Source organism: Drosophila persimilis, unplaced genomic scaffold, assembly GCF_003286085.1.
Source record: "Drosophila persimilis strain 14011-0111.01,24,50 unplaced genomic scaffold, DperRS2 tig00000431-arrow-pilon, whole genome shotgun sequence".
NCBI classification, from domain to species: domain Eukaryota; kingdom Metazoa; phylum Arthropoda; class Insecta; order Diptera; family Drosophilidae; genus Drosophila; species Drosophila persimilis.
In genome coordinates this window covers 5,993,431-6,051,040 of record NW_020825312.1, presented here as the reverse complement: position 1 = coordinate 6,051,040, position 57,610 = coordinate 5,993,431, and the positions used below count along the sequence as shown (strand labels likewise).

Genomic DNA, 57,610 nt, shown 5'->3' with positions numbered 1-57,610 from the left:
TCCCGATCCCAATCCCAATCCCATCTCCATCCCCAATCCCAATCTCGAATCCGGCTCTGACTCTGACTCTTACTCTGGCCATGTCTTCCATCTGTCTGTCTGATGTCTGTTGTCTCCTATCAGCCGCCTCTCCACAGATACTCGTATTTTTCCATACCCTTTGCCAGGAGTATATGTAATTGTTTAAGGCTAATAATTTTAATGATATAATTGTCGAACCGTGAGAACATAGTCATGGGCACCCCATTCTCTGGCAACAACAGGTTTCATCTTAACCTTTTTATATTTTTCCCTATTTTTCAGCAGCGAGTAAGTTGATTCCCATATCCCCATCACAATTGCAAACATTTTACTATAATATCAACGTTTATGGGGCCTTCTGTCTGTTTACACCACTCTTTTTGCATCCTAAAATATATTTTTGGAAACCCACTTTCCTACAGCGGATCGCTGCCATGAGAGCTCGTTCAAGGGTGCCTACAGCTTCGACACCAAAATGCTAGTCGTTGCTTCTGGTTTGCTGGCTTCCTCTTGCTCTAACGCTGGTCTGGTTATTGTTGATGTTGCAAAAAGAGTTTCTGTTGTCAGGCTGCCAGGGCCGGCCTGTCTATCTCCTGGCCACGTGATTGTTTTCTTTTGCCGAGCCTCTGGCAAACACTTTGTTAACACCACACCCCCACACCGCCACACCACCAACAGCGCATAATAAAAAGTGATTAAAAAGGAAATCAAGAACGAGGCGGCTGGAATAAGTTCTGCAGTAAATTTATTGATAAAACTCGAACTCGGGCTGGAGCTCGAGCCCGAATCCCTGTCTTACCTCACTCACTTGGATGAAGGATGAGGGATGAGGAATATGGGATGAGCTTGGGAGACGGCAGAGCATAGTCAATTTATATTTTAATAAATAGCGAAAGTGTTGAGCAACGTCAGAGGAACGCATCCCAGTGCTGGAGAGGTGCTGAAGTGGAGTTGACTCTGGTTAATTTATTCATTGCAAATTTACATGCTCATGTTTGCAAATTTAAAAACTGCACACACACCCGATAAAGGCAGGAGGAGCGCAGAGACAGAGATAGAGACTTCCAGAGAAGTTTATTCAAAGCAGACTTTCCCTTTAGTAATATGTAAATCGCATCCACAGAGCCGTCGGTGCAATGAGAGTACACTCTCTCGTTCTCTCCAGCATCTGCATCAGCGCCTCCACTTGTCGCTATCCTGAGCATTTAAATATAATTTTTAGCCCTCTCTGAAGCAAAGCAGAAAGCTCTCTGTAGATTTTCAAAGGCAACATTCGAAGCCCTCCAACCCCATTGATTCGATTAGAGGTTTACCAACACTGAACCTATTCAAACTACGATGTTTAATGTTGCTAAGAAGACATATAAGTACCCTGATGGGTCCGTTATTAACATTGAGGTATACATCTGTATTTTGCCATCATTTCTCCTTCTAATTAGACGCATTCGAAATGCACGTACGAGTGAGTATGTTTTGTTCATTACTGTATTTTCGGTAGCAAAAACAAGAGTACTGGCATTTCCTGTCATTTGATTTTACCATAAGCAAAATTGTTTTTAATTGATAACAGTTCAAAGTTATTAGTGTCACGAGTGTGTTTATAAATCTACAATACAAAACCATTGTTAGAATCACTGGCTGTGCTGAGAGTTACCTCTTCTTTCTACGGTGAGTACGGGGGTTCCCACACGGTTCGGGGGTGGGATAGATCAAATGGGTTGACCTGCCGATGTGTTGACTTCTCCTATTCTTGTAATACTTTCGCGCTTTTAACGGCGGCAATGGCAGAGCCTCACCCTAACGTGAGGATGTTGTGTGCACCAAGCTAATTTTGATTTGATCGCTAAAAGCGCTGCGTGGATATGAAGGCCTCCCATTCGTCTGCGTAGACATTCACTAGCTCATACTTCTAATGCATGAATCTCCTGGCTGGAAGATGACTAGGCCTTGGTAAAGCCCTGGTCCTACACTGCCAGATCAGAGATCCGTCCCAGTTCAGCTGTTAGTTTGCATAGCGATGGAGTCTGTTCTTGATCGTCGGTTCACAAGACTCGCAAGATAAGTTCATCATAAGATAAGTTCGAGGACTCTTAGATTGAATGTTGGTCTCCATTCCCAGCCGTAGTGCTCATTAAATGGCTTCTCTCCTTTTCCAAATATTTCATCGAGGCAAATACATATATGTACCTATCACCTCTCACTCCCAAAGCATCTAAAGGAATAAATTCCCTCTTTGTGTAACTAGGACGGTTTTGGTTGGGTTTATTATTAGCCCCTCGCTGTAAAGCTGACAAAGTCCTTGGATTACGAAAGCTTCTGAGATAAACATTTGCTGAACGGACGCTTTAGTTGTCGGATAGATGTTACTAAAAGAGATAAAGGAAGAGCTCTTAGAAGCCGCTGTTTCGAACAAAATTGAACGGTTAATATAAAAAGTCAAGAGGTTATAGTCCGCGAACAGATTTAGAAGAGATCTATCGGAGGAGAAGGTGGGATTCCGCTTAACCGACCTTGTACACCCCGATGAAATAACGCATACTGTTTATTCGAGAATAAGACGAACAATAGCTACTGATTGGCCAATGGCCAATGGCCCTTCGAAATAGTTTGAATACTCGTAAGTAGGTCACACTCTCGTAGGTGCCAATCAGATCACATTCTCCTTCGTTTACAATAGATACATTTGATTAGCAAATATCTTAAAGACGGCTTCAGCTTTTGGGTACCCATCGAAAGCGTTGGCTGCGGGAAAGGGAAACGTTTCAAATCTAATATAATAAATTACATACGCTTGAGTAATTTAATATTTATGATGAAAATATACCTAAGCATACACCAATTCCTCCAACTGGCAGGAGCAGGAGCAGCCCTTCCCCGGAAGGGCTCTGCAGCCCCCACACCGATGGGGTGCTTTCCCCTCAGCCAAGTCAGACATATCCAGGACTTATCCACACCCATTTCATATGCATTGGATAAAAAGGAATTCGCACACATCGGTTCGGTCGGGTGGAGCACGGCATCGGGAACGGGGAACGGGAAACGGCACTCCTGTCAAAACAAATCCGTAAGAGATTACATTAAAAGGCGCATTTGGACAGCTCAATCGCAAAATAGCAAAACATTCCTCTAGATCTGGTTGGGGGGCTCTGGCTCTGTCTGTGTATTTGTGTGTCAGGGTATGCGATATCCCCAATGGATTTACTAGACGCCAACACCCAAATCAAATCTGCACCCACACTCCACACTCTCCTCCTCTCTGCTCTCCGTAGAGCCCTGGCGACGCTCCCGGTTCCGCGTTCGATGGAAATGATGGAAAGTTCCCTGATTCAAGCTGACAGTAGTAGTTTCTTTTTACGAATTCATGTAATCTTTCTACGTGGGTCGCTTTTTTAATCGGCAAACACTCCACGGGAGATGGGAGGTGGGTCATGGTGGGTGGATGACGGGCTAGGGTGCGCTGCGAGAGGCTGTCAAGCCGTAACAAGGTTTCGCCTGATTCAATAAGCGATAAATTATGTTAATTTCAGATTCTGTTTTCAGATGAATGCAACAGATGGGAGAAGCCTGAGACATATGTATGTATGTAGCTACAGGCTCAGTTATAAATATATTGAAAAATGTAATAAAAGGGACAAATAAGAGTAGCATCCAGGTCCCTAACGGCTAGATGTACCTTCACCTTCATTATAGAAACGATTAGTAAAGGCTTTCCAAGTCTCTGATCTTTATGACACATTCATTCTAGCGAAGAGCGTAATGTTATTTTCTGCACATTGATTCCATCTAAAGGTCTAACCCCTCAGAGCTCTTTCCGCTCTTCTATCACAATGATAGCGTCACTCTTCACCCTAAAAAATAAAAAAACCTTCACTGAAACCACCATTATTGATGTGATGCTCTGGACAGGACACAACCTCTTACTTGTGTGATTTCCCTGTAAGCCGACAAATCAGCTTAGATGAACTGGACTGCAATGCAAGGGACAGGAGGCCAACGACTGGCCGGCCACTTACTAGTCTCATTTTTGTCCAGGGCACTCCTCGTACTCCTCGTACGTTTTATTTTTTTATTTTTCCAGCACACTGCTGTACTGACAGTTGAACTGACAATCTGGAGGACCAAGCAACCGCAACCAGCGAGCGGCCTTTGTGATGCAAAGCGCAGTGGCAGTGGCAGCCAAGCCGCATTGCCACGCCCATTGAGCTGACAAAGGCCAGGTGCCGCAGGGCGGCCACGGGGAGAGTCTCCCAGTGCCACTCCATGGCACTCTATAAATTGTAAAACTATTTTCAATAACAGCACACAACAAGGATGCTCCTAGGAGCTGAGGTTTCTGATTATTTGCCTTCTACCCTGACACGACACGACCCAAAGAAGAGCTGTCCGAGACGAACGATGGGTCTTGAGCGAACTACGGTGGAAGCTACGGAGGGAGCTACGGAGGGAACTATGGAGGGAATCATCGCCTCGCCTGCTCGTGTCCGGACCGCTTCAGAGAGTCGGGTTTCGGCTCTGTCTACGGTTCTGGCTTTGGCTGCACCTGCAGATGGTTTTTGTCTTTGCTGGGGCTGGTTCCCTCTCGACTTTGGGCAACTTCTTGAAAATAGTCTTTTTCGGAACGGGGTTTCGGGGAAGGGAAGTCTAACAAAGTTTATTCTTTGGGTTTTTTCGGCTGTGGCTGTGGCTGTGGCTATAGCGTGTTTTGTTTTTTGTCTTTTCGTAATTTAGCATATTCCTTGCAGCACTTGTTGTCCTGTCCCATCCTTTCATCTCTCTGTGTTGTCTGCTGTGCTCTTAAGTTTTGCTTCACCGTTTGCGGTGTGCAAATGCAAATTGCTTGGCTTGCATATTTTCTACCTCCACAAAGACAGGTGGGTATGGGTATGGGTGGCTGGATGGTATAGGTATATGTATGTAGGTATAGGAATATGAATAGAGCTGATGTAGCTAAAGTGCGGCCAGGCATCCCAGAGCCAAGTGCATAAGTGGCTTCTTTCTGGAAATAATTTCCGAAGTCCGAGGGCTGGTGTCTCAAAGCCAACCAACTCTTTGATTCGATGGGTTTGATTCAATCAGCTAAGGAAATCCTCAATTATAGAATACATACTCTCAAGCACCACTCAGCCGATTAAGCTTCTTGTAAAGCATACCTTTGATGGGATTAACTACGTGTGAACAGCGATGCGAATTGTGCGAAGAATAGTGATCTCCATTTAATCATTAACCTATGCACACATGTACACTCTTCGCAAGAACTCACTCACTCACTGGATAACTTTTTCCCTCACTCATCCATCCATACATCCATTCACCCACTCTTTCGGCATTTCGATTGCGAATAAATATTGCTGCTCTCTCCCTTCTCTGTTTGTCTGTTGTCTTACGGTCGTCCGTCCATATGTTTTGATTCAGTTTTAATTCATTTCACTTGGTGACCCAACCCAGCCTCGGTCTCGGTCTCAGTCCCTGTCCACGTCCACGTCCCCGTCCCCGTGCCAGACCAAAACCCATCCACAAGCAACCCATTGGAGCGCCCTTTGAGTGCTGACTGTTATTGCTCTTCCATTGTTTTTGTTATTTTATTTTGGTTTCCTTCTTTTTTGTTGCTATTAAGAAAAACGCCTCCAAGAATAATCGACTAAACGAGCGAGCAAACGGGAATTGGTTGTCCTCTACGCCCGCCTCGCTGTGCCCCCAGAACAGAACCATACTGAGCCATATCCGCCATTGGACGATGTATCCTGTCCGCTTACTTGGGCCCAGCTCGACATCGACATCGACATCGACATGCAGCCAACCAGCCGGCAATAAAAATATGATTGTATTTTCGCTTGAGTTGTTTTCATTTCTCGATGATGTCGAGGGCCGTCTGCCATCCGCCAAACCACTCCCAGGAAAAGCCCAAGCCCAGAGCCCAGAGCCCAACCAGACCAGACCGCAGTCTCAGGCACAGGTTCAGTGTGTGTCTGAGTCGTCGTCTCAGACTGCGACTCCGGTTGACCCAATGCATGGTTAAATCAGGCGAGTGCCAGCGGTCGACCATTGAACTGTTCCGTTCCGTTCCGTGCCGTTCTGTTCTCTTCTGTAATGTCGGGGAATAGCGTTGTTTTTGTTTTCTTTGGGGGAACGGGAAAGGGAAAGGAAAAAGAATGAAGGAGAGCTGTGGATCCCATTTGAAATCAGGACGGCAACTCGCATATTCGCTACATTACATTCCTCGTTGCAATTAATCGTGCATCTCAGGTCCTACTTCCAACCCCCAACTCAGCCAACATCTCCATCTCCATCTCCATACCCATCCCCATCCCCATCCCCAACATCCTTTCCCCTGTTCTCCCCCTCTCTAGTATTTACTCGAGTGATGTAATTTTTGAATAGCTTAAGGCGTCTCAAAATGTTTAGCAAGGCAAATCCTTTTTAAACGTCGATTTCCTTACTCCGTCTCGACCCCCAGTCCCAATTCGAGGCCCAGCATCAGGATCCGGCTCCGGCTCTGGCTCTGGCTCTGGCTCCGGCTCCGTCTTAGTCTGAGGCCGTCTCCGCATCCCTGGCTATGGCTGTGCCCATGACCGCCTCTTGACCCTCTTGTGTGTGCGGTTGTTTGGGCTCTTTGCATTTACATATGCATACTCGTATTCCCTATTATTGTTATTAATATCCATAAATTACTCCTATGTTAGTTTCTTTTTTCATTTTGGTTTTCCCTCTTGAGAGTTAGTCGGGCAGAAGAATCTCGTTTCGTTTGCTTCGCCTTCTCTTCGATTTTCCTTCGCTTTTCTTTCGTTGAAAACCCATGTTTTTGCCCTAAAAACACGAGATTAAGTTGTTGCTTAGCACCGTCTATGATTGATATTTTCCAACACTGCCAAGTGTGAGTGGTTTCTACCGGTGCACATTGGGCCAGACGGCGGATATTCTGGCACAAATTCAAAAATGTATAATTATATTTAATTAATTATAATTATAGAATAAAAATAATAATAATAATTTATACAATAAAAATCAAAAATAATCATTTTGATTTTTATAGTATTATTTTTATTTTTGATTTTTATTGAATAATTATTATTCTTTATTTTTATTAAATAGTTATTATTATTATAATTAAAATTCTTATTTTTATTGTATAATTATTTTTATTGTATAATTATTATTCTTGATTTTTATTGACTAATTATTATTTTTAAATTGTATCGTAAAATTATTTTTCTTGAATAATTATTATTTTTTAATTTTACTGAATAATGATAATTTTTGATTTTTAATGAGTAATTATTATTTTGGATTCATACTGTATAATTATTATTTTTGATTTGTATTGTTTTTGCTTAAAATAAAACTCAAAAAAGAACGAAATTTTGAAATATACGTTTAATAGTGAGATCTAACAGCAGTGTGGATACCAAATTTGGTTACTCTAGCCTTAATAGTCTCTGAGACTTATGGATGCCCCAGATTTTAGTCCTTTGCGGGGGCGGAAAAGGGTGTGTCGAAACTATGAAACTAACTTGTCAAGGTCCGATATCACAGGAGTGTGGATACCAAATTCGGTTGCTCTAGCTCTTATAGCCTCCGAGATCCTTGAACTCACATTTTGCAATAGGCAAAGCCGACTATGAAACCTGTGTGTTAGAGAGAGACAGAGCGAGAGAGAATGAAATTTTTTTCTTTATTTTGGCTATAATAATTATACGGTCTGGTTCAGAAGATATAGTCATCCTCTACCGTTTTGCGTTTTCTGTTTTCTCGTATCTTTGAAATGCCAAAGATTTTCGCTCTTATTGGGCGGGGCGAAGTTTTTAAATATACTTGTAGCAGTGACATATAACAGAAGTTCGGATATAAAATGTCGTTGCTCTAGCTCTTATACTCTTTGAGCACTAGCCGCTGATAGGGACGGTTAGACGAACGGACGGACAGACGGACAGACAGACAGGGCTCAATGGACTCGGCTATTGATGCTGATCAAGAATATATGTACTTTATGGGGTCGGAAACGATTCCTTCTGGACGATACACACATCCATTTTAACCACAAATCTAATATACAAAACACCGAGTTTCCAAAACGATGCAGAAATATTAAAAATGAATGGAAGAAATATATAAATACTCATTAAATATTCACGTTAATAATACTATATTACCCAAAAAAAAACATCTAGTAAAAAGTGCACGTTGTATGGTTGGTAGGGGTAATCGTATCGGTCTGAAATTTATCTCAGTTCCCATATATATCAACACAATTAACTGTACCTAGTTTCAAGTTTCTAACCTAATTTTTCGAATTTATGCAAAAATGTCGGCTGCCTGGCCCAATGTGCACTGAACTGATGGAGTAGTTGATGTGCTAGCGCGTTTTTGACCACTCATTTCTTTATTTTCTTCCATAGGACAGCACTGGCTGAACTATAAGCTAGGAGGTACTACCCTAAGCCCTCTATTCCATGTTGGCAACAGCATTCTTTGGCATTGTCCAACAGTGGGAACGGAACGTTACCGCAATTGCGGCAACTGTTGATAAACGTGCCACGGCTACAATGAACTTGAAGAGAAACAAATATCCGAAAACAAAAGAAAAGTAGTAGTGAAAAAAAGGAAAAAAGAAAATTTGTAATGAAATTTTGTATGCTGACATTTCGAAAAATTGCTTTTTAACCTTTGTGCTGAGGTCCTCTCTTCCCTCTTCTCTCCTCCAGCTACAGCTTACATCGTGTGTGTCAGTGACATGTTAGACGTGTATCTGTATCTCGACTCACCATGGGTGGCCTGGCCCCACGACCCGGACGAGGACACGGACACGAACACGGACAGAGACCCCGACTCCTGCCCGTACCCGTACCCGTACCGAATGCAAAAGCAAAGTTGTGCAGCTTGCGAAAATCTGTAAACCGAAAACTCTGTGACATGTTTTTAAGTTTCTCAGCCTGGCATGCAGATTATTATTAGGTTGTCTGTCCGTCCGTCCGTCTGTCTGTGTGTCTGTCTGTCCGTCTGTCCGTTCGTTCGCTCGTTCGTTCATCTCTTGCTCTGACTCTGTCTCCGTTTTCTCCGTGTGCTTTCTCTGCCTGTCGTTTGCCAGGTGAGTCCCCGACAAACTTTGCCCATGTCCAGGTCCAGTGGGGGGGGGGGGAATATCGGGACTCCATGAGCCGGGAGCAAGGAGCCGGGAGCAGGGAGCAGGGATGATGGCGGTGGGTTCTGTGCCATAAGTTTTGTTCTAACAAACCAATTACTCGCACCAATTTCCAAAACAGGCTGACTTGCCTTTAACTTGCTCGAACATGGATATATGCAGCATGATGGAAGAGTTCGACTTTGAGATGCCAAAGAGCGATGGTGGGAGAGCCAGGCCGACACAGCGACAGAGCGACAGAGCGTCTGATAGACAGACCTACAGACAGAGCAAGTTGAAGCTGAAGAAAATACAAATACGACTTTGAGTTACTTTTTCATTATTTTGCCAGGGAGTTTGTCCTTTTGCGTGTGCCCCACACACACACACACACACACACAGACACCGAAACACAGATGCTCGACAATACACCCACTGGTGGATGGTGGCACTGTGTGCTGCAATGTTCAAAACATTGGCAGATGTCGCCGCAGTAGCAAAAGTTACGGGAGCGGCAAGTGGAAAGTGGCACAGCAGTGGAACGGCAGCAGGTGGAGGGAACTGCGCCCCGCCCCGCCATGGGTGTCCCGCTCAGGGTTCCACTGAACACATGCCGACACAAGACATGCCAATGCCACCGATGCAGCCATCCTGCCAGCCAACCATCTCTTCAGCCTGCCAAGCCAAGAAACAGCCGAAGTCAGCCAACTCGAGTCAAACGAAAGCCAGCACATACATATGGAAAAAAGTTGCTACAAGTTTTCTTTTTTCTAATTTTCCTCGCTTTCTTTCTCAAATGCCTCTCCCCCTCCCTCTCTACGCCACCCTCTCCAGAAAGGAAACCAAAATCCAACAATAACGAAACCCTTCGCTCTCGTATTACCTCCAGATCGACTCCAATGGCACATACGGTGTAGTGATCCGATTCTGATCGGATCGGACACAAAATCTACACAGAATAAGGATCGATCGATTTTTAGGATCAATTGTCCATGTGCATTGGATGAGGGCAAAATCATAATACTCTCTACAAGGGTATACCAAGTGTAGGGAAAATTATGATGAGGAAAAGTATACTAAAAATTAACTTAAGTAATGATAATAATGATACCAAAAATACCCATAGCCTTTTAGGCTATCACTCTTCTCTGCCCACGGCTCCTCTGCCTACTCGGCTTGACTCTGAACTTGTACCAGAACTCTACAATAAATACACAGTCTTTGGCAGGCCGCAGTCGGTCCCAGTCTCGTAGAAAGTATGCCTCGTCATGCCCAAGATGTATACATAATTTGCTATTGTATTGTTGGGCATTCGATTTTGAACCATTGGCTTGAGTCGGTCCGCTCGACTTTTCGTTGTCGTCAAAGACGGTGTACTTGACGCTGGAAATTATCTGTCCGAAAGACCCTACGTTGTAGGACTCTGGGACCGACTCAGCTGAACAGACGGGGGCGAAACGATTCCTTATTCAGCATCTTATGGTATGGTCTTATCTTATCTATGGTGGTACATATCTTTTTTGTTAGATTGTATAAAAAAGGTATCGCCTCCGATAATACTAGAAAGAAAACTTCTTTGAAGACTCTGTATCTGTGTTTTTTGCAATCCGATCAGATCGTTTGGAGGGTCTGTGGGAGGTAGCTGTAATGATTATCGGTTAAAAAATAATGTAATGTATTGTTAATGTATTTTATTAATTTAACCAACTCCGCTTCTTCCGTTCTCAAATAGAAATCGAATGATAAAATTTCGACACCATGAGTGACGACTGTATTTCGACAGTGGTCCTCGATTGCGGATCTGGCGTGTGCAAAGCCGGATTTTCCGGTGATCAAACGCCTCGAGTGGTTTTCCCCACGGTGGTCGGCACTCCCCGTCAGGGCCTGAAGATGAATATGGGCCTGCAGGACTCGTATGTGGGGCAACTGGCCTACACCAAGCGCGCTGTGCTGAAACTCAGCTATCCCGTTCAGCACGGCCTCGTCACCGACTGGGAAGGAGTGGAGAAGGTATGGAATCATGCACTCCACGAGATGCGCATCTCTGCCGCGGATTACCCAATCCTGCTGACAGAGGCGCCCAGGACGACCATGGCCCATCGCGAAAAGGCCACTCAAATCATGTTTGAAACTTTGGAAGTGCCGGCCATGTATGTGGCCAGCCAGCAAGTGCTGGCCCTATACGCTTCGGGTCGCTCCACAGGAATCGTTCTGGACGTTGGCGACGGGTACTCCCACGCCGTTCCAATTTACGAAGGCTATGCCCTGCCCCACGCCATTCAGGTTCTGGACTGGGCCGGGCGCGATATCACGGAGTACCTCATGAAGCTGCTAACGGAGCGGGGCTACTGCTACTCCTGCACCTGCCCGGCCGATCGCGAGATGGTGCGCGACGTGAAGGAGAAGCTATGCTTTGTGGCCAGGGACATTAAGAAGGAGTTGGAGGTGTTTAAAACCCAACCCGAGAAACCGTACACTCTGCCAGATGGACATGTCATTTCCATTGGCGCCCAGCGCATGCAGTGCCCCGAAGCACTGTTCGACCCCACCCTCATGGGCAAAGCTCCCGTCGGCCTGCACCAACTGCTCTACCAGTCCATTAATAAGTGCGACGAGGACATCCGGCGAGAGATGTTCGAAAACATCATGCTGTCGGGGGGCACCACGACGCTTCCTTACTTTGCCGAGCGCCTGGAGCGGGAGCTCTCCGAACTGGCTGGCTCCAACACGACGGTCAAGATTCTGGCGCCAGCCGATCGCCAGTTCGCTTCCTGGATGGGTGGCTCGATTCTCAGTTCTCTGCCCTCGTTCAAAATGATGTGGATATCCAAGGAGGAGTACGAGGAGGTTGGCCCCTCCATAGTCCACCGCAAGTGCTTCTGAGCGGCAATTACAATCCAAATTCTCGTATCCATTTAAAGACAAGACACTGATACACTGATATTACAAGCGCTGCATAGGCGGAATTAGGCATTGATTTTAATGATTTTTAATTCTCAAATAAAGTGAGAGTCATTCATACTTTGGTCGAACAAGTACTCCAATACCGTGCTATTTAAATGGTGATCTGTTGATTTCTTACAGACACAAGAGGCATAGACGGGTATGCCCTAATGGGTCGAACCATTCGAAAGCAATTCAGGATATCTCACAGAAACGACTAGTCCCTAGTATCTCAGGACCTCTTGATTATTTCCATGTGCTTCGAATTCAGTTTAGTGAAAGGGATTCTGAAAGAGATGCATAAGAGGGGGGCACACACCACAGATGAGCAGCTTGGGACTCCTCAAACGAGAATATCTGACATGTGGCATGTGGCATGCGGCAGGCGGCATACGTCATACGGCGTACAGTATATAGCAGGCAGCAGGCAGCACACAGTACGGGTATAGAGCATGTTGCATGTGGGTGTCACCGCCTGCGGCTGTTCTTAGCCGGGATTAAGACGCTTTTCAGAGAAAATTCATGCAAGTAGGCGGGGGCAGGAGCTGGATCTGGCCAAAGGGGGTTGTCGTAATCTTCTTCTGCTGTTGCACCAACAGCACCAACAGCGCCTACAACCCCCCACCCGCCTGTCTGCCGCCACTTGGCCGCTTAACTTTTTCCACTTGCATTTTGGCCCCGCTTACAGGATATTATGGCAGCGGAGCCCGCGCATGTTGTGTGTGTTGTAAAAAGTTTTTAATTTTTCTTTTCAAACATTTAACTAAAAGAGCAAGTGCGTCCCATCCCATGCCCTATTCCCCTCTCCAACCACTATTTGCACGCTGGGAAAAAAGGGGCAAGACGGGAAGAAGGAAAAAAGGGAACCAGGGAAAAAAAGAGAAAGAAAACGAGGCAAAGGATTCTCATTTTTCTTTCGGCTGCAGCAGCAGCAGCTTTTTGCCTCTTTGCCAGCTTCCTCATAGAAACCATAACTTTTGTACTGGCAAAATATCATACGCATAAAACAACATAACCCACACCCACACCCTCATATCCGGCGCCTGCGATTTTCTTACGATTTTCCTGCCGGTTTGTTTCTCTTTTAATGAAACAGTTGCTGCCTAGCGGCATTGTGACGATTATTATTATGATGGGGCATGCACAAGTTGCAGTTAAGGCTGCGTGTAAAATAATATTTAGATGGAGTGGAGAGCACTGGCAGATCCCAGACCCCAGACTCCAGGCTCAGTGCCAGGCCCAGTCCTTGGAGCTGCGCGTCCCCTGGCTTAATTAAATTTCGAGAGTACCAAAAATCCGTGTGAAGACCTCCAAGTGCCGGGGCACCAGTACCATAAATCCAATCCCCTGTCCCTTTAGTGGCACCATAGCAATTCAGCCACAGAATCAGCTTCATCCTCAGTTTCAGCTCCAGCTCCAGCTCCACCTCCAGATCCATCTCCATCTCCAGCTGCATCTCCGGCTTCATCAACGGTTGAGTTTCTGTGAAAATATCTTAAATTAATTGAGACTCGCCAGCCTCTGAGGGTCAGGTTTGCTTTAGCTGCTGACTGGCTTTGCTTTCGTCTCTGGTTTGGGGTTTTCGGGGAAGCCCTAGAACATTCTTCAGTTGCAGCCGGTTGACGAAATTAATTTCCCTTTGTTGAGGTCGGACGACTGTATTGAAGCAAACGACAGCTATTCCAGGCTTGTATCCACTATTAAGTATACAGGAATTTTGAGGTCGAAGCCTTTGAGTCGAGCAGCCACGTCTCATAATCCAGTCTGGAGCTTGCTGGCACTCCATTCCCCCCAGTTCCAAGGAGAACAGAGGCAACTCCTTTCTCCCCGCCACAATCCGAGCTGATTTTGGAGACAGTAATTCTGTTGAATTTCTATGAGTTCGAACTAATTGGCCTTCGATTGGGAAAGAGGAGAAGACCCAAGGAAATTGCTAGCCAAAACAAAAGCTAAGCAATATTTCAACAGTCTCAGAAGAGACTCTCGAAAGGACTCGCCCTAGTCGCTGATTCACTCCACACTCAATCGCTGATAGGCACTGACAAAGTACTCCAGGGATTCCGGCCAAGGACCAGGAATAAAACGCGCATGGCTCTGTCACTGGCAGAGGTCGAACTTTGTTCATAGTTTGGGCTGAAGAAATTTTCAAAGGAGTCCCATCTCCTGCCCCTCGCAGATGGCACTGCATTGGCAATCTTGAATGCAATAACACTTTCACTAGACGATCGGTTTCTACGACTGGTTTATTTCAGACATAGAGCGTACCTATTTGACCTTGAAGAATGAAGAATATGCTACAAGAATCACAGTACAGAAGAAAGCGAACCAAAGCAGAGTCAAAATAAGTGAAAGTTGTGGTTATTTGTTGGCCACATCGAAGTTATGTATGTCCAGGCACCCATTCTCGGAAACTCCATCATCCGCTTAGCTGGTCCTTTTGTGGTTTGTCATCTCTTCAAATCGTCGTAAAGGATCGCTACATCCTATAGCAGATTCTCGAAGTCCGAGATGCGAATCTTTCGTATGTGGAAAGCAAAACTATAATGTAAAGCCTTGGACGTTGACATGCAATGACTACATCTTTCAAGAGGCGATGCAATTACTGCACCATCAAGTGGCCCGTGTGACACCAGCAGAAGGCTGTTACGCGCGGATCCCTTTCTCCCGCCGAACCGACCGAGGGGCGCTGCCGGATGACGCGCGATGCGTTAACCAAACCGAACGCGAACATGCAGGAAATATAGCTGTTAGACTAATATGCCAGGAAAATTAGAACTAAAAATTACTAGAAGAACTAAGCATGCATTCATAATACAAATACCACTACAATTACTAATTACGAGCAAGGTATGTGAGTATTAGTAATTTAATAAGAGGAAGGAAATTAGTGGTGGATATGATCTGGTAGGTTCATGCAAGGAATAATTCGATCTGAAAAGTGGAAGAAAAAACGGTGTATAGTTTCTAGTGAATCTAATAGGAATCGTGAAGTTTATACCGCTGAACAGATCAGAACATCAGGACATGCTGCAGAATGAATTGTGGCCTTCAGCAGGAACAGGTCCCGCTGCACTGCCTCGGGATCCAAGTTATTCTCGCCTTGATTCATATAACAGATGCATGCCCGAGAATTGTTGTCTGCCCAGAGCAGCAACTCAAAGACGAAACGGTAGTGCTGCGACTTCCAGATAGTCGTTTGGTGATAGAGGGCCAATGTGACAGTAAGATCCTTCAGCTCGGCATACGCCCCAGATCATAGCGCTCCCACACGTCGAAGTAGTCGTGAAAGGCCAAGCCATCATTGGCTGCACTCCCGTCACGATGATTGACCGTAGAAATATCTGAAACAAACGGAATTTCTTAAATTTTCTTTATAAATTGTTGTTGAAGTGAAAAGTCTTACTAAGAACTATGAATGTATTGAAAGGAATTGATAAATGGCCGATAAATGGAATATGGCGTGGAATGTGGGAATGGAACTTCCAAATGGATAGCCATTAGAAGGGAAGTTGCAGTAATTGACTTAAAAAATCTCCGCCTCTAAATAACAATTGCAATAATATACATCAGTTTAGTTACTAAACGTTTTTAGACACTGAAGATTTTTTGGAGTTGGAGATTACATTTTTAAATTTTGTGTTATTTTTTAAAGGTAAAGTCAGTACTCTGACGCACCCAAAAGTTGGGAACACCACACCGTTGCCGGGCATGAGATAGAATAATGTGTCGGAGATCTAAATCAATTTGCTAATAACGTTGATGACAGCAATTGGTGGGTGTATCGATTGTGTATCGCAGCCCTTTCATTTCCGTGTATCTTCATTATGTTGCTCTCCAAAAAGGCAAACAAGCCCAGGCCCATTCTGTCCCTGGCCATCCTGGACAGGCTCCCGTCTCTCGTCTCCTGGGTCCACGGGCAACGTTGGCAGCTTTTATGATGACGTTCCAATGACGGAGGCTGGCTCCTCTGATGGACATGAAACTGTAATGGAATTCAATAAAAGCTGAGAGTGCAGAAACCGTTTGATACGGCATTCAATCGAAGAGAGGTTGCCCCTGCCTCTGGCCCTGGACCTGGCCTGGTCCTGGCCTGGACCTGGACCTGGCCCTGGACAGGGGTATTAAGTCTGGTTGGGCGTTTGGATGCTTCACTCCGCATCGAAGCTCATCAGCCGGACACTTCTCGGGCTCATTTGGTAATTTTCTGCAATATCGGCGAGTGGCCCTGGTCCTCGTCCGGGCATCCACGGACACGGACACGACCATGAGGCGAGCAAAACATTTAACATGCGGCAATATTTATTGCCATGTGACACATGAAGTCCTCACCAGCTAGCGGGCATATTCGCTAAGTGGAAGAGCGTCACAGGCGAGGACACTCGTGCGAGTAGGACTTGGCCAATGGTTAACCTAGTAGGTGACTGGCTTTATGTGGGACATTCAATCAAATAAAAGAGTAGCATGGACGGACGGCCGGTCGCTTTCTTAACTACGGTCTCCCCACGAGGCCCAGTGTAATGGTCACCCTAATTGACTTTGCTAAAACCAAGCCAAAACCAAGCCCAAATCAAGCCAAAATCAATCCAATTGCAGTCGAAGCAAATGAGAATTGTACGAGCAGTGCAGTGCTACATTCAGTCTACAGTCCGTCCCCATTCCCATTCCCAGCCCCATCCGCAAATCCTCCGCTATGGCGACACCAAATCGTTTCCGCTGCAGGCTGTCCGGCTAACGACTATATGGAGTGCCGACTATCTACCCAATCCGATTATCCACGCAGGTCACCGTGGATGCTGCCCAATGCTGCTCATATACAAAATCGAGCTGCCCCTCCAGCTATATCCCCTCTAAAGCCAGAGCCAGGAGTTGATGGATTGTCCAAGTTATTTGCCTGTTTGCTGCCAAACGGCATTGACTCGCCTCGCTCCGACTCTGCGATTAGCCCGGGTGCGAATGAGGCGATGCCCCTGGGTGCAGCTCCAGTGAGGCACTGGCACCGCACCGCGCTTTCCACTGCGTGAGGCAGCGTCCTCTGTGGGCCGCCGGATATTTGAGCCAGTCGAATGGGGAATGGACCACAGCCAGAGATGGAGTCATCACTTTTGTGGTTCACCACCTCCGGGATTGGCCGCTGATGAGTTAAGGGCATTTACCAGTCGGATCGGTCCGGGCCGGGCACCCAGCCAGTTCCACCCACCGCTTTCCTCATTTTTAACGGTCTTTTCGTAGCACCCATGGCACAGTCGTAGCATAGAGCAACTTGCTTTTATTGCATTTACTTTGGCAGAGTCATCCGATCTGCTGCCGTCACTGTCGCCGCTGCCGTTGCCGTAGCAGTTGCCGGGTGATGTCCAGCCCGGATGTCGTTTTCAATAAAGGCATTGGGGCTGGGCGTTAAGCTGTACAGTGTACACATATGTACGCATACTCGTACGCATACGAGTATGTGGATGACTCTGCTTGCCACTTTAATTAATTTCTTTAAGTTCATTAACGTTTGACTTGTTGGGACGAGCGACAGAGCAACAGAGAAGCAGAGCGTCAGACAGGGAATGGGTGGAGTGGAGATGCCAGATGGGAAATGGGGATGGGCCTGAAGCATGGGATATTGAAAGGTTCTCTCGCAACTTTGATGACATTGTCAGCCAGACAATTTCTTTTCTTTCCACCCCCAGTCGTTCAGTCGTTGAGTCGTTCGGTGCTTGCAGCCAGAAGGACATTTCTTTACTAGCGGAATGCCAGATTAAAGTCTTCGCCGGAAAGGAAACTTACCTTATCCATGGGAACCCATATTAAGCAAATGGGTTAAGGAGCTCTTATCTAGATAGTTGGAAAGCGCCAAGAACAAGAAAGGCTCCTGCAGTTAAAGTTCGTTTAAAAGTATGTTAAAAAAGAATGAATTCGGATCGGATATCTAATCATTCCCTAATTGGAGAAAAGGGAGTATAAAAAGAGTACCCCAAAGTCGGATTTCTCGAAGATTTCTTCTTTTGTGGGCCAGTGTTGTTGATAGCTTGGCAAGTGGTTCCCGAGCCACCCAACCATCGCCTCATCCTTAGTTCGTTCGCGTTCCTATTCATTTTTCAATGCCATCTGCCATCTGCCTCTGCCCCACCCGAGTCTTCTCTCCTTCTCTGACGTTTTACCGACGCCGACGCCTCTGGCGGGGTTCATTTTTTGGCAGCTCATGAATATTCATAGACATGAGCGGCCAAAGGACCGCGTGGCTATCTGAGCGAGTCAGACCTGAGCGGGGCAGAGGCTGCGGAAAGACTAACCCACAGAGTGGTCCAGTGGGTTGCCTTGAGTTCCTGATTCACGGAGAAGAGCTCTAGAGAGGCTTACATATTGATGTCCAAATGGTTTATTGACCGCGAAGACAGCAGGCGATAAAGTGGTTTTCAGGAGAGACAGAACTTCGATCAGCGACTGTTTGACGAATCTGCTTTGGCAAGCCATGCTTTGAAACCGATGAGGTTGCATCCTTTACGTGGGCTCCCTATTGTTTTTTTTCTGCTCTGGATCATTTGGTCCCGTCATCTCCTTTGGCTCGCTTGGATCCTTAGGCTTCTTAGAATCCTTGGGTTCCTTGGGCATGGCAAAGCGCTTGGTCCAGAAGCGAGCGACCTTGTCGTGCTCCTGGCGATTGGTCTTGTATTGGTCGGCAATGCACGTAACCAGCGGGTCATCTGCATTGCACTCGCCCAGTAGCAGCCAGATCGAGAGCAGCACCTTGGACACATTCATCACCGGTGACCAGCGCTCGTTCAGCACATCCAGACAGATGGCCCCCACGCTGTCCACGTTGCAGTGGTAGATGAAGGTCGTGAAGCGGATACGCGGCGGCCGGAAGGGATAGTTCAGGGGAAAGCGGATGTCCAGCTTGAAGTGGCCGCCCTCGTAGACGGAACCGGTGGGACCGATCACGGTGGCCGTCCAGTGGAGCAGCCTGTCCATGCACATATCGGCACTGCAGTTGGGCGGCGGATTCTTGCGGATCTCGTTCAGCTCCCGTCGCACCCGGAACGCACAGGTGCTGACCGGAGTGGCAGAGTCCGCCCCCACTGGGCTGCATCCCCTTTGTTGACCGCTGGTGCTGGGAACGTTGTCGTCGTCCAGAGTGTCCAGTGGGTCCATTGTGTCGCAGGAACACTCAACCACGGCTCGAGCACCTGCGGTTGTTTCTGTGCTTGCGGCTGTGGTTGAGGTTGCAGTTGCAGTTGCAGGTTCAGTATCAGTATCAGTTGAATTTGGCGTTGGCGTTGATGTTGGATTGGAATTTGGGGTCGAAGCTATGTCAGGTGTGGCTGTGATGCCCCGATGGGAAGACATGACGTCTGATGTAAGCCCAATCAATTCTAGTTTTTCTCTTAAATTTTGTTCATACTATTTCAAAAATGTTATGTGTCTACTATTTGAATAGAGAGCATATAGTTATTAACATATGTACACATATGTTTCATAGAGTTTTCCCTTCCCACCTGTCAGTAGCTTCGAGTCGTTGGACGTCAGGTAGGAAGCCCCAACAGGATCTGGACTCTCAAGCTGGCAGCTCGAACTCTATTCCAAGTCGCTGCTCCTCCTGGCCAGATATTTGTACAGACCGGAGACAGATGTGTATATGGTTGCCTGATTGGCAGTAATAAAGCTCCTTTTTTTTGCATATTGATATTTCACATTGAAATCCGTAGATCCTTTGATATCTATAGGTTTGGAAGAAGTATCCCTTCCCCCTCTCTTCACTCTCTTTTGTACATAATTTCCATTCGTTTAGCTCTGGAATTCAATTGGGTTTCGTATTTTTTCCGTTTTTGGTAAATTAGAAGGCCGGGACCGAGACCGGGACCGGGACCGAGACTGGGACCGGGCAGAGTAGATCTAAGGAAAGCGACACTCAATTTGCGAAATGCAATAAATTGAATGAAAAGTGTGAAAATGAAGAGGAGTCATCAACATCAGCGTCAGCGTCAACATCAGCATCAGCATCGGTGGCAAGAGCACTAACGACCAGGCGGAGAGGAGACGAGCGCTAAGAAAAGCCAGAAAATGTAAATGAAAGTTCAAGAAAATTTAATAATAAAAACATCAGCATAAAGTGAAACGCATAAAATCCAATGAAATGTAAAAGGGAGCCAACGGGCAGGCGCCTGCCTGACCTCCTCCGTTACGTGTCCTTGTGCTTGTCCTGCTTTAGTCCGGGTTCTCTCTACGTCCTGGTCCTGGTTCGGGTCTGGGTCCTTCTCCTGTTGCTGTGGATACGGAGTACGGATACGGATGCGAATGCTAGTCTCGTGTGTGTACAAAATAGCGTCGGGTAATCACATTGCGCTGCTCTGGCAGTGTCCTGCAACCGGCAGGATATGCTCAATTGAACATGTTGATTGCTGACAGAGAGAACCACCACCCAGCAACCAGCAACCAGCAGCAGCTAGCAGCCAGAACCACCTTCCATTTCCCTCCACTGCAAATGAGGAGTCAATTGAAAATCAAGTTACAGCTTGCTTTAATGGAATTAGTTCTCCAGAGCATCAACAGCATCAGCATCAGCACCAGAAGAAGGAGCAAGAGCAGGAGCAGCAGCAGGAGAAGCATCAGACGAGATGCAAAAGACGCCGAGGCGAGGGCAATACATCTGTGCAAAGCATTCCTGGCCCCGGCTTTATAATAAAACTCCGGAACTTCCACTTACTCACCTTTGTGGCAGCAACGGTGGCTTTGTGTTTGAGTGAGTGGGCGAGTCGAGTCAGTGAGTCGAGGGCTTGAGTGGGGCACACCTAGGCAAACACTTAGATGCAGCTCAATTGGAGCAAAGGAGCGTTGAAAAGTGTGTAAATGAAATTAGAGAGTTGCAGCTGCCACGCCCGCCCCAACGCCCAACCCAACGCCGACAACCTCTGAGAAGCACCGCCGCAACACGCACAATCCTTGGGAACGCCCTCCCCAACACCCCCAATCCGCTAACGCTGTTACGCAGCCCTCCAACTCAATATCGCAGAATCCACATCACCATAAACACAATTTTAGACCCCCTCCGCACAGTGTCCCTGATACGATTCAAGATAAGGCAGCAAATGGATACCCATGGTCCCACCATGTGGAAGTGAAACCTGTAGAGCATATACACTTTGCTAGCTTTAAACTGATCAAGTCTGTGTACCGATCTACTTACATACTCGTATAGCCTTCATTTTTGCCAACTGTTCAGGATCCAAGGAACCAGGATAGTACATATTTCCAGGCAGTTGACGGCATAATCTTACGATTATCCGAGCCACAGAATCTGCTCCAGCCTTTTTCGATTCACTTTCTCAAGTTAGTGCAACGATTAAAAGTTCTAAAAATTCGACTCAATTAAATAAATATATGTATATATTTATGAATAGCGTGACCATACAGTTGGTAGAGACTTTGTAAAATACTATAAGAATACCAATCAATTCGAGCTTGAGAGATTTCATTGATCTGGTAGCACTTCCGCCATCGCGGCTATCGATATACATTTGCAAATGTTTTTTACATTGTTACAATAGAAAGAGAAAGATGGCAAACATCCCTAAAAGGAGCTTCATCTTGGAGCAGCTTCGAAAATTGACGATCGACCCGACCAGTACCAGGACGTGGGTTCCGCATAATGCTTACGTGGAATTCCTGCACACGCAGGGGATATTATCCAAGACGAAGTCGTCATGACGGCATTCCGAGATGCTATTCAGGATGAGGAGAATGCTATTCTCTTCAAAGGAGCCACTGTGCTCGAAGTGGGCTGCGGCAGTGCCATTCTCTCCATGTGGGTGGCCAAGCAAGGAGCCGCTCGCGTCTTTGCCGTGGACGCTGGCGATGTGGCGCAGGCCGCGCGGCAGGTGGTGCGCGAAAATCACCTCGATCATGTGATTGAAGTTATGCAGGCCAACACTGAGGAGCTGGAGCTGCCCCCAGTCGATGTCATAATATCCAAGTGGATGGGGTAGGTGCAAGGGCCATTCAGGCACGGGTATTAAGTTTTAAGCTTATTTTGTTGCTCTGCAGGGCCTGTCTGCTGTATAGCACCACCCTGGACCAAGTTCTATATCTTCTTTCCGGAGAGAGCCAAGCTCTATCTCTCGATCGCTGACGACAAGAACAGCCTAAAGCCAAAGTATTTTTGGAAAAAATTCGAGGGGATGGATATGCATCGGGCTGCTCTCGCCGTGGAGCGTACAGCGAAGGTGACCGAAGTGCTGCCCGAGCAGATGATTTCCAATCCCGAAGAAATTTGGCAAATGGATTTGCGCACGCTCAAGCGTGAGGAGGTGTGCTTTACGTCAAACTTCCGAATTTTGTCGGAGCGAAGGGACATTGCCGACCTGTTTGTCATACATTTCGACTTTGCCTTTCCTGCCGGTACCAATGCGATGACCGTCAACACCAGTCCATGGCATATGACCACGCGATGGATGTAGACTGTCCTCCACGTCGACCAACATCTGCCAGTATACGCAGGCAATCATCTATCTGGCACTATCTCAATGTGGCGTACGGCCAAGGATCTGGACATCGACATTCACTGGAGCTTCTCCAACGAGCTGGTCAGCATTAAGAATCACCAGCAAAGCTTTCTTAACGCCGGCGCAGAAGTATGTTTCAATCGATCAGTTTATAATATAACCGTATCTATAAAGGAGCACAGGACCAGACCCAGGCTGATCCAATGACCAGGACCAGGCCCAGGCTGATCCAATGACCAGGACGAGATCCAGAAAGATCTTAGCTTAGGTCTAGTACCTGTTTAATCTTAAGTTATTTCTGACGAAGGCGCTAGTTTTTTGTATGCCTAAATATTAATCATACATTCATCAAGTTGTACAGAGGTTTTTTTTAATGTACATATTTATATGTTGGAGCTTCCTGGTATTTACCCGCCAGAGCTGACAATGACTGAATAAGTGCCAGCTTGAATGGTTCAGCGAATTGGTGCATGAATCATTGAATGAGCGCATGAAGGGCACTGCTATAAAGTGTAGCCAGCGGTACTCCACTGTCGACATCGCCATCGTCATGGCCATCGCCATCGTCGACATTCTGTCCCCTGTCTGTGGGCAGAACCGAGAGGCTGACGGGTGATTGGACGCCTGTGGTCCTGGCTCCCATGTGTGCGCCAGGCGATGGCACATGGCGTTGCCTTGTGCTGTGCTGTGTTGTGCAACTGCCTTTGTAGCTTAATTGAATTTAAGTGCGTCGCACAATATGCAATATTGCAAAATGATTCATCACATATATACATGTATCCCAATACCCATACCCTCCCACATCCACATCAGCATCCTCACATCCACTTTGCAGCGTGCTCTTGGCCGAGGCAAAGTGCATTTGACTTTGTTGCACGATTTGTCGCCGTACTCGAAGCGCTGGCGAACCATCCACCATCTGCCACTTGCCCAAAACGTCAACTTCAACGGAGGCTCTTGACTGCAACTACAACTGTAAGCGGGGTCTGAGCGGGGTGGGTCCCTGGTATTATGATGTGCGCAGCTCGACAAACTTTGTTACCCGCCGCAGGAATAGTTTTATTAATTGCCACTGGCGAAGATCCATCCCAGTCAGTGTCAGTCAGAGCCGTTTCTGCTGCTGCTCTTCCGGCTAGAGTCAGACAATGGAATAAAATGTGAAATGATTCACTTAAGTATTATGGGAGTGTTTTCGAGTGGAGTGAGTTGTACCCTGATTATAATCGTATGTTTCAGTAATTCTATAATTTAATTCAATTAACAAGGACATTTTATATATTTTATACATATTATAGGTTCGTCGAAGTCTAGACGATTCTGCAGAGAGTGCCAGCGATCCATACCAAGAAGGTACCAGAATATGTGCCCCAGTCTCGATCTGCTCTTCATCTCTGCAGCTGCCGCAGAAGTCATAATTTCAGTTCCTGCACCCTGGATATATCTTCTAGTAATCGGCACCAAATAATATTGGATACACACTAATTTCGTAGATCCTAAGTGAGAGTGAAGGCTTTCATGTGGCAATCGCAACCGCTGCCAGGGCTAGGTCTGTGCTCAATTTAAGGGCATCGGGAAATGACGCTTTAAAAAGTAAAAACCCCCGTTCCCCCGTTCAGTTGCAGCACATAAACAAACAGTGCCAAACAAACAACTCCGATGTACAGTCTCACCTTCCTGCGGCCTCGTCCAGCGCTCGTCCTCCGTTCTCCGCCCCGTAGGATGGCAAATAAAAAGCACTGAGCGAAAATCGATGCGCATAAAATAGTAGCCAACAAGTGAGTGAAACAAAACAAAACAGAACTCCACAAAAAAGATGGTCCATAGCGATGAAAGAAGAAAGAACGAGGGGGAACGTTGTGAGTTGCTGCGTACACCGCAACTCTACATTTATACCCGATACTAAGTCAGTATGGCTCTCCTCCGGCAGACGCCGCTAATATTAATCGACACGACAAAGAGTGCGTGCGAGAGAGACAGAAAATCAGTCTGAGCTGACGTCACGGGCGCTGCGTAGCCATTGCAAATTGATTTGTTTCCTTTGACTATAAAAATGATCTGATCTGATCCAGATTCCGCGACCTAATAGATATGATCATTATCTATGATTCTGCGTTTTTGGTTTTCTCATATCTTTAAAATTGTGGATGCCACAGATTTTCGTCCTTTGTGGGGGCGGAAGTGGGCGGGGCGAAGTTTTGAAATATTTTTGTAGCAGTGTCATATCACAAAAGTCTGGATCCAAAACATTGTTGCTCTAGCTCTTATAGTCTTTGAGCACTAGGCGCTAATAGGGACGGACAGACGGACGGACGGACGGACAGACGGACACACAGACATAGCGCAATCGACTCGGCTATTGATGCTGATCAAGAATATATATACTTTATGGGGTCGGAAACGATTCCTTCTGGACGTTACACACATCCATTTTCACCACAAATCTAATATACCCCAATACTCACTTTGAGTATCGGGTATAAAAAAGGAAAGAGGAAACAGGAAACTTGGACCAGTCGAGTCCACATTAGGACAGGGACAAAGGCAGGATCAGGACCAGAACTACGGCTGACCCCATCCTCCATTTCAACCAAATAGTACGAAACATGTCACACAACAAATGTACGACAAAAAGTTCTGGAGAGGAGGAAAAATTGTTTGGGCCGCTTTTGGCGACCAACGCAAACACTTTTCAATGTTGTTAGTGGCCATGTCGGGTGGATCCTCCCCGGACTAGTCTGGTCTGGTCTGGCTATGGTCTGGTCTGGGCCTGGTCTATCCTGGCTCTGGCTGGTGGCTATTCCTGCAGGTGTCGCCGCGCAGACTTGCAAACTATGCACATGGCGGTAAATACTCCGAACGCCACGTGGCCGATACCGCGTCCCCTTGTCGGCTTCCGTTGACCGACTACCAGGGACCAACACCCCACCGCAACACTCCCGATTGCTGCTGGGACTCCTTAAATTTACTGTCCTCAGGCATTTCATTTGCTGTCGCGGCCATTTGGGCGGTGGCAGTGGCAGTGATAGTGACAGTGGAAGGAGGGGCGATACGCTCCTGCTGCAAACATTTCCGAAATGTGAAAAAAACAAAGTGAAACAAACGTTTCCTTAGTTAACTGAATGCAGACCAGGGCGAGAGGAAGAGAGTTATGAATGCTCAGGGCTACAACTACTACTACTACTAGAGTAAAGGGATAACATTCCATGACAAACTCCATTCGAAGAGGTGGTCAAGAAATTAACGAGTATTTTTGTCCATTCTTTTGAAAGGAATTGTATGAGTCCTACATCATTTTAGATGAAATAACTATCACAACTCGTTCTATGTATATATTGGATTGGGTTTTAGCTTGTACATAAGTGCAAATCATGGATACATATCTGAAGAAATGTTTGAATATGCCGATGCTTTCCGCCGGTTCGGAACAACTCCTTCAGCTCCTACCACAGAGGACAGTGTGTTGCATTGCGATGTAACCAAGAGAGGAGCCACAGGCAGACCTCACTAAAAGGCGACACTAAAGCTTAAGCTTTAAGTTTGATAGAACGGAACAAGACTATTAGCGGAACATTCGATTTATTCGATTGCCAGCAGCGACGACAGCATCTGGAAAATGCAATTTGCAGCGCTCGCAGTTATCAAATAAGCCGAGGCTAATAATAAATTGAATCAACTTTAATTCTCATTTAATTCTGGCGGTACTTCTCTGGAGTACGACATTGCTCCGGTCTCTCGTGTCGGCTTTCCGCTCTTCGCTTTCCTCTATACCAGTGCGAGCTGCCAGCCTCAGTGGGTGGCTTCTGGTTGTAATCGTGGAGGGCAGGGCGCACATCATTTCACGCGGAAATCAAAGACGTTTCCTTATTTTTCTTTAGGTTAAATTGCAGGAAATTACTTTCCAGTGGCAGTTCCACTCCACCTCGTCTCCAGAGTATTTCTCATCTCTTTCAGCGCACTGCAATATCTAATATTAAACTCCGGACAGGTAAGCAGTAAGAGCCACAGCCACAGCCACTGCCAAAGAGCCAGAGACGAAGACGAAGACGGAGCATCCCTTGACCGCGGATATTGAGAGGAGTAGCAAAATCTTAACTGCTACTTATCGAGCTCAGAGCTCTTTCATTTTGGCGTCGTTGCCACGGAAATTCATCAAAATCATATAAACTTGTTCCCTGTTTGCTCTCTCTACCCATCCATCCCATCCCATCCCATCAGATCCACTCATCCACCCATTTATCCATCCTTCCACCCATAGACCCCCTGCTCGGCTCCTTCGTAAATCTCATCACAAATCGCGACTGCTTGTGCTTCTGCGGCTTTGTGGCACTGGCAGCATTGCGGTCTATCGTTGGCCAAAAACTTTGCATGGACCATCTGCATGTTTTCTTACACGGTTTTCCACGATAATCTGCTTGTTGTTGTTGTTGTTGTTGTTGTTGCTGTGGCTGTTGGTTGGGCTGCCAGTGGCACTTGAGCAATATTTGATTTTCTTCTTTGATGCCATTAGTTTTTCTTTCATTCGTTTTTCATACCCTTTTCAATTATGTTGTAATACTTTTGCTAGCAGTTTGTCAGCAACAGAGTGGTCTTCTTGTTTCCTGCTTAAGATTAGGATTATATATTTCAATCTGTTATTTCTGATATATTTTGTATCTATGCAGTTACCAATAGGCAAGCCATTTTCCGCAACATTGTAAACTATTTCTGTTGCTCCGGACGATGTTATTTTAGAGCATGACTTGAATGTGCAAATGGAATTCAGAAACAGTTTTTTCGTGGTGCTCTGATTCTGGTGGTGTCTCATGTTCGAATTTGAGAGCATGACAATGGGGAAATTCTTGTTTCGCAGCACTAATCAGTACTTTCGGATGAGCGGAATATTCAATATTAGTGTACTTAATGCCTCGACCTGTCTCTCGTTAGCTTTTCTTGTTTATGTTTTTTTTTCCGTCGTCCCTGAGCCGCCTTTACCTATTTGTCGTAGTCCGTAGCCCGTATCCCGGCGCTCTCCAAGATAAACTTTTGTAAATGAAATTGCAAAATATATTTCTTTTGCTACTGCTGCTGCTGGTGGGCCTGGGTCTGCTCCCGTGCCACCTTCGACTCTCTCTTTTCGTCCACTTGACAGCTCAAGCAGATAATGCGTTTTGCGACTGTTGCATTGCTCTGCCACCGAACGGAACGGAACGGATTCGAATAGAATGGGTTTTGAGTGGAATGGATTGAAATGGTTGGAGGTAGACGGTCAGGTCGAGGGCCTGTGAGTGGCATGGGTATGGGTCCCCTCCAGGTGCTTAGAAACCATTCGAGTAATCAAAGCTCGACTACTTACAATGCCAAACCAGTCAAGATAGCATCAGAAGCATCGCCACCCAAAGCAATCAGATGTCGGGCCCAGGGAGCACCTGGAAAAACAGTTGCGAGTAGAACTTATCCTCCTTCTCCTCCCCGATGTGTACTGTGAGTGGATAAGCAAAAACAATCACTAGTGGATGTGTGCTAGAGATGTGCAATGGGTCGTGACTCCAAAGGAAGTGATTGATCCGACGGATGGAAGGACAGACGTCAGCGTCCCTATCTACTGATGTGTGTCCAAGATGTCCAAGATTGCTGCAACGAAGCACAAAGAATCGTGACACCTGCCAAGCTCATATGATCCTACAGATGAGATACGTGACTTACTCTTTTTTTCGAATTATGCCCGTTTTATATTCATAAAAATTATGAGAACAAAACAGTCATTAGATGTTTATGACAGTTCAAGCGCAAGGAAGGGTCCATCAGGTGATAGTTGAATCGAACGCAGATAACTCAAAGTATTTTTTTTGCTGTTTCGGGTTTTAGCACAGCAGCAGAGGAAAAAATATTGGATCCTTAGAATCCTCCAGTAAACATTTTAATTCAGTAAATAATTCATTACTTCAAAAGTATTCCAATTCCGATACATGTACTTGATCTCTAGTGAAACATTTTTTTAGGAAAGTCGTGACACGACCTACCGGAAAGGCCAGAAAGGCCCACCCCCCACACATCTCGAACGCGTGCATGCCGGGTCGCATATGAAAAATGTTGGTATCATGCCCAACACACACGAAGAAAACGAGACATAGAAAGAGAGAGAGAGAGAGGGAGAAAGAATATGAAGTGGTAAGGAGAGAGAGCAATCTCAGTTGCATTTTAATTACCGAATCAAAAATCAGAGAAGCGGAAATACTTATGAATTTCTTATGAGTGTTCAGCAGAACGTCTCCTTCTGCAAGATAGCGCATCGCCCACGTCGCGACGTCGCAGTCGCTTTCGACGTTAACATCGAGGATAATTTCAAGCCAGTCGGTCCGCTGTGAGTCGCGGCGCTACTAATACCCAGTATTCAGTTAGTATACATGTACGTACACAGTATAGTAGTATCTATGTTTACTCGTACTAGTTTATACACTATATCGAAGCCGATTAGTGCCACATTGTTTCTTTCTGTATTTTTGTTGTTTTGTTGATTAGAGTGGGAAGGGACCGCTCAACTCTCTCAATTGTTCTTCCATTTGTTATCGGGGAAGATAGAGCGCTAGTTGCATATGTTCTAGTGTTACTTCTTGCATTCCATTTATTCCCATATCACCTGATGACCAATATTCTCTGTCCCTTAATCTTTTTTTGCAATTACGTTCTAAGTCTAGTTCTTTCCACAGATTTTAGTTTTAATCGACTCGGCAATTGATTCTGATCAAGAATATACACGAATCTAATATACCCCTATATTCTCTGAGTACCGGGTATAAAAATATGGAAAAAAGAGCAACAGCAATTTTGGCAAAAGTAGAAGCAAGTGTGAGAGCGAAGTGTAGGGCAGGAGCTGGGGGTCTCAGTTGTAATGGTGTTTCCAGTTTTCTATATTTCACCCCCTTTTGCTGGTTCGGGTTTCAGCACAGCAGCACAGAGGGAGAGGGCAGGTTAAAACGTATTGGATCCTTAGAATCCTCCAGTATACATTTTAATTCAGTAAATAATTTATTACTTCCAATACATTTATTCGCTGAGACTTGAGAGAGATTTGAGGCAGTGCGCGTTGGTGTCTATTGATGGCATTATGAACAAACAGTTTTGGCTTAGATTGGGATATCGCAGCTGCAGCAGAAAGCTCAGATTAGCTGCAAGAAATTACGTTTACGTAATTTGATTAGCAATACACAGGATTAAACTGATATTTGGAAGGAAATTAAAAAAAAAAACCTAGTTAAAGACTCTATTGGACCCTAGTAACAAAATCTTTCTGTAATCAATTTTAGCTTATGATTTGCCTTGCTTCGGACAATACAAAATTTAAAAGTTTAAATAATTAATTAACCAAATTTTAAGATTAAATATTTCATGGTTCTATGTCCAAAAAATTTGCCAATAACAAGAACAATTTATTATATTAATTTATTAATTTAAGACCTTTTTCAAACTGAAATTACACTAGCGAATTTTCTTCTAAATTGTGCAACATATCGGGTAAAATGATACGAGTATGTAGGCACTACTTAAGTTTTCAGTATATCGAGAGCTTCAGTATCGGATCTTTGACTTTCGTTAACTTTATATTCCAACCTCTGTCTCCATTGCAGCTGCACTCGCGAACACACATGCGGGCAGTCATACAAATTGGTTTAGCACACACATGCTGCAAATGCATCCATATTTGTGTGCATCTGTGTGTGTGCGTCTGTGTGGTGGTGGAAGGGGGGTGTTTGAGTGGGTGCATTCGGAAGAGTCGTCGGGACTCCTTCAACGTACAAATACGAAATGTGAGAGATGTTTAATTCAAGTGCGGGTGTTTTTTGGGCCAGCTTCTGTCTGGGTCTGGGTCTGGGTCTGTCTCTGGCTCTGTCTCTGTCTCTGGTTCTCGATCTGGTTCCGTCTCTGGGTCTGGGTCGAGGCCGACACTCCCTTGCGCCCCCAGATGTGGCTGCTCTCTTTCGTTTTGCGGCTGCTGTGGCTGCACTTCACTAAAAAATGATATACTACAGACGTTTCGTGTGTCTAGTCTGCTTGTGCTTCTGCCTCAGCAACATCTGTGAGACATTCACACTTATGGACATTAGAAGGAAACACCCATACACACATACATACATATGTACATATTTGGCTCAGTTATTGGTGCCGCGGCCTTTGTTGTTGGGTCGAGTCCTCCACTCGAAGCAGCCTAAGGAGCCGTGGCATTCTGGAGTGGAGTTTTGGATGAGCTTTGCCATTTTTTAGTGCAGTTCGAATGGAAGATTCTCCGAATGCGACATCTCTCAGTAGGCTCGCCCGTTATTTCCTTGTAAGCTGTGCCCAAAAATGCTGCAACACATTTTGGCAGCTGCAACACCACTTATGGACTCTTTTTGGCAGTGAATAAGTAGAATTTCATTCGAGTCGACGGCGTGTAAACATTTTGCCAGTACTCCTGTATATAAATTGTAGGTATATATACAGACATGTGTACATGCATATGTGTATACATATACGCATACATTTTTTTGTTGGAGAAAGCTGAAGAATTTTTGGCAGGATTTCCACCCGTTGGTAATTTGTCTGCTGCTGCTGCTACACATATTTGTGCTTAACAATTATTTATTTATGAGGTAAACATCATTCAGATGCAGCGACGGCGGCTTCTTTATGAATACATAAATGCCTGGGGTCCCCATGCCGCCGTGCCACATGCCACATGATGGCCGTTAGATTGGCTGGCTGGCCAAATGACCGTTGCAAATTTGATTGCATTTACATATGCAGATCCTCGGTGAAAGGCAGGCAGTTGGCGGGGGACAGGTGGCTGTGGGCAGGGGGCAGGGGGCAGGGGGCAGGTCGGAGAGCTGTACACTTTGTGATTGCCACAAAGCCGTCGTCATTATTTTCATGCTTACCCAATGGCTTAACCTCGCGGATGCGGAAGCGGATGGCCATGCGGGTGGGGCCCATCAATAATTTTCGGTCCCAGATCACATGAAACATTTTCATATGTGGAACAGTGCGTTCCAACGATTGGAGAGTTTCTGAACTCAAAAAATAAATAAGCTTAGCCGATCATTGCTCAAAATCCAATCTACAATTATAGTATGTAAGTACATGTATAGAGTGGAGAGATTTCCATCGGACCTCTGATTTGGTCGCGTAATCGTGTGTGGGCTTGGACTTTTTTTGTTTGGCTGCCTGGGATAATTAGTTCGGAAACTGTTGCAGCATCAGTGCAACGGATCTCACATCTCATAATGCCAGCTTTATGCCCCGTCCGCCTGCCTCTGGCCCTTGGCCCAGTTGGGTTCTGGAGGGGGAACTTGGGCCATTGTTTGGCTTCTGCTCATTTGGTTTTGGCTTATTGGAATGGCGAATTGGCAATTTGCTGCACTTGCCGCGCGTAACGACTGAATATTGAATATGAAGCGATTGCTTGGCGGCTTCCCCTGGCACGTCTATAAATATTTGATGCCACACAAGGATACACGGATACAGAAACGGAGATACAGATACAAGTACACATACAGAGATGGAAATACAGATACTCGCAGAAGGAGAAAAATGTGTGTAATTGTGCACTACTCATATGCGATATGGTCTGTTCTGTTCTGTGCTCTGCTGTTCTGCTGTTCTGTTCTGTACTGGTGGTCCTCGGCTCGTAAGGGGAGAGATTTCATACGAGCATCGCCTAAATTCAGAAATTCATTGCTCCAGTGTCCCCTCCTTTACCAGAGCCCTTTTCAGAGTCTGATTATATGCCCATCCCGTGCTGGAACGAGAGCCAGAGCCAGAGACAGAGTCAGAGCCAGAGCCAGAGCCGCCTCCTATCCATGTTTTATTCAGCGGAGTGGGCTTTGGAGTCGGTTATTGTGTATCGCAATATTCTTATTTAGTTTCATTGTGCTTTCCTCAGATACGAGCATCCACCACAAGAGGCATAAATATTTGAGCACCTTTATTCCATTTCTTACTGCCTGAATAAAGCCACAGGCAAATATTTGAAATTGAATCAAGTATGAGTGTGAGCAAGGATTAGGAATTGGATTAGACCCAACGAGATCTGCTCCATAGCGAATCCAGGCGAATCATCCCATCATCCCGTAAGCCCATCGAGGGTGTACAAAGGCATGCAAGGCCGATATATCGTGCGCTCCGACCACAAAAGAAAAGCTACTCAGAAATACTTTATTTTATTTTCTTTGTGCTCTTGACAGTCGAAATAATTGGCAGACATGACTTAATACCAAACTACATATTGTTCCTACTCATTCGAATTCGGACCAGGAAATACGAATTGTACGTCATGTTGAAAGATACTCCTACTAGTGCTCGTACTCGAGATGGGATAAGTACGCGATTCTATGAAAGTATAGTCCCATAACTTAACCCTGTCGAACTCGAGGCTAAGATCAAGTTGTTTTTGTGCATCTCATCGTGTGGGCCCCATCAAAATCTCGAAACTTTCGACGATGCTTTGGCCCATAAAGATTCCAGAGCACAGGAACAGGCACAGGCGCAGGCATCTTTTGCCTAGACAACCATTCCCCTAACGAGATGTCTTTGAGGATGGAAAACGGTTGCCTGCCACGGGATCATTAAACGTGGCCGAAATGTCGACGTGTGAGTGGAAGAGTGGGAGAGTGGGCGAGTGGGGGGAGGCTGTTGGGAACGGGAATGGGAAAGGTTGAGAAAATGCGTTTTCCAAAAATGCCGACCGACTCATAAAATGCAATGTTGGAATAAAAACAAATTCACGCGGGTGCGACAAACCAAATGACAAGCACATTAAGTCCACACACAGATACACAGATACTCAGATACACGCCCACCTATGCGTATGCGTATGCCAACCTATTCTCATGCACACACAACACACACATGCAAACACAAGATACACTGACAGGTAGTCAGCCGGAGCGGAGAGAGTGGAGTGGGCTCCACGTCTGTGTCTGTATTCGTAACTTTTGCAATGATTTCGCCATTAGATTTTATTTGCACTTTCGTTGACATTTTGCGCAGCCCAAACACACACAAAAACAAGAAAGGACGCCCAAATTCCGTGCCGACGCTGGGGATGCCCTTGCAAATCCATAGTTTATGTTTCAGAAATAGTATACAATGTTTAAGCTTTTGGGGTTTGCTTCGATTATCTCCAGAAACGAATATTGCACCTGATCGATGTAGTCATCTGATCATGGAGGATCTGCGTAGGATGCAGCCTGCATCTGTAAGAAACAGATCGATGATTAAAATTCTTCTATATCCTATTTACGAGTGACGGGCTTTTTAGCAATTATCTTGAAGGCAAAAAATTGCCCAAAGAGCTAATTAAGGCCATTGTCAAATAAACATTTTAGGCCGAGGGATATCGACTCGGATATCAGGTATTCTGATTATAAATATATTATCCATATACGTATGTATGTAGGTGTTGCCACGTTCTTTATGCCTATTTGCGCGACAATAGCCCTCTGTAAGGGCATAAGCAGGCAGCACAAAGGGGCAGGCAGAGTGAGTAAAAGTGCCAGCAGGGTGGTAGTTGGGTGGGGTTGGGTCGGTGGCAACCACCACCATGTTGCCTCTGGTGCATAGCGTTTTAAAGCGACTACAAAATCTCCAAAGCACACTTGAGTTAAATCCAAGGAATATGCTCCACGTTGGACAGGTGGGGAGGACACTCTCACAGACGAGCGCACAGCCGGAGCCAACCACGTCGAAGGATGTTGACGAGCACGAGGCACTCAAGCGGGACCGTGGGCGGTGCGGAGCAGCGCGGGAGCATGGCAAGCAGCATCAACAGAAGCTGTGCCATTACCACAGATAGACAGATGGAGATACATTCAGCAACCACATATGACACTTGTTAACCCAGCAACAACAGGCAGGAGTATGAGTGGGAGTAGGAGTGGGAGCAGCAGCAAGGGGGGAGGATGATGACGAGTGGAGACGCTTCTTGAGATACTTGTAGGATTGAGGGGTTGAGGACTCGTATCTGTGGGACAGTGGGACCATTACACATAGACTTGGCTAGTTCAAGACAATTCTCGTCAGCGTTTCGGACATTGTAAGAGCATGCGAACGGGGACAGAGATGAAGAGGGAGTGGGAGAGGGAGAGGAAGACAGAGAGTACACACACATGCATATATGTATGTATATATGTACATACGCACACCAATAAAAAGAAACGAAACGATGGGACATTTGGAATCCTCATTGCAACGAAAGTGATTTTAATAATAAATGAAATTTTCCCCTCCTCTTGTTTTCCACCTCCTTCGAGAGCAGGAGAGCAGTAGGACAGGCGAGATGTTCGGGCCAGGAGCTCCGAGAGATGTCGAGAGTACATACATATGTATGTATGTCGATATTGTTGTGGCCAACTATCCGCCATCCGCTAGCCGAAATGTTTTCAGGCCTCGCCATCTTTTAGGACCCTTAGGTGGTCCCAGCAGCTGTTTCAGCTTCGGCCTCAGCATCAGCAGAATCATCACAGAGATGCCATCAAAATATTGAATAGTTTTCGGCTGGAACGTGTACGGGGGAATTTGTTAGGCCTGAAAGATGATTCAGCCGGAATCCCAACGAAGTTGCGAGTCTAAAAGCAGTGCACAATACTCTGCCCAGAAAAATTTCAGAAATTCTTGGCTTTAAGTCCAGTACTCAGATCCCAACAAATTTTTGCCGAGCAAAGTCAGTAATGATATTTGTTTGGAACCGTACTGCGTCCTGTATAAATATTCTGTATATTTCGTCGCGGAACAGGCGGTATGTTAAAAATAGAGGGAACCAGGCGAGCAAGCCGGCTGCAAAAAGTGTTATTATGCGCGATGAAAATAATTTATCCATCATATCGATAAAAGACAAAAGTTATCCATCTTATATTAAGACAATAAAGCCTACTATTTCGCTGAGAATCACTAATTATCGGCCCTATCGTATGAAATCCATCACACTGAGCGCTGAGAAAGCTGTGCTGGTGAACGCGCCCCCAATGAAGAGTCTTTTTAAGGCAGTCAAATGAGGGAAGATTTTACGGGAATTATAATTGATTAATTTGATCTACATTAAAGATAAAAAACATTTCGATTAAATTGACCGTAGAACATGCGCACCTGGTCACAATCTGCTGTCAACAACATACATATATGGCTTTTTTGCTAGCAAAATTGTATTCCGATCTGAGTACTAGTCTGTACAAAGAATCAGGTAGGCCAAAAAGTTTTTCTTTTGTCTTGTTTGGAATAAATTGAATCGGACTCGGAGAAAAAGGAGGCGTCGAAGTGGCAGTCTGGGAAGTCAAGGGAAAAACAACATACACAGGCGGACACCATAGGCAGTAGCTACAGACAGAACAATTTAGTTTTAACACTAAAACAGTTACTCTTAGTAAACAAAATTTGGAGTTTATCAACGATGTCTGAGCGCAGGGACAATCTTTACAGGGCAAAATTGGCTGACCAGGCCAAACGTTACGCGGACATGGCAGAGGCCATGAAGAAGACCGTTAAGATGGGCGAAGAGCTGACTGTGGAGGAGCGCCACCTGCTCTCGGCGGCATTCAAGAACCAGATTGGTAAGCTGCGCTCTTCGTGGCGCGTCGTAAACTCGATCCAAAGGAAGGAGGAGGCCGCCGGGAACGTGGAGAACCTGGCCGCTATCCGTACCTACCGTGAGCAGTTGGAGAACGAGCTCGGTGACGTCTGTATGAGCGTACTAGACTTGGTCCACACACATCTGGTGCTTGAAGACACTGACAACGAGAACAAAGTATTCTACAGCAAGATGCAGGCTGACTACTGTCGCTACTTGGCCGAGTTCACCACCGGCCCGGAACTCAAGGAGGCGTCAAAGAAGGCGCAGGCCTCCTACAATAGAGCCTGGCAACTGGCAACGGATCTGCCTCCCACACACCCCTTGCGCCTGGGTCTGGCCCTGAACTTCTCGGTGTTCCACTACGAGATCATGCACTCAATCGAGCAGGCCATCGCCCTCGCAAGGTCCGCTTTCGATAGTGCCCTTGGCGACCTGGATAAACTGAGCGAAGAAAACTACAAAGACTCGACACTCATCATGCAGCTGCTCCGCGACAACCTCACACTATGGATGGCCGCCAAGCAAAGTAAGCCACTGCCTTCATTTCAACCTTGTTGAGTATTTTAACTAACGATCTCAAAAATGTTCGCGACAGCAGTAAGGAACATTGACGATGATGGCGCGCCTGAGAACCAGAATTAGCAGGGACAGCTGGATAAATAGGATAAGTATTGATTTAAGTAGACTCTCCCGACACTTCTTTGAAACACTACAGACAATAAACAATGTGACAGCCCCAAATTACGGATGCAGTTTGAAGGTAAGGCATAGCAATTCCTTTATTTAATTATTATACTAACAAGTTGACACCACACCCGCGCAGGGGATGACGATTGAGGGAAAAGAATCACAAGAGCAAAAAAACACGGAAGAGAACCATAACAGAGATCTTTGGAGGATTACCATCCCCCAACAACAGACACTGGTTTAAGGTTTTGCCTCCCGCCTCCCAAGACCTGCAAAAACATCGGCCGCAGTTGTTATTAATAAATATAATAAATAGACCACATAGACCATGTAGCTTGAGAGACATGAAGTAGGAAGAGTATGGATCGAGAAGGTGCCGATTACTGGTTGTAGTAGCATACCATGATCCGAGATGATCTGAAGTAGAGTTGACAGAGCAAGAGAGAACAATAATAACAATTTGGAAAGGTTTTTAAAAATACAAATAATGTTAAGGATGAGGTGCAACTCATGGCAGCTCCGTCGGAATGGCTTTAAAGACTTTTAGAACATTTGCTTACAGAAATATCCCTATCCCATTCCATCATTCAGACATCACTTACCAATCTGTCAATTTTTACCCACATTACTCATTCGCCCCCGTGGAATCCAGTTCCATTCATCCAATTACTCGAAAGTTTCGTTCACCTCCTTATCCCCTGCCCTCTCGAAGAACTGTAAACTAATCCAAGACCGCGAACGAAATCCGCGGCCAGGCGAAGTGCTCAAAAATTAATAACCTCAAAGAACGGAAACCTGAAATTCATAATTATAACTAGGGGGAGCGGGTGGGCGGCTCCTGTTCATGGGCCTGGATCATAAATTATAAACATAAATTTAAATTGGAAAACAAATGAAAACGTTCTAGTTCCTTCCAACCCTTTAACGCAGTCCCGCATCGACCATCCACCATCCACCATTTCGACATGAACTTGGCCACAAAATCAGGCCAAATTGGAATGAATCAAGTTGGACATCATCCAGCGTCACCGCTTCAAAGTCCAGCAAGGGACCTTGGTGCACAGATGACACCTTCGAGCACATAGTTAGGATGATAATAGGTACCATTTTTGTAGTTACAATGGTATAAAAGGTATACGATATTACATATGCATTGTGCCAAAAGCTAATGCCGTCATATAATCAACACAATAAGCATACAATATATTGTAGTTAGGCCTAGGTCACTTAAAGCATTATTAGGACACAATTGGCATTTGCATTCGATTTTTTATTATGAAGCACCACTATAATCGTGAACGTCATTCGATGCAGGATGAACTTCGGGAATGTTGTGCCACAAAATATAGAGGCTGTGCGCGAAATGATTGAGAGAGATCGTCATGTAATTGGCATGAGATTGAGGCATCCTGGGCCAAAAGTATGACGTCTATCAAGACTTTTAATGACCCCCTGGTGGTAAAATAGGTGTGTTCGCGTTGGATCCAATACAATTTAAGATTGCAAATCGCGGTGCTGCAAAAGCTGTATATAACATTTAAGATGGTATGTGTGTCTTGAAGCAATCCAAATGCTCCAAAACATGGATCTGGATGGGTCAGATACTGCACGGAGGAGGTCTTGCCCACACCCGTCTCCCTCACCAGCAGCATGGGCTCCGAGTGGCTCACACAGACGGCAATCCGTTCCAAGATGCAGCTGGCGAGACGTGTAAACGAGAAGGTGGCACGCTTGACGCTGGTCTGGCCGATGGCCCTCCTGGTCTGCTCGGTTAGTTTCTGTCGCTTCAGGTCTTGCTCTGAGAGCTGCTCCCCATTCTCATTATTGGACAGCAGCTCGGACTTGGCCAGAAGACTGGCACGTCCGATCTTGATAATCTCCAGTCCAAAATCCACATCCGGATTGTATTCATTGGCGAAATGCTCGAATGCATCTGGAGCGAATGATGCCCAACTTGGCGCCGATGCTCGTGATCAGCGTGATCTTCTCCCTGCTCTGCGGCAGATACGAACAGAATACATCGACGGCATTCTGGAACACAAAGTAGGCACACTCGGCGCTGGTCACCGAGAACTGGGCATTCGAACGCTGGCACAGCTTGATCAGATCCCGGGTCGAGACCAGGCGGCCCGAGTTGGGACTGGATGAGAGTGTGACCTGCTCAAAAGGCAGCGCCACGTACTTCTCCTTGTTGTCCGCCTTGTCGCTCGATTCCCGCTGACGCAGATTGTCGGCGGCCATGTGATTGCCACTGGAGAAGGTAAGGAACACGTCCACCACTCGATTGGCGACGGCCGCCAGCTTGGGATAGTTTGTGCTGACCACCCAGCACAGCTCGTTGCGAGAGAGAGGCAGAACGTTGATCGTATTCAGATATTTATCCAGCAGCGAATAGAGCGATATCTAACCCGAATTGCTGGCCGATTTGTTGGTCCTGAAACAGAGAAAATGTTTAGGATAAAGATGCCTCGAATGCTCCATGGACTCTTACCGCACTGTCACCAGCAATTGGAAGCCCGGCTCAATCTTCACAGAGTCGCGAAAGCCGGGAACGCTCAGGCACTGCCTCTCCAGCAAACTGCTCAGAATTGTGTAGGTGTCTTGGGTGGCGGCATCCAGATCCTCCAGCAACAGCCAGTAGCCATGCATGACAGCCTAAAAGTGCAAATAATCATTCATATAATAGAACCCACGTTCAGTTTAATCAATTCCTTCTCACCTGCGTGAGGACACCAGGAAGCCAAACGAAAGGCGAGAGGCAAATCGGCTTGGCCGCTGCGAGGCCGAGGGCAATGCTCCGCAGATTTACAACCGTCGAATCCACTTTTACAATGCGATCGCAACAGCCGTCAGTGCTGGCATAGAATTCCTGATTCTTCTTGTTGAATGTCGGCAAGAGTACGCCCTCAATGTTGGTCACACTCTGGTTGGGGCTCAGGCTCAGCATCTGTTCAGGCGTTTCGTCTTCGGGAGAATAGCAGCAGCCCTCGGCCTGCCTGGCTACGGCCCATGACTGTTCCTTCTCGCGTTCAAATCGGAGCTGTGCTTCTGTGGATATCTTGGCATTTTGGGCATTCAGCTGTGTTGGGCTCATATTCGTGAGCATGGCCATGATGTAGTTGCAGTAGAGTTGTATCATCGGGCAGGGGGTCTCGAGGTGCGAGTAGGTGCCGGACCAGTCCCACAACTCACGGAAGTAGGACGTGTCACTTCGCAGCAACTGGTAGCAACATTTCAAGAGCTTTCATCTAACTTTTGGCTGGCCTTTGCGTTCTTTCCCTTTTGCTGGGGACACTGCTGGAATTACTTTGGCTTTTCTCGAACGGTGCTGGCTTGTTGTGGAAGTAGCTCTTTGCAAACCTATACGGATGTCGGGGGGAATGTGTGCTTTTGAGACTGGCCATCCGATACAGGGACCTCTACTCACCTCTGCGCATCCACAGAGAAGTCCATTAGCTTTGACAGGGCGATGCACTCCTTATGATATTGATGGATATCGTCTCCAGGCGATTCCCATCGCAGGGCCATGCTAAGGAGCAGCAACATCTGCTCCTCAAAGCTCACAAGGGAACGGTGTAGGCCGGACACGCAAGTTGCTCGCTGAGACTGCAGAACAGACGTTCCACGTCTTGAGGCATATATTTCTAACGTGGAGCAAAGGTTTGTAAAGTAAAGTGTGTTTTTTATTAAAATATGATCATACACTTACCTTCTTTCTGATGAACTTCTGTACATTTTGAACAAACAAATTGTCTTGGGGCTCGTTGGCAGTCAACTGCAGAAGTCGCTGTGCATAAAATCGTAGCTTGCTGGCATATACCTCCATTGCCTTGGTAGTCGGTCAACTGTATTCGGATACAGTTGCATATTTCTTTCGTGATACTTTTAACTGCTTTCGAATTAATTTCAGAGCTCAGACCGGGGAATTACCCGGGCAACACACGCGAATTTGAAACACGTGCAGCGCACCTTGCAATGGTTGCCACACAGTTCAATGCGAACAGCTGTGTGCGGCAGTCTGGCAACCTTTCGGTTTTGTTTACGTTTGGCATCCCCAGAGCCGGCGTTGCGCCAAATTGTTGTGAGTGGAAGTGGGAAGCCCAGTAGAGCCTCGAAAATAATTGCTGAACCAGTGTGATTTGTAAAAGTTAAAAGCCTGTTTACACAACACATTGCAACCTTGAACGATTAACGAAAGTTGTATATTGGAAGAAACATTAATATGTTTGCAAGTATGCGCATAGTATTTAACGCTGCCACGTTTTTTTGTTAAGCATCGGTAAAACCAATTGTAGGAAAATTAAATCTTGCGTTTTCAGATGAATCCATGATGATTTCTGATGAAATATTATTAAATATAAAACCTCACGTTATTACCCAAGCGGACCGATGTGACTTTCCAGAATTTTCTAGGCCAGTGGCTCACGGGGGCTTCAGCTTATCGCCAGATGGAAAATTTGAGAACAACGAAAATCGATTGCGCTACGTAGTCGTTCCAGAAATGAACAAATTCCAAGTGCACCTGGGGGACTCTGAGCCGAGTCCTCCGCGAAGCTTACTCTTGTCGCGGCCAGGCTTGGACAACATACTATTGTACATGGAGAGCACTGGGACATCCCATCTAAGCGCCAAACTGAAGGTGGAAGTCAGTTACGACATTGTGTGCACCACCGAAGTTCTCGAACTAATCATGAGGACTCCCTACGAAATGATGGTGAACTGGACCCTCGCCGTGACTAAGTATCGAAACACGATTTACATCAGCCCCGTGGTTCCTGAGGATCTAAAAACTTCTCCCATGAAGGAACTGAATGCTGATTGGCTCGCAAAGCTTCGTAGGCACTTCCTATCCGGTAGGGCCATCCAATATTAACCATCCAATATTACTATTTAGTATTTATTTTTTTCCAGAGAATGCAAATGCAATGCTGAAACCATGCGACCCAATGGAACCGACTGGACAATACAACGGAGTGTTTTCCTTCAGCATAAATGGCACACGTTTTATTTTCGATTCACCAGTTCTGGCCGAAGGTTTTAGGATAGGAAGTGTCAGGAAGTAAGTACGGGGCCTTGAATGTACATTTAAAATCGGTTTAAATTTGCTCTTATTCGCATGCTAGTTCAAATTATGTCTTTACGGAGCTGCAGTTTCGCCCAGACAGTATGAGCGTGGATGAATGGGCTACGCACAACCGTTGCGACGCCCTCAAGTGGTGGTCCAAGTGCTTTCTGGTGGGCATCGAAAACATTTACATTGCTAATGTTAACCGCCACATCATCGCGCACACCATTAACAAGATATCTGTGCGCCAACTTTGGAAGGACTGCGTTAGTACATATATACAATATACCCCGATTGAAATAACACTTTAATTTGTTTGCGCAGGAAAAAGTGTGGTCACCGCAGGTCTGTGTCAATTTCCTGGTGAGGCTGGTGGACCAGATTCGCAGCTTTATGTCGGTAGTCGACTGCCCCAAGACCGTGTATCTGATGAAGTTTGATGCTAGCCAGGGGGAGATCTCGTACACATCGTATCTTGGCAGGAACCCGTTCACCTTCATTCCCGATTGGTTTCCCATAATGTTGGACGAGCGCATGGAGGACCTAACCCCCACAACACTTCATAAGAATTAAAGAAAATAATTTTTCATTATTGAGTAGATAAATTAAGTTTTAAGTTTATTGGGACATCTTCATGGGGTTGGATTTGTGTTCATCTGCGGTATCATCATTTTGTCCCTTCAAGAATTTGAAGAGAATGCATTCGACTTTTACAAAAATATGGAAATGCTAGTTACACCGCCACTACACCACATTAACGACGCAGCTAGCAGTAAGAGTTAAGATTAGAGCCTGGAGCTTAGAGCTCGGTCATCTTGGGCCTTCCGTCACGGTCGAAGCTCTTCAGTTCTGTGGTCGCCTCGTTGGCAATGTATTTGATGAAGTCATCGACCTCGCGACCCCCGTTGTAGCTTACGGGCTTATTCTTCGAGTCCTTGGGGAGCCAGAAGAGTGTGGGGAATCCACGCACATTGAACTCTGGTGGCACATCGTTGGCCGTGGCATCCATTTTGACAATGACCACATCGTCGTCTTGCAGTTTCTCGGCCAGCTCCTCGTAGATGGGAGTCAGCTTCTTGCAGTGGCCGCACCATGGGGCGTAGAACTCAATGAGCGTGTCCTTGCCGTTGTTGATCACCAGATCGTCAAAGTTCTTAGCTACAACCACCTTGACCGGAGTATCGTTCGACTCTGGGACGGGCTCGCTCTTGACATATGGCTCCAAATCTTGTAGGTTCTCCACGGAGAACTCATCCTTCAGAGAGTACTTGAGATTCTTGGCATCACGGGCCAAAACGGTGGGCTTGTCACCAACAAAATCGTAGCCGTATTCGTTCAATTCGTGCTGGAAGTCGTCCTCGGAGCTGATGGCAAAGCTAATTTGGCCGGCAAATTCCTTGGCCACCTTCAGGACACGGTTGCGCCAGTAGTTGGTGCCCTTGGGATTCTTTTGGTAGTCGACGCTGTAGTAGGCGGTGATCAGGGGGTTCTGGAAGTCCCGCGAAGTGTCCTGGGTACGATGACCAACCAAGCCATGGCTGCAGAGATTGAACGAACGTAAATTAAGAGTGTGCTTGGGGAGACGATATAGAAAAGAGATCACTTACTAATTCTCCTTGATGAAGGTGGTCAGGTCGGACTCAGTGCTTCGCTCAAACTTGACTGTGGAAGCCTCAAACTTGTTGCTCAAATGTGGAGCACGGATCAGCACAATCTTATCGGTGTTTGCGTCCATTGCGCATCCATTCGGATTTCAAAATGTCACACACGTTCGGACGCCTGGCTGGAGCCCGGCTGAGGCACCTGACGACCGGGCGCCTGAAAGGTCTGCTGGCGTCATTCCAACGCCTCGAGAGCTCATTGATATATTTGGCTTGGATAATTGGCGATAATCATGGCGCCGGATACATCTTGGCCACCACTGACTTCCAGTTAATTTGGTTGCAGCACGGATGATCATTGATTTTGGCCTGGTTCGACCTCGTCATCGTCCCCGTTTGAATCAATGTGTTCCTTCCCTTGGTCCCGAGCCCAAGTGTTCGATCTCCTCTCCTTTTTACGAACCTGTTTCTCTGCTCCCGGGTCCTGGTCTATGTCCGAAGCAAGGATAGATTCAGAATCTTCGTACACCTTCGCCCGCGTCTTCTGAATCCTCCTGTCTTTTTATCTGCGCTGCAGCAGCAACCCAGAGAAGGCATGCAGTTTGCAGTGGCACCCGTATCGAGCATTATGTTCTGTCCGTTCATCTAAATTCCTTTCGCCTCTCCGTTGCTGTGGACTGCACTCCCAGACACCTTCGGGTGCTCATATGCACCCATCCATAGCCCCGATCCCTAAGATCGCCTTTCTGTCCGATTTCTTGTTTCCGTTTATTTTTGTGTTTACTTCGTTTTGGGAATTCGAGTCGCTGTTGAGATTACATGTCTGCTGCATCTCTGTTTACGTACACGGCCCCCCAAACTCTCCCCTGAATTGGTCTTCCAATGAACCGAAACTCAACGAAACTCAATAAGGGGTTGCAGAAACAATAAATTATCAGCACTACTCAAATACTAAAACCCACACTTTTAGTTCACAATTTTCTTACTCATACTCTTACTCTTATCGGTTAAGCGACCCTGCAAATATGCTGACTCTTGCGGACTTTCCTTCATTTCAGACTCTTTTTCTCGTTGAAGCGCATATGCGTACGGGGAGACGCTTGGTTCGGGGACTCTGCCCTTCAGATATTCAATGTGCCCCAATGCGATTTTTCTTCAAATTCTTTCCTGAGCTTACCCGGCCCGAAGAAAGCTGGCAGCGGCCCAACATCTAACTGTCCCTGTCGCCCGCGGAAAGGTATACGCCCAGCTGGAACCAACACAAGCAAGAGCCCCAGCGATCACGCACGCTGGAGAAGCACCTCGGTCCCTCAAGAGAATATCGCATTCTTCTCTTTATTAAGAGCTGATAGCCCCTTAGATCTTCCATCAGTGAGCTCTCATTTGGGATCTCTAATCGGTGTGTGCTCTATAAGAGAGCGCTTGAGCTGAAAGAGCAACTTCAAAAGAAAGCTCATGTGCGATAGAGAGACTCAGGTTGCGATCGATTGCATATCTGTGTTCGCCATGTTGCAGACTCATGGAATTGCAACATGTTGGCCAGATTAATTAAATGTTTTTAATGTAATTATGTATATGTAGATAAAAAAGCCATAAACGGTACTCTTTGGACTCCCTTAAAATGTGCAGCAGCTCTGTTTGGAAGTTGGTTTGGCCTTGGCTGTTCGTAATTTGCTGGAGTACCTCTCGCTTTGTTTCCTGGTGCTCATTCTTTAATATCTGCTGTTACTTCTGGACTTCAAGGATTTTCCGAACCACCTCCTCCAGATTTTCCAGTTTAATCTGCTTTGGTGCGTCGCCTTGGTTGCAGATATACTACTAGAGCCGTAATTGGATCTGTAGTTGAATCGATATTAACGGAATTATTTCGGGACCCCCTGGGCATCCTGGGCTCCCCATTCTCATTATTGGACAGCAGCTCGGACTTGGCCAGAAGACTGGCACGTCCGATCTTGATAATCTCCAGTCCAAAATCCACATCCGGATTGTATTCATTGGCGAAATGCTCGAATGCATCTGGAGCGAGTGATGCCCAACTTGGCGCCGATGCTCGTGATCAGCGTGATCTTCTCCCTGCTCTGCGGCAGATACGAACAGAATACATCGACGGCATTCTGGAACACAAAGTAGGCACACTCGGCGCTGGTCACCGAGAACTGGGCATTCGAACGCTGGCACAGCTTGATCAGATCCCGGGTCGAGACCAGGCGGCCCGAGTTGGGACTGGATGAGAGTGTGACCTGCTCAAAAGGCAGCGCCACGTACTTCTCCTTGTTGTCCGCCTTGTCGCTCGATTCCCGCTGACGCAGATTGTCGGCGGCCATGTGATTGCCACTGGAGAAGGTAAGGAACACGTCCACCACTCGATTGGCGACGGCCGCCAGCTTGGGATAGTTTGTGCTGACCACCCAGCACAGCTCGTTGCGAGAGAGAGGCAGAACGTTGATCGTATTCAGATATTTATCCAGCAGCGAATAGAGCGATATCTAACCCGAATTGCTGGCCGATTTGTTGGTCCTGAAACAGAGAAAATGTTTAGGATAAAGATGCCTCGAATGCTCCATGGACTCTTACCGCACTGTCACCAGCAATTGGAAGCCCGGCTCAATCTTCACAGAGTCGCGAAAGCCGGGAACGCTCAGGCACTGCCTCTCCAGCAAACTGCTCAGAATTGTGTAGGTGTCTTGGGTGGCGGCATCCAGATCCTCCAGCAACAGCCAGTAGCCATGCATGACAGCCTAAAAGTGCAAATAATCATTCATATAATAGAACCCACGTTCAGTTTAATCAATTCCTTCTCACCTGCGTGAGGACACCAGGAAGCCAAACGAAAGGCGAGAGGCAAATCGGCTTGGCCGCTGCGAGGCCGAGGGCAATGCTCCGCAGATTTACAACCGTCGAATCCACTTTTACAATGCGATCGCAACAGCCGTCAGTGCTGGCATAGAATTCCTGATTCTTCTTGTTGAATGTCGGCAAGAGTACGCCCTCAATGTTGGTCACACTCTGGTTGGGGCTCAGGCTCAGCATCTGTTCAGGCGTTTCGTCTTCGGGAGAATAGCAGCAGCCCTCGGCCTGCCTGGCTACGGCCCATGACTGTTCCTTCTCGCGTTCAAATCGGAGCTGTGCTTCTGTGGATATCTTGGCATTTTGGGCATTCAGCTGTGTTGGGCTCATATTCGTGAGCATGGCCATGATGTAGTTGCAGTAGAGTTGTATCATCGGGCAGGGGGTCTCGAGGTGCGAGTAGGTGCCGGACCAGTCCCACAACTCACGGAAGTAGGACGTGTCACTTCGCAGCAACTGGTAGCAACATTTCAAGAGCTTTCATCTAACTTTTGGCTGGCCTTTGCGTTCTTTCCCTTTTGCTGGGGACACTGCTGGAATTACTTTGGCTTTTCTCGAACGGTGCTGGCTTGTTGTGGAAGTAGCTCTTTGCAAACCTATACGGATGTCGGGGGGAATGTGTGCTTTTGAGACTGGCCATCCGATACAGGGACCTCTACTCACCTCTGCGCATCCACAGAGAAGTCCATTAGCTTTGACAGGGCGATGCACTCCTTATGATATTGATGGATATCGTCTCCAGGCGATTCCCATCGCAGGGCCATGCTAAGGAGCAGCAACATCTGCTCCTCAAAGCTCACAAGGGAACGGTGTAGGCCGGACACGCAAGTTGCTCGCTGAGACTGCAGAACAGACGTTCCACGTCTTGAGGCATATATTTCTAACGTGGAGCAAAGGTTTGTAAAGTAAAGTGTGTTTTTTATTAAAATATGATCATACACTTACCTTCTTTCTGATGAACTTCTGTACATTTTGAACAAACAAATTGTCTTGGGGCTCGTTGGCAGTCAACTGCAGAAGTCGCTGTGCATAAAATCGTAGCTTGCTGGCATATACCTCCATTGCCTTGGTAGTCGGTCAACTGTATTCGGATACAGTTGCATATTTCTTTCGTGATACTTTTAACTGCTTTCGAATTAATTTCAGAGCTCAGACCGGGGAATTACCCGGGCAACACACGCGAATTTGAAACACGTGCAGCGCACCTTGCAATGGTTGCCACACAGTTCAATGCGAACAGCTGTGTGCGGCAGTCTGGCAACCTTTCGGTTTTGTTTACGTTTGGCATCCCCAGAGCCGGCGTTGCGCCAAATTGTTGTGAGTGGAAGTGGGAAGCCCAGTAGAGCCTCGAAAATAATTGCTGAACCAGTGTGATTTGTAAAAGTTAAAAGCCTGTTTACACAACACATTGCAACCTTGAACGATTAACGAAAGTTGTATATTGGAAGAAACATTAATATGTTTGCAAGTATGCGCATAGTATTTAACGCTGCCACGTTTTTTTGTTAAGCATCGGTAAAACCAATTGTAGGAAAATTAAATCTTGCGTTTTCAGATGAATCCATGATGATTTCTGATGAAATATTATTAAATATAAAACCTCACGTTATTACCCAAGCGGACCGATGTGACTTTCCAGAATTTTCTAGGCCAGTGGCTCACGGGGGCTTCAGCTTATCGCCAGATGGAAAATTTGAGAACAACGAAAATCGATTGCGCTACGTAGTCGTTCCAGAAATGAACAAATTCCAAGTGCACCTGGGGGACTCTGAGCCGAGTCCTCCGCGAAGCTTACTCTTGTCGCGGCCAGGCCTGGACAACATACTATTGTACATGGAGAGCACTGGGACATCCCATCTAAGCGCCAAACTGAAGGTGGAAGTCAGTTACGACATTGTGTGCACCACCGAAGTTCTCGAACTAATCATGAGGACTCCCTACGAAATGATGGTGAACTGGACCCTCGCCGTGACTAAGTATCGAAACACGATTTACATCAGCCCCGTGGTTCCTGAGGATCTAAAAACTTCTCCCATGAAGGAACTGAATGCTGATTGGCTCGCAAAGCTTCGTAGGCACTTCCTATCCGGTAGGGCCATCCAATATTAACCATCCAATATTACTATTTAGTATTTATTTTTTTCCAGAGAATGCAAATGCAATGCTGAAACCATGCGACCCAATGGAACCGACTGGACAATACAACGGAGTGTTTTCCTTCAGCATAAATGGCACACGTTTTATTTTCGATTCACCAGTTCTGGCCGAAGGTTTTAGGATAGGAAGTGTCAGGAAGTAAGTACGGGGCCTTGAATGTACATTTAAAATCGGTTTAAATTTGCTCTTATTCGCATGCTAGTTCAAATTATGTCTTTACGGAGCTGCAGTTTCGCCCAGACAGTATGAGCGTGGATGAATGGGCTACGCACAACCGTTGCGACGCCCTCAAGTGGTGGTCCAAGTGCTTTCTGGTGGGCATCGAAAACATTTACATTGCTAATGTTAACCGCCACATCATCGCGCACACCATTAACAAGATATCTGTGCGCCAACTTTGGAAGGACTGCGTTAGTACATATATACAATATACCCCGATTGAAATAACACTTTAATTTGTTTGCGCAGGAAAAAGTGTGGTCACCGCAGGTCTGTGTCAATTTCCTGGTGAGGCTGGTGGACCAGATTCGCAGCTTTATGTCGGTAGTCGACTGCCCCAAGACCGTGTATCTGATGAAGTTTGATGCTAGCCAGGGGGAGATCTCGTACACATCGTATCTTGGCAGGAACCCGTTCACCTTCATTCCCGATTGGTTTCCCATAATGTTGGACGAGCGCATGGAGGACCTAACCCCCACAACACTTCATAAGAATTAAAGAAAATAATTTTTCATTATTGAGTAGATAAATTAAGTTTTAAGTTTATTGGGACATCTTCATGGGGTTGGATTTGTGTTCATCTGCGGTATCATCATTTTGTCCCTTCAAGAATTTGAAGAGAATGCATTCGACTTTTACAAAAATATGGAAATGCTAGTTACACCGCCACTACACCACATTAACGACGCAGCTAGCAGTAAGAGTTAAGATTAGAGCCTGGAGCTTAGAGCTCGGTCATCTTGGGCCTTCCGTCACGGTCGAAGCTCTTCAGTTCTGTGGTCGCCTCGTTGGCAATGTATTTGATGAAGTCATCGACCTCGCGACCCCCGTTGTAGCTTACGGGCTTATTCTTCGAGTCCTTGGGGAGCCAGAAGAGTGTGGGGAATCCACGCACATTGAACTCTGGTGGCACATCGTTGGCCGTGGCATCCATTTTGACAATGACCACATCGTCGTCTTGCAGTTTCTCGGCCAGCTCCTCGTAGATGGGAGTCAGCTTCTTGCAGTGGCCGCACCATGGGGCGTAGAACTCAATGAGCGTGTCCTTGCCGTTGTTGATCACCAGATCGTCAAAGTTCTTAGCTACAACCACCTTGACCGGAGTATCGTTCGACTCTGGGACGGGCTCGCTCTTGACATATGGCTCCAAATCTTGTAGGTTCTCCACGGAGAACTCATCCTTCAGAGAGTACTTGAGATTCTTGGCATCACGGGCCAAAACGGTGGGCTTGTCACCAACAAAATCGTAGCCGTATTCGTTCAATTCGTGCTGGAAGTCGTCCTCGGAGCTGATGGCAAAGCTAATTTGGCCGGCAAATTCCTTGGCCACCTTCAGGACACGGTTGCGCCAGTAGTTGGTGCCCTTGGGATTCTTTTGGTAGTCGACGCTGTAGTAGGCGGTGATCAGGGGGTTCTGGAAGTCCCGCGAAGTGTCCTGGGTACGATGACCAACCAAGCCATGGCTGCAGAGATTGAACGAACGTAAATTAAGAGTGTGCTTGGGGAGACGATATAGAAAAGAGATCACTTACTAATTCTCCTTGATGAAGGTGGTCAGGTCGGACTCAGTGCTTCGCTCAAACTTGACTGTGGAAGCCTCAAACTTGTTGCTCAAATGTGGAGCACGGATCAGCACAATCTTATCGGTGTTTGCGTCCATTGCGCATCCATTCGGATTTCAAAATGTCACACACGTTCGGACGCCTGGCTGGAGCCCGGCTGAGGCACCTGACGACCGGGCGCCTGAAAGGTCTGCTGGCGTCATTCCAACGCCTCGAGAGCTCATTGATATATTTGGCTTGGATAATTGGCGATAATCATGGCGCCGGATACATCTTGGCCACCACTGACTTCCAGTTAATTTGGTTGCAGCACGGATGATCATTGATTTTGGCCTGGTTCGACCTCGTCATCGTCCCCGTTTGAATCAATGTGTTCCTTCCCTTGGTCCCGAGCCCAAGTGTTCGATCTCCTCTCCTTTTTACGAACCTGTTTCTCTGCTCCCGGGTCCTGGTCTATGTCCGAAGCAAGGATAGATTCAGAATCTTCGTACACCTTCGCCCGCGTCTTCTGAATCCTCCTGTCTTTTTATCTGCGCTGCAGCAGCAACCCAGAGAAGGCATGCAGTTTGCAGTGGCACCCGTATCGAGCATTATGTTCTGTCCGTTCATCTAAATTCCTTTCGCCTCTCCGTTGCTGTGGACTGCACTCCCAGACACCTTCGGGTGCTCATATGCACCCATCCATAGCCCCGATCCCTAAGATCGCCTTTCTGTCCGATTTCTTGTTTCCGTTTATTTTTGTGTTTACTTCGTTTTGGGAATTCGAGTCGCTGTTGAGATTACATGTCTGCTGCATCTCTGTTTACGTACACGGCCCCCCAAACTCTCCCCTGAATTGGTCTTCCAATGAACCGAAACTCAACGAAACTCAATAAGGGGTTGCAGAAACAATAAATTATCAGCACTACTCAAATACTAAAACCCACACTTTTAGTTCACAATTTTCTTACTCATACTCTTACTCTTATCGGTTAAGCGACCCTGCAAATATGCTGACTCTTGCGGACTTTCCTTCATTTCAGACTCTTTTTCTCGTTGAAGCGCATATGCGTACGGGGAGACGCTTGGTTCGGGGACTCTGCCCTTCAGATATTCAATGTGCCCCAATGCGATTTTTCTTCAAATTCTTTCCTGAGCTTACCCGGCCCGAAGAAAGCTGGCAGCGGCCCAACATCTAACTGTCCCTGTCGCCCGCGGAAAGGTATACGCCCAGCTGGAACCAACACAAGCAAGAGCCCCAGCGATCACGCACGCTGGAGAAGCACCTCGGTCCCTCAAGAGAATATCGCATTCTTCTCTTTATTAAGAGCTGATAGCCCCTTAGATCTTCCATCAGTGAGCTCTCATTTGGGATCTCTAATCGGTGTGTGCTCTATAAGAGAGCGCTTGAGCTGAAAGAGCAACTTCAAAAGAAAGCTCATGTGCGATAGAGAGACTCAGGTTGCGATCGATTGCATATCTGTGTTCGCCATGTTGCAGACTCATGGAATTGCAACATGTTGGCCAGATTAATTAAATGTTTTTAATGTAATTATGTATATGTAGATAAAAAAGCCATAAACGGTACTCTTTGGACTCCCTTAAAATGTGCAGCAGCTCTGTTTGGAAGTTGGTTTGGCCTTGGCTGTTCGTAATTTGCTGGAGTACCTCTCGCTTTGTTTCCTGGTGCTCATTCTTTAATATCTGCTGTTACTTCTGGACTTCAAGGATTTTCCGAACCACCTCCTCCAGATTTTCCAGTTTAATCTGCTTTGGTGCGTCGCCTTGGTTGCAGATATACTACTAGAGCCGTAATTGGATCTGTAGTTGAATCGATATTAACGGAATTATTTCGGGACCCCCGGAAATCCGCAGAGCTATCATGCCAAATGTTTATAGCGAGATTTTCAAGATATGCATTCCATTTCGACTTGCGTGTGTTGTACCAAACGACTATCTGAAAGTCGCAGCACTACCGTTTCGTCGTCTACCACCCGTTGCCGACCGGCCTTATGAACGGGGCGCTGATCACCCTATCACCCTCGACGCCACTGTCCTGCTCTTGACCCGAGGATGCCTCTCGAGCTGCAGGACAACGCGCAAGTGCACATCACGTGTGCTGCCTTGCGCCCCGGCAGCTCCGGTACGCTTGCCGTGGGATGTGCTGCAGGGTTATGCATTTGGGAAAATAACAGCAAAATGAGTCTGCTGAGTGTCCTGGGACACAAATGCGTGACGTCCTTGAGCTGGAACAAGAATGAAACGCACCTGGTGAGTGCGGCAGTTGGCACCCACCACATAGTCCTCTGGGATATGGACTGGGCGGCCTTCTGACTTCCTACCATAGGGTGCTCCACAGCCCTGACTTTGAGTTGCTCCTCTGTGCAGACAACAATTCTCGGGCAAGCATCTGTTTCATGAATCAAGGCTTAAATAACTTGGATCCCGAGGCGGTGCAGCGGGACCTGTTCGTCCTGAAGGCCACACTTCATTCTTCAGTCTGGGCGACCATCGCCAGTTGCCAGTATCTGCTGCTCGTCCATGAGGAGGACTCCACGGCAGGACTGTACGCCATCACTGGCCCGATATGATTGTTGTCGGGCTACAAAACAACTTTCTGGCGATTAAGTTGTAGAAGAAACACTTCACTAAGTTCTTCCAACTGGTCCAATGTGAGAACTCGCCCCCGAACATCATTCCCTCTGGATCATTCCATCGTACTAATAGCAAAGGAGAAGAAGATGAGGAAATGATTCCCGATTGTGTGTAGTTTGGCGAAGGCGCGTCCGCCGAGTCCAATCTACTATTGCTTGGTCTACCGGATGTGTTCCCGGAAGAATCCCTGCATCCATGTTTATGGGTGACGCTGCGGAAGAGAAAGATGCTCACGATGCATTACACTTTTCTAATTAATTATTAGCTTTTGTAAAACTCCCTTTGTTTGGAAATGTGCGATTCCTAGTCACAAATTTCACACATTTTTCTATATTCATCAAAAAAAGCTGCTCGAATCTGGCTATGCTGGAGTCTTGATCTGAGGATTCTAATATAGGTACGTACATATTTTTGATTATAATGAAGTCGATCAAGGCTATTTTTCTGGTCTTACTTTATGGCTCTGCTTCCCACTAACGAAAGATGCGAAAGGCAAGGAATTCGAGAGTCTGCTCTATGATGTAGTGATCCAAGTCTGGCGGCTCTGTTGTGCGGTTTCCTTCATAAGTACTTTATTTAGAGTCAAATGTTTTCGCGGTGGTTTGTGATACTTCCGACGTGGGGATAAATATCAGCACTGAGTCGCACTCCCCCTCCTTGCCCACCTTGCCGCTGATTTGAAGAGATGACAAACCGCAAAGGGACGGCTAAGCGGATGATGGAGTTTCCGGGGAGGGATCTGGAGGGAGGGTGGAATGGAATGCAGCATAAACAACAAAATGCGACCACTAATAGTGGGCCGTGGGGGTGGGTGTCTGGCGTTGCCTTTGATGTGGCCGAAAAAGAAGACAGCCGCCAGCCGGGAGGACGAACAACTTTTTGTTTCATTCCACTTGACTCGGCTCTGGCCTGCTTTCTCTTGCTGCGAATCTTGATTGCCCCAAGGAGGGGCACGGCTGCCAGCAGGAGTGGAGAAAAGGTTTTCGCTGAAAACTCTCATATTGCCATAGGCGGACTGGATCGGTAGTGTGGATACCACGAGGAGCGCTTGGCGGTCACCACTTTTAATTAAAACAAAACAAAGCAAAACCATCCAATTTTCCAGCTGCATTTCCATAAAACTGCAAAGAAGTAATCCTTATGGGAGCTACAAGTATAGGAACGGATATATATTTTTTTGTTCACTTTTCGAACATTTTCAGAGTTTGTCTTCTTATTCTGCGTAGTAAGAATCTGGTCAATATCGTAGTACCCATGGCAAAGCGGGAGAAACGAAAGAAACAAAATAACACCCAAAAAGGGAGACAAAAGCGGCAACGGAAGCGGAGACGGACCGGCACAGCTACAGGAAAGGAACCGAACGGAATAGACGGAACGCGAATCAAGTGGTAGAAAAAGGCGCTACGAATGAACAGCTGTGAACTATGACCCCACCGTAACTACCGACCCTCCTGCCAGGCGTCGGACGTTTAGGAAAGGGGAAAAAATAACGAAAAAGAAAAATACCATACATAAATAAAAGTGGCCTACAGAAAGGGCGCTGAATCGGGGCCACGAACTTTCTGTTATTTAATGCTCTTTCCCTTTGGCCAGCTCCGCTGCTTTCCGGGGCCACGAGGACGTAAAAAGGGGTTTATAAATTGGCATTATGCGGCTTAAGTGGGGACGGAATAGAGACGGGATTGGCATGGGCTGGCCATGGCCAACAAAGGGACACCTGATGATAGCTTGAGCGGCGCTTCAAAGGGGATACGCCCTCTCTGTCAATTCCAGCTAATTATCACATGTTCAACGTGCTACAGGCCAGTGATCTGCATAGTTCTTTCAGTTCTCCGCCTTAAATATAATCGTTTTATAATATATTTATTTATTAGGAGCTATTCGGGAATTTCTTTAGTTCCCTACCATTTTTCTTCACCTCCAAACGCTTTATGGAATGGAATCTCCCTAAATTTTGAATTTGTGTATGTAAGACTATTTTTTTTACCCCTCCAGACGTGTCAATCCTACTCTCTGAATGATGGAGTCGGAATAGTCCCACATTTTCATGTATTTCAATGAAATGCTGCTCTAAAGAGTATCCAAGCCTCCCTGATGTTTGAAGAGCAGCAGGCCAAAAATTAAGTTGTTACTCGTACTTTTGTGTCCTGTTCTCTGTGTTTTTCGTCATTGTCCAAGCCATGGATCCACCGACTCTGACGACGACGAATGGCAGACATTGAAGTGCCTGCGTCCCGTCGTTTCCCCAAAGGAATGAGAGTACGAGTGGTGTGGCCGGTGCCCCCAGAATAGCTAGCATGGTGTATTCCGGGGTCCGGGTCCGGGTCCGGGGTATGGTATGTTCGAGCGGAGGCACTCTGTTTTTGCCCTTTTGGCCTTTCATTTTGGTCAACTTGCACTTGGCGAGCCAGTGAGAAAACGTGTATTGTTGCTGCTGTTGTTCTTTTCCCATCGCTTTCCATTCCGTTCTTTGCCTTTCCTTTCCTTTCCTTTCCATTCTTTTTTTGTGGCTAAATACAAAAGGCAGCTGGTTTTTATGCCTACTCCTGCCTTTTGCCGCCCTTTCCTGCCCCCTTCTGTGGCAAGCATCCCAAGTAGCAAATGTCTGGTTTGTCTGGGGCCGGGCCGGGCCAGGACTGGTCGCGCCGAATGGAACGGTGGTGTTTTTCTGCGACGGTCGGGTCGGTTGTTAGTTGCATGAATATGAAGTGGTCTTATAATCCACACCAAACAACAAAATGACCCAAGTGCGAAATTAAAAGGCGAAAATGTGCCAGAGGTGGGGGGGAGAGAGTGGATGGTACAGAGTCGTGGAAGATTGAGGCAGTGGGCAGTGTTGGGGCACCACTGGAAAATGCGACGATTGTCCTTCTGCTTCTTGTGGCAGTTGTTGCCATTTCCTCCCATGAAGACTCCGGGGCAAAGGGAAGGTCGGGCCGGAAATGTTTGTGACACAAAAAAGAGGACACCGTTCAGCATTCACCATTCACCATTCACCGTTCACCATCCACCAGCTCCACTCCAACCGACACTTTTCATTTGGATTTCCTGGGGGCTGTGATTTGTTGCTGCCGGTTAAAATGTGTTACAACTAATTGAGATTTATAGGAATGCCATGAGGACATGGACGGGGGACATGGGACGGGGGCAGGACAGAGGAAGTGTTGACCGGGAGACTACGTTAAACCCATTTGCCAGTGCTCGCATTTCATTCGATTGTGGGAAATATTTGGCGGTTCTTTGAAGGGATGCTGATGCCTTCTTCCGCCCATTCGACGCCATGCCGGCATGTCTCCAGTAACCGTAATAGTAACAGTAACAGACGGAATGTTATCCTCTCAGCTCAATGTCGCCTGCTCCCTACGTCTGCGCAGACATCAAGAGAGAGGATGCCACTCTTTGCTATAAATTTTATGGTTGGGTTTGCGACTCGGCTACGCCCATACAGAACTGTGTATATAGAAACTGAAATATCAAGAGAGCTGTGGCCTTGGAGTGGGTGAGTGGAGCTATGTTAAACCCGGCCATGCGCAGCTTTAGCCCTTCACTCTCTTAAAGTTCTTCTCTTCGAATCCTTTCGCTTCGTATAACAGCTTCTTGACGGAGTTCCGGCTCGGTCTGACTTTATGGCGCTCTGTTTTCGGAGTACTTACCGACTTGTTGCCAATGCCAAAAAATCGGAGCTAAATGCGGAGATATTATATTAACCAATCTGTTTTTTGTTTTAATATATATATATATATAAGATGCGCCGAAGTCAACGAAATATATATCTAAAAATATATACGAATGCCTTTTATTTTAATGCTGGCTAATACATTAGCGGGGTAAAGATTTCTCATTCAAAAAAAAAACCGGACCCAAACAATTGTTTGAAATTATCTGCCACCCGGATATACTAGCAATTACCGAAATGAACTATTTAATTAGAGGCTTAATTCACCTGATAAAAAGAAGAGACAAAGTGAAGATAAAAGCCCACCATTTAATCAGGATTTGACTGTTGAATTGAACTTGAATTCTTATTTGATGCAAGTTTGTCTTAAAATGGAAAAAATTGGGAGGGACACATCACTACAAACCATACCCGTTCGATTTCATTGTTCTAGCAGAGCCAGATAAAATAAAAATTATTTTTTTTGGCGACAAAGTGGTATGTTTTTGATAGCTGACCAGAAGCAATTAAGTGCACAATATTGTTTGTCAATCCGCCTGTAGACTGCATAGTAAATAAGCTCGAAGGTTTGCCCACAAGAGAGCATGCTTCGTATAATTGTCCGCGTGAAAAACCAATCTAAGTTGAAGCTGACAACTTTTGGCCTTTCGAATTAATAACTCCGAAGAATAATATAATAGAAAATTGTAAATCCAAGAGCTCGTGGTCCTCCATTATGAATCCTGCGATCTCCACTGCTGCTTTCAGCCCACTTGTCGACAAGCCAGATGTTACAAATTATCTAAGCTAATTTGATTTGAAGAATTGTGATTATTCAATAGGCCGTCCAGCATCCACGCAGTTGGCGAGTGCGCGTTCGTGGTCTACACAATTCAATGTGCGAATGAACTTTAGAAACAGGTTTGATTCTACACCTGCATCTGAGCAAGCCATTCAATGGTGTCTCAATTTCTGGTTGTTCCATTTTTTCTGGTGCGCAATTCAAACCATCTGACGCATGCTTGAGCGTACGACAATGCGGCA

General features: G+C 46.4%; 8 protein-coding genes and 1 long non-coding RNA gene across 10 annotated transcripts; 5 read left to right on the top strand and 4 right to left on the bottom strand.

Annotated features, from left to right (window-relative positions):
* The first annotated feature begins 10,873 nt into the window (after positions 1 to 10,873).
* On the top strand, positions 10,874 to 12,174 carry LOC6597037 (actin). Its single transcript, XM_002022093.2, has one exon. The coding sequence runs from the start codon at positions 10,895 to 10,897 to the stop codon at positions 12,017 to 12,019; it is 1,125 nt and encodes a 374-aa protein (XP_002022129.1). The 5' UTR covers positions 10,874 to 10,894; the 3' UTR covers positions 12,020 to 12,174.
* Positions 12,175 to 18,427: 6,253 nt separating this feature from the next.
* Positions 18,428 to 19,579, bottom strand: LOC6597038 (ubiquitin-conjugating enzyme E2 D2). Its single transcript, XM_026989810.1, has 2 exons — positions 19,561 to 19,579; positions 18,428 to 19,490 (listed from the first exon to the last, which is right to left on the bottom strand). Exon 2 carries the CDS (start codon positions 19,409 to 19,411, stop codon positions 18,566 to 18,568), a length of 846 nt encoding a protein of 281 aa, XP_026845611.1. The 5' UTR covers positions 19,412 to 19,490; positions 19,561 to 19,579; the 3' UTR covers positions 18,428 to 18,565.
* An 897-nt stretch (positions 19,580 to 20,476) lies between these two features.
* Positions 20,477 to 21,357, bottom strand: LOC113566034. Its single transcript, XR_003408905.1, has 3 exons — positions 21,249 to 21,357; positions 20,773 to 21,186; positions 20,477 to 20,540 (listed from the first exon to the last, which is right to left on the bottom strand). It is a non-coding gene; the product is annotated as an uncharacterized LOC113566034 (long non-coding RNA).
* Positions 21,358 to 21,630: 273 nt separating this feature from the next.
* LOC6597039 (protein arginine N-methyltransferase 1) lies at positions 21,631 to 22,622 on the top strand. The gene is made up of 2 exons (XM_026989825.1): positions 21,631 to 22,043; positions 22,106 to 22,622. Exons 1-2 carry the CDS (start codon positions 21,766 to 21,768, stop codon positions 22,188 to 22,190), a joined length of 363 nt encoding a protein of 120 aa, XP_026845626.1. The 5' UTR covers positions 21,631 to 21,765; the 3' UTR covers positions 22,191 to 22,622.
* Positions 22,623 to 35,847: 13,225 nt separating this feature from the next.
* On the top strand, positions 35,848 to 37,151 carry LOC6596969 (14-3-3 protein epsilon). 2 transcript variants are annotated; one of them, XM_002022097.2, is made up of 3 exons: positions 35,848 to 36,665; positions 36,735 to 36,899; positions 36,963 to 37,151. In XM_002022097.2, the coding sequence occupies exons 1-2, from the start codon at positions 35,960 to 35,962 to the stop codon at positions 36,779 to 36,781; spliced, it is 753 nt and encodes a 250-aa protein (XP_002022133.1). In that variant the 5' UTR covers positions 35,848 to 35,959; the 3' UTR covers positions 36,782 to 36,899; positions 36,963 to 37,151. The 2 variants fall into 2 exon arrangements, with proteins under 2 accessions (XP_002022133.1, XP_026845527.1); XM_026989726.1 differs by having other exon boundaries at positions 35,899 to 36,665; positions 36,738 to 36,899.
* Positions 37,152 to 41,184: 4,033 nt separating this feature from the next.
* LOC113566044 (protein cutoff-like) lies at positions 41,185 to 42,480 on the top strand. The gene is made up of 4 exons (XM_026989895.1): positions 41,185 to 41,679; positions 41,738 to 41,885; positions 41,950 to 42,157; positions 42,216 to 42,480. The coding sequence occupies exons 1-4, from the start codon at positions 41,328 to 41,330 to the stop codon at positions 42,462 to 42,464; spliced, it is 957 nt and encodes a 318-aa protein (XP_026845696.1). The 5' UTR covers positions 41,185 to 41,327; the 3' UTR covers positions 42,465 to 42,480.
* A 91-nt stretch (positions 42,481 to 42,571) lies between these two features.
* LOC113566007 (protein disulfide-isomerase A3-like) lies at positions 42,572 to 43,626 on the bottom strand. Its single transcript, XM_026989639.1, has 2 exons — positions 43,499 to 43,626; positions 42,572 to 43,429 (listed from the first exon to the last, which is right to left on the bottom strand). Exons 1-2 carry the CDS (start codon positions 43,624 to 43,626, stop codon positions 42,691 to 42,693), a joined length of 867 nt encoding a protein of 288 aa, XP_026845440.1. The 3' UTR covers positions 42,572 to 42,690.
* A 4,307-nt stretch (positions 43,627 to 47,933) lies between these two features.
* On the top strand, positions 47,934 to 49,229 carry LOC6596971 (protein cutoff). Its single transcript, XM_002022099.2, has 4 exons — positions 47,934 to 48,428; positions 48,487 to 48,634; positions 48,699 to 48,906; positions 48,965 to 49,229. Exons 1-4 carry the CDS (start codon positions 48,077 to 48,079, stop codon positions 49,211 to 49,213), a joined length of 957 nt encoding a protein of 318 aa, XP_002022135.1. The 5' UTR covers positions 47,934 to 48,076; the 3' UTR covers positions 49,214 to 49,229.
* Positions 49,230 to 49,320: 91 nt separating this feature from the next.
* LOC6596972 (protein disulfide-isomerase A3) lies at positions 49,321 to 50,375 on the bottom strand. The gene is made up of 2 exons (XM_002022100.2): positions 50,248 to 50,375; positions 49,321 to 50,178 (listed from the first exon to the last, which is right to left on the bottom strand). Exons 1-2 carry the CDS (start codon positions 50,373 to 50,375, stop codon positions 49,440 to 49,442), a joined length of 867 nt encoding a protein of 288 aa, XP_002022136.1. The 3' UTR covers positions 49,321 to 49,439.
* Positions 50,376 to 57,610: the final 7,235 nt, after the last annotated feature.

Coding starts and splice junctions, on each gene's coding strand:
- LOC6596972 (XM_002022100.2), bottom strand. CDS start 50,375: ATGGACGCAAACACCGATAAGATTGTGCTGATCCGTGCTCCACATTTG. Junction 50,179..50,247: donor ACCTTCATCAAGGAGAATTA/GTAAGTGATCTC, acceptor CAATCTCTGCAG/CCATGGCTTGGTTGGTCATC.
- LOC6596969 (XM_002022097.2), top strand. CDS start 35,960: ATGTCTGAGCGCAGGGACAATCTTTACAGGGCAAAATTGGCTGACCAG. Junction 36,666..36,734: donor ATGGATGGCCGCCAAGCAAA/GTAAGCCACTGC, acceptor TGTTCGCGACAG/CAGTAAGGAACATTGACGAT.
- LOC113566007 (XM_026989639.1), bottom strand. CDS start 43,626: ATGGACGCAAACACCGATAAGATTGTGCTGATCCGTGCTCCACATTTG. Junction 43,430..43,498: donor ACCTTCATCAAGGAGAATTA/GTAAGTGATCTC, acceptor CAATCTCTGCAG/CCATGGCTTGGTTGGTCATC.
- LOC6597037 (XM_002022093.2), top strand. CDS start 10,895: ATGAGTGACGACTGTATTTCGACAGTGGTCCTCGATTGCGGATCTGGC.
- LOC6597039 (XM_026989825.1), top strand. CDS start 21,766: ATGACGGCATTCCGAGATGCTATTCAGGATGAGGAGAATGCTATTCTC. Junction 22,044..22,105: donor ATAATATCCAAGTGGATGGG/GTAGGTGCAAGG, acceptor GTTGCTCTGCAG/GGCCTGTCTGCTGTATAGCA.
- LOC113566044 (XM_026989895.1), top strand. CDS start 41,328: ATGAACAAATTCCAAGTGCACCTGGGGGACTCTGAGCCGAGTCCTCCG. Junction 41,680..41,737: donor TCGTAGGCACTTCCTATCCG/GTAGGGCCATCC, acceptor ATTTTTTTCCAG/AGAATGCAAATGCAATGCTG. Junction 41,886..41,949: donor AGGATAGGAAGTGTCAGGAA/GTAAGTACGGGG, acceptor TTCGCATGCTAG/TTCAAATTATGTCTTTACGG.
- LOC6597038 (XM_026989810.1), bottom strand. CDS start 19,411: ATGTCTTCCCATCGGGGCATCACAGCCACACCTGACATAGCTTCGACC.
- LOC6596971 (XM_002022099.2), top strand. CDS start 48,077: ATGAACAAATTCCAAGTGCACCTGGGGGACTCTGAGCCGAGTCCTCCG. Junction 48,429..48,486: donor TCGTAGGCACTTCCTATCCG/GTAGGGCCATCC, acceptor ATTTTTTTCCAG/AGAATGCAAATGCAATGCTG. Junction 48,635..48,698: donor AGGATAGGAAGTGTCAGGAA/GTAAGTACGGGG, acceptor TTCGCATGCTAG/TTCAAATTATGTCTTTACGG.